Here is a 72,089-nt window from a genome sequence, read left to right as displayed (position 1 = left end):
GTGATGCTTTTCACAGTAGCTACTGGGACTTCGTTTCCCTGCACAGTTACCCTCCCATGGACCTCTGTCCAGAGGCGGAGCTAGCTGCTCTGGCACCCGGAGTGGCACACATGCTGTGCACCTGGGGGCAGGGCTAGCCACCTATGGCGAGCGGCCCAGGGGGGTCGGGTGGCAATGTCACCCACTCTCAGGGATGACACCCGGGGTGGATTGCACCCACCGCACCCCCTTCCTCCACCAGCACCTCTGTCCACTCTTCTTCTTTCATTATTTATCCCTTTCTGTTACTGAAAAGATGCTGACACCTCCAGTGCAATGAATCCAGCCTCCCAGTTATAAGGTCAGGTACTACTGCTAACCAACCACCACCCCTTCCTCCCGGGTATGGTCATTGGCTGTCCAAATGCCACCATAAGACTTTGCGTCTTCTTTTCTGCTGTGGTATAATGTGCTCCAAATAGCTTTGTTGTCCTCAAGTTTCCACAGTCTTGATTTGCCATGTGAACCATGGACACACTGATATGTTGACACACTGATATGTCTGCAGGGCTGAAAAGCAAATTTGTTCCGGCCAATGGGGAATCTGCAGAAGAACATCTTCTGTTAGATTGGCTTCTAATATGCTAACCAGATATGACTATCATCTTTTAACTGGGTCAAAGGGCTATATTTCTTACACTTAAAGGTTTCAAGCTATTTTAAAAATTAAGCCTTTTAGTTTGTCCACTGAACCTTCTCAAATTCCAGCAGTGTATTTTTAATGCATTTCTTCAGATGATTCCTTACGATTCCATTTTTGAATCTCCAGTGGGGTAATGTGCAGATCAAACATTCTGCATATGACTGCTGGCTGACCTGACCCAAATTATATTTCTCAGCCCTTAAGCCACATCTGTTCCCCTAAAACAGAGAGATAAAATAGACAGTATTCATCCTTTTATAGCAATTAATACTGGTAGATGTACCAAACTGAACTCTAAAGACAAGAAGACATTAGCTTATGGTAGGAAGATGTCTCTCTTAATGTATCTTGTGTCATTTATTCTGTGATAGTCCAAAAAAACATAGTAGGGCCATGCCTTTATTAGGCAAACAAAAGATCACTCAATAGTGTGCAGTCTCTTGAGTTCTCCTCTCTTTTGTCCTCACAAATTGTGTCTGTAATGGTGGCAGGACTGAGAGATGCCCCCCCCCCCCAAAAAAAATTCTCAAAGCCCAGACAGGCTCATATAGGGAGATACGGTACTTCAGGAAGTCTGAACCCAAGCCATATAGGGTTTTTGAGGTTAAAACCAGCACTTTGAATTATACCCAGAAACAGACTGGTAGCCAGTGGAGCTGTTGTAAAAAGGAGTTTCTATTCTCCTTATAGATAGCTACCTCTGCTCAGCAATCTGCTGCAACATCTTGTCCCATTGAAGTTCTTGAACACTTGCCAAAGACAGTCTCATTTAGAGTATGTTACAGGAATCCAAACAGGATATAACTAAGGCATGTATCACTGTGGCCAGATCAGATTTCTCCAGGAATGGGTGCAGCTGGCACATTACTTTTAAATGTGCAAGAACACTCCTGGCCACTGCCAGAATCTCTGCATCTAGGCTCAGGGTTAAATTCAGGAATACACCCAACCTGACTTTTCAAGAGGAGTGTTCTTCTTACCTCAGAAGGCTGAGTTCTTCTTACCAGATCCACCTTTAACTGCCCAGGACCACACCTGTCTTTTCTGAATTAGATTTACTCACCTTCACCTTGTCCAAAACTGACACAAGACACTGATTTGGCCCCAAACCAGCTTCCTCAAATTTAGACAGAAAAGATAGATCTGAAGAGTTTATTTCAAGCACCTTGGCATGGAATGCTAAACGTATGGTTTATATTTGAGATGCTTTATGACAAAGCAGCTCATGGTAACAGCCATACAACAGACTTGTGTGAACATCTAATACACCTTGTCTACATCTTGATCCAACTCAAAATACCTTTTTGTTTGTTTGTTATTTGGATTTTATAAACAAGAATGATGTTATACAAACAAGTATACCAAGTTTTCTCGTGTCATTTGTATATCACAAAAATAGCATAATAAATGCGGAAAAATATCTGCAACGATGTTTCATTACTAGTGGTCAATGTATAAGACCTTGTAAAAAGCTCACCTGAATCAACGACATTTGCATTGTAATTTGGACTGCACATTAGGCTGATGCACACCTGTAATATTTACTGAGACCTTTCATGGGTACCATAGGAGGCCCTGCATCTCAGGGCTCTATGTCGGTGATCCACAGCATAGGGTGAGGAATTTTTTCATGTCATGGTATGCATCACTTCTAATCCATCCTCCAAGACACTGTTGGGGGTTGAGTAAGTCAGTTTTGTCCCTGCACCTCAGCTTGACACTCTTGACATTCTGTCACTCCTGTAGGCCGATGAGCATGCTTAGTCTTTATCAAACTATTTGGGGTGGAGTATTTTAATTTATATTCAGATCCTTTGGGTAAACCTGAGTATACAAACCAGAACAAATGCCTTATCGTTAATAATGGGTCTACTTCTCTGCCAAACTGATAGGCACTGGACCACACAGGTTTGATATAGAAGATGGTGATTGTGATAATTAAATTGACCTAAGCACTGGGTATGTTTGCAAGCATGTCATTCACTTTGCTTTAAACAAAAAAGAGTGTCTGTGATAATTTATGTAATATTATGACAAAAATGTCATAACATTACAGAAATGTAATGAATGTAATGTTAAGAAAAAAAATAAGAAGCTCATCCTCTAAGAATACATTGTTTGCCTCAATTTAACCCTGAATATATAAAAGAAAAATAGACCCTGGGTTCTGAATGAATTCCACCCCCACTTCCACTCCTGAATAACCCTACCCCCTGCTGAAACCTGCTACCTCAAACATTCCTCTCGCTTTTGATATTTCTCTTGTATGTGGTACATAATGGTACCCACTTGGGGGGGGGGATGATTCCATGTGGATTTCAACATTTAAAAAGTTCACGCTTCAGCAATGATGCCCTTTTGAAGCACAGCTAAACAAACTGATTAAAATAGCTTGAAGAAATATGATTTATTTTGAAGGATTCTATTTTTAGCATCATCCAATCCTTTTTGCAGGTTTAGCTGCCAGAGCAGCAAAATGCTCTGTTTTGCCACATTTGCCTACAAAGATGAATGGAAATAAGTAAGAAATCTCAATGCCTCTTCCCACTAGTGAAAATTTCAAGTACTACTGGAGCAATCCTGAAGGTGCTTACAGAAGCACCTAGAAACAGACGTCACTGTGCTTTGGAAACACCCTCCCTGTGTTATGGTTCTTGCCTTTCCTGACTCACCAAAGCAGTCAGGGAAGGTCTGTTTGGATGTGTAACAAGAGTAGTAAATGCCACATTGAGGGAACGTATGGTACCGGTAAGATCACTTAAGATGATTCTGTGATGCCAAAAGTTTTTATGCCCTCTCCCCCACCCAAAACACCCAAATTGTCGCTCGCTCGCTCGCTCTTTTTTTAATCAAAGTTGTCACACCCAATTTTACACTTCAGTCAGGGCCTTCTCCATTGCAGCAGTCAAGTTGTGAAACATCTTTCCTCGTGAGGTTTGGTTGACCCCCTCTTGCACTTTTTCTACTGGCTAGTGAAGGCCTTTCTATTCTAGGTGAATTTTGTCTCATCAAGTAGATAGTTTTGATTCAAAGGCTATTTTTTGTTTCTCGTAACTGCCTCTATTGTATTTTATTGAAGTTGTAGTTTCATGGTAAGATTGTAATTTTAATTATAGGTGCCTGGAGTGGTGTATAGGGCATCAGAATGATGGGGTACAAAAATTCTTTTAAAGAAATATTAAATGGTCAGATGTCCCTATCCCTTTCCATTGCCCCAAACAGGGAAAACAAGTTCTGTAGTTTGGAATCAAAAACCAGGTGTGCATAGTGCTGATTGGCTAGTGACCATGCCATCAAAATCCTACCCTTCTCCCTGAAGCAATTCTGCAACATTAAAAAAACAATAACAAAAACAGATTGAGTGTACTCCTAATAATATAAATGCACTTGATAGTTTTTTTAAAAGACTGATAGAAAAGTAAACCTGACAACAAACTGAGCATTCAAAGTTGAGGCAAGCACAGCTGTCAGTTTCAGTGCAAAGCTGCTGGCAGTGGAGTTCTCCCTACCAGAGGAAAAACAAAGAATTGCTTCTTCTTTATAAGTACATCTGTACAAATCTGGATTCCTCTACAGATAAGTGTAGTAGCTGATAGTAGTGAGATCAGTTCCCCCCAACCTGGGCCTTTTCTTTTCTTTTCTTTTCTTTTCTTTTTCTGTTTGCCTTTTGAAAAAGTATAAGATACAGTAAACATTTGGCGTATTTTATGGGAGCTGCAGCTGACTTAACTGAGCTGTGACTAAACTGAACAAATGAAGCAGCTAGTTTGAACAGCTATTGTGGTTTCCCTTGTGATGAATAGCTTCTGTTTATATCAGAGGTTCAGATCTCCATGTGATACACTTTCTCTATGTTCTGGAACTTGTTTTTTTCCAGCGGCTGCTGGATTTTAGTGCTTTGAGCTGCCTAAAGCGCTCCACAGACTTGAAAGGAAACATCGGATGCAAAAAAAGGAACCAAGATCTTCTGATAAAAAGAAAGAACATCAAGTCCATGGAGATTTTCCCTCAAGTTCAAATTTTACTAAGCATACATACTAGGGTTTAAAATAAATCACCATCACTAAGAGACTGACAGGGCAACCTTATGGTTCTATTATGATGGTGGGTGCTACAGTTCATGAAGGGCATTCAGATTGCACACACATATAGTGTTGAAAGAAGATGTGGTTTGCAAGAACTTGCAGACTAGCCTACCACCACCAATGTGCACAGCACAAGGCCATGCACCCCACTGTTCATGTGCTCATCTGGCACCATGGACAAAATACGGACACAGAGCTTTTTCTTTTAAGGAGGACTGTGATTGGGCCAGGTTCTAAGAGCATGCATTAGTGTGTGCATGCAGAGTCAGTTTACACACCAGCAGAATGCACTGATGGCAGAGATGAGTTCACATAATGCACCAGTGTATGAGCAGGGGAGAGCAAGGTTAGTCTGTGACCAGGGATGGACCGATGTCTCATTTTTCAACTCTTAAGTTCAGTTCTCTACATTTACACATCAGTTTGCATTTTAAAAACTCCTTATGAAAATTTGTCAGCATTTTAGTTCACATGTCTCCTAATACACACATTTTTGCAAAGCATCCCCCCCAATGTAATACATTTTTACGTTACTTTCACTAATGTATGCAATTAGTATGCATTAGTATTTCCATTTATTCTAATGTACCTGGCTGAAGAACTTCATTGCAAAATTCAGAGAAGTGTCAATTTTGAAGGGAGGCTGAGTTTTTGTAATGTCACAAGAAGTGCTCTCCTATCTCTGCCTGTGATGTCCTGATCCCTATGCATTCTTGCAATGAGTTCTCAGGTTTGGGACTGGGGTGTGTATAACTCTTTACTAGGAAAAATAGCACTGGCTTAAAACAAACAAAAGTACATAAAAGCAAAAAAAAAAAAAGAAGCAAAAATTTAGGGGATTTGGTCACATAAAGTAGGGTTGAATTTTAGGGATCAGGCAAAATCTGGACAAAAATATGTCTTTTACTAAACATTGGAAGCAAGTGATGTTTGCAAGTGACTGTGTTGCACCATAAAATTAACCCAGATGAAATAAATGATCTTGCAGGTTACGTGCAGAACAGGGCATACAAAATGATTGGGGGTCAGGCAATGAAAGCATTGGGGGAAGTATAGCAGGTAGAGAGGACAAAGAAGAGGGTTTTAGAATGGAAAGTTAAAAGAAACATCAATGAGGAGGACTGGCTGGCAGCCACCTGGAAGAGGAATTCATATATGACAGGTTGGAATTATTCACTAAAAAGAGCAATTTTCAGTTAAGTAGCTTTCACTAAAATCCACTTCATTTCCAAGTGACTGGAAGGTGGCCAGAATAACAGTAATTACACTCATGGAAGGTGAACAAAAGTAGGTTGTGAGCAGGTGGATGGGCTGGTTGGCAACCTGGCCAGTGTCCAGGAAGTGAGTCATTCATACCCTCCAACGTTTCTTCAATGAAAATAGGTACGTCCCATTCCATAATGATAATTTTATTATTTATACACCACACATCTTATTGGGTTGCCCCAGCACTTGGGCAGCTTCCAACATATATAAAAACATAAAGCATTAAACGTTTCTTTAAAAAAAAACCCTTCCCTATATAGGATTACCTTCAGATAGCTCAGGGGTTGGATAACTCCATACCCTCCCAACATTTCTCCAATGAAAATAGGGACATCCTAAGGAAATCAGGACATTCTGGGATCAAGTCAGAAACTGGGATGGCTTTTCTAAATCAGGGATGTCCTTGGAAAATAGGGACACTTAGAGGGTCTGAATCATTTAGTCTGGGAGCATTTTGGTTTTCTATCTAGAGACAAGTTGTGCAGACAGAGAAGCCAGGCAAGGTTGTGAGGATTTAAACAGCCAGGGTGACACCCCATTGGCCTGTGTGTCACCTGACAACCACTTTGTTAACCAGTTAAAGTACCTCCTTCAGGCCAGCTGCCCAGCTATTGCCAAGCGCAAAAACTCCTCCATTTGGTGAACTGCTGTGGTGACCACAGATTGAGAAAGAATCTGAATTCAAACCAAACTTTGACAGTATGAAATAAGAAAATTGTGCAAATTAAGACTGAGAAATAAATGTGTGTTTCATTTCATTAATTTACTATGCTGTGTTTTCCAGTTTTGAAATGTGGTATGCTGAACATACAGAATTCCAAGCTTCTGGAGTATAAACATTTTGGATCTAAGGATTAAGGTTTCTTGTAACTTTGCTGCTCAATTACTCTTTCTTCAAACAAAATGCAAATATTTTGGATCCAAGGGTTAAGGTTTCTTGTAACTTTGCTGCTAAATCACTCTTTCTTCAAACAAAATCTCTTTGAAACAAAAACAGAAAAGCTAAAGATGAATCATTTTTTCAGCTCAATGGGTGGTTCTGAACTATTGCCTTCTGTGATTTGAGGTCTCTTGTGATCACTTGTATATTACCCCAGCCTCAGTTTACTACAATGCATTAAAGATCATCCAAAGTTCTCCTTCTGTTTTCGCTTGAAAGCATTTGGGTTCAGAAAAGAAAAAGCAATGTCTTGCATTTGTAAAAGAGCTGAATTGAAGTGTAGCCTGGATAGGATCACAAATCTGGGGAGAATATTTCAAGAATCAACTTGTAGGGTTAAAGCCAAATTAATTTGCCTGTTACACCATAAATATATATTGGGGAGCATTCCATGTTGTCTGTGGTCGATCTCTTTATAAAGCCATAAATTGTGAATAATGCCTTTTTATTCTAAAAGCCTCATGAAATTAATTGTCCACTCTATCTCAAAGCTGATTATTGAAAGCATATGATAGGCAAGGCATCAAGAGAATGCATGAAACTTTCTGCTTTCATAGAAATAGCATTTTTCAGGTTAGAGTAAATGAGGTTACAGGCCAAAGATTCCTGCAGCGGATATCTGCATGAAAAACGAGCAGTTACAAATAACCTAACCTTATTCTTTTTCTTCAGAGAAGTTGATTGAAGCCACGAGATTGTTTTTGCCAGTGTGTGGATTGTGGACTCCCACTCTTATGTGTTTTTGGTTGATAGTTTATGATTTAAATATTTCAGACACCTTAATGACGACATTGCAGGATTAGCCTGTCAAATTATTTCATAAAGCCCATATGAAATTGAAGACATGAGCTTGGCAAGGTCTCAGACTGATGAAAACCTGATGCAGAGTATCTAAACATAATTGAGGTGGGAGACAAAAATACCTACAAGCTGGACATAAGCAGAATTCTTTCATAGAAAGAATTCATAGAAAGAATTACTTGGAGTACTTGTAATAATAATAGGCACATGGACTTTATTGATATTGTTTTTTTCAAACCAATCAAAACGCTTGTTCCCACTGCACTAATACTCATGCATCATACCCTTTTGTTGAAAAAGAACCCAGTTATTCCATCCAATAGCTAGTAATAATGGTGACAATATCAGTATGTCATCAAGGACAATTAACCTTTCTTCATTGTGCTGTTATGACAATCAGACTTGATAGCTTTGAAAATCAACAAAACACAATTTTTAAAAAACCTATCCGGCTTGATTTATTCAGAAATGTGGTGTTAATGCTGAGGTTCATTTGCACAAAATAGCCCTCATTGAGCAATCCAATCTCCATCCCCAATCCACCATACCAGAGCTGCTTTGAATATGGTGGGGTCTCTGCCACTCTGTTCAGCCCTGCCACTCCCAGACTGGAGTTAGGATTGCTCCCGTATTTATTCACCGGTTGTCAAGTCTACCACATATCTGCCTCGTCCTTTGAATAGGCAATTCAGAATGTAAATGCACCTGCAATTCCCTGTGCCAGCTTTGTTGCATCTGCACTTGACAAGAGATGTAAAACTGCAGACAGGGGAATGGAAGCAGATTTGTGGTTGTTTATGTAAGCAGTTTGACCTATTCATATTATATTATATGTAATATGAAAAGCCTCAATAAATGTTTTGACAGATATGATATAGTGGCAGAGAGCAATGATTGTAGGGTTTTAAGCCAGCCATTCTCTCAGTTCACACTGGCAGGCAATCAACTCTTGTCCACCCCCTTCCTGTCTGGCACAGCTTATTAAACAAGATGGCTTGGTGGAACAGATCCCAAACAATAAGAATCCTGGGCACAATTCAGAGAAAACTAGATAGGATGCATCCTTTTTGTACAAAATTCAGTGCTTCTGATACCTGGTTACATTCCCAGTAATTTTTGCACAGTGGTTCCCTTTTAAGTGCTGTTCTCTAACGTTTGAGTTGAAATAAATAATAATAATAATAATAATAATAATAATAATAATAATAATAATTTATTATTTGTACCCCGCCCATCTGGCTGGGTTTCCCCAGCCACTCTGGGCGGCTTCCATAAAAACCAGAAATACACTAAAATATCACAGATTAAAAACTTCCCTGAACAGGGCTGCCTTAAGATGTCTTCTGAATGTCAGGTAGTTATTTATCGCTTTGACATCTGATGGGAGGGCGTTCCACAAGGCGGGTGCCACTACCGAGAAGGCCCTCTGCCTGGTTCCCTGTAGCTTTGCTTCTCGTAATGAGGGAACCGCCAGAAGGCCCTCGGCGCTGGACCTCAGCGTCCGGGCAGAACAATGGGGGTGGAGACGCTCCTTCAGGTATACTGGGCCGAGGCCGTTTAGGGCTTTAAAGGTCAACACCAGCACTTTGAATTGTGCTCGGAAACGTACTGGGAGCCAATGTAGGTCTGTAAAATAGCTGTAAAATAGTTGTATTAATCTTCATGTTCCCCTTTCAAGTACTGTTAAAAACTGGACACATGCTGACGGGCTGTTGGAAGTTGTAGTCCAAAACATCTGGATTTATGGAAGGCTGCAGCATTTGATACATTGTTGATGTTTGTACTGTGGAATTGCTTCAATGTATTTTATGGGAAGGAATTCATAACTGGAATCAAATAAATGAATACAGATTCTATTTTTTGCCGGATTTCATTTTGCACATCCTCCATGCTTTACTTTATGTTTCCCATTCATTTGAGTTCAGAGAGAGAGAGAGAGAGAGAGAGAGAGAGGGAGTTAGTTCACTGGAAGCTTTTAGGAACTGGCTTGGACTGACTAATTCTGCATCTGCCTAAATATTCGGCTGTGAAATGCGCAAGACTGATTTCTTTCTAGCCCTTCTGCAACTTGATTTCACAAGCTGTGTGGTGTAGCAAATCACTTTAAGAGTCGGACAAACAATATGAAGCTAGTAAATGTCAGAAAAACCAGTTTGCAACAGAGGGGCTGGATCAAGTTGGAAATTGCCTAGGAAGAAGATTTTACTATTTGGTCAAATTAAAACTGAAGGAGAATTCAAAACACACACACACACAACCAAAAGCAAACCAGTTTAAAGCACTGCCTCTCCCCCTCAATTAAACAGTTCTTTGGAAGAGATACTGCATATGTTTTTGCAGATTTAGTACAGCTGTAGAATCAACATGATGATAATTGGAGAACCATAGCACTGGAAATGTTCATTCCCCAAACAGATCAACTGGAAATCAAAGCACAAAAACACCAGCTTACTTTTTTTTATCAGCTGTTTACCTTTTTAATTGATGTCCTTTTGATTTCAGCTCCTTGCTACCCAGTTACTGAAACCTTTTTCAATTATGGATCTTCTGTCACACATTGACTCACCAAAAGGCTGGACAAAAGAACTGGCCAGATTTGTTGCAGAAACATGCATAGGAGAACACAGAAGACAATGGAAAGAATCTGAAGAAACGGCATGCACAGGTTTGGGTTGGAGAAGACTTCATGCAGACTTCATGCAGAGCTGCTCCCTATCTCCCTCAGAGCTGCTTCCACTGGCAAGGAAAGTGCCCCATGTGTGCATCTCTTTCTTTGGAACCCTGCCAACAACAATAAGCCCAACAGAGAACAATAGTGGGGCTGATGTCGTCTTTATACCAAGGATAGGGAACCTGTCGCCCTCCAAATACCAATGGGCTACAACCCCTATCATCCCTGACCATTGACCATGCTTGCCAGAGCTGATGGAAGCTGGAATCCAACAACATACGGAGGGCAAGAGGTTCCCCATCCTTGCCAGGGAATAAGTTCCATTGGACTCAACTGGACTTTTTTCTGAGTAGTCATGCATAGAACTGTGCTATTTGAGTTTAGGGGGGAAAGATGTGGCGTAACTAACAATTCACAGCATCAAGTTAGCCGGGAGAGTATCTATGCTGAGTGAGAGTCATACCCCATGCAACTCAAATAATATCTTGGAGACCTTGTTAGCCCTTCATTTTCAGCAGGTGATAATGTAAGCTGATTTGAACTGGGCACACAGAGGAAGTACTCAGAAACCAACTTCACACACATGCCAGTCTCATCCCAGATTCACTCAATTCACATGCTCCACATACTGATCTGGCACTGTGAGTTTTTCACCTCAGTGACGGACAATATGCCACTGAGTGTCAGGGACTGGGCAGAGATGGAATGGCAGAGACCACCTCCGCATCCTGACCCTTCCAGGTTGGAGGAGGAGGAAGGCAGTATATATTTACAACAAGCTTTGAAGGAGGTCGTAGCTCAGAGGCAGATGAAGGGAAAAGTGGGGAAATCATGGGACAGCCAAAACACACCCAGCTGACATGTTGTCATTAGAAAGCATTCCAGACCCTCCTTCTCCCAGAACCTGGCAAGCCTTAAAAGTAGGAGAGCAGAGAACTCAAAGACAGAAGGCATGTAGAAGCACCTGTAGAGGAGATGATTATGATGACGAATGAGGAAGTGGGAGAGTAGGGAGAGGGGTGGAGATTCACTCGGGACAATACCATTATTTGAGGGTGGGGTCTGTAAAAAACTTTTCCTTGTCTTTATACTTTCCTAGGCAACCAGCCAGGAGCCGCTGACAGCATCCTGACCATATATCCATGGTTGTAGTCCTGCTCATACCAGACTAGGAGAAGCCTGTGTGCTGCAGGGACTGCTACAGCTTCAAGGTCCATAGATCTCCTCTCTGTACTTTTTCCTGCATGGAAATTAAAGGTGATATCCAATGTCAGTCATCCTATGAGAGTTACTTTGTTGGCTATCACTCCAATCTCTGTGTAGGAAATGTAATGTATGAAGTGACTCTTGGGAACATTTTGGATTCTAGCGCCTGATGCTTTCTCTCAAGAAAGATAAGTAAGTATGAATAAGTTCAGAGTAACTAAATTGTGGGGGAAGGAAGGGTAACTATGCAGCTTTGTATGTGTATATGAGACTGCAGATTTATGCTAGCTGTCATTCCCGAAATGTTAAAGAATGACAACCAACATTATTGTGTGCTACAAGGCTGTGTAGCTTCCATAGTAAACAACAATAATAGCTTATTAATTAGTGTAAAATGTTCAGTCAAAAGAGCATTTTTTCACAGTAAAATCAGCCAGTGGCACACTTACAAGCAAAGCTAGCAATGCTACAGCAAACAACGTCCACTATTTTAAAAAGAGGTTTAGGAAAACAATGTATTCATGAGCCAAATTAGATCTGTCTATATGCTGGTCAGTCATTGAGTGTTCCCATTTTAAAAGTTTTAGCTCGAGAACGAGTTGTGCATTAAGTAAAGCCAAAATTCACACAGCTGAAATGACATACTGATAACTAACCAAGACAAGATTCTCGATTTGATGGCCTTTGGCCTGTGACAGCATGGTGGCTCTTTTTATCTTCCACTTTCCCTGGGGTGCAGTAAAAGAAAGAGAAGGACTCTTAGAGAGGACCTCTCTACACAGTCAGTCAAAGCATGCCTGGCCACATTTTAACCTTTGCACAACATGCCCATAAATTCCTTTTCAATGACAATGGTATGAGATCCCAGACATAAATAACCAGCAAGAGGAATAGCCTTACTGGGGAAGATAAAACCTCACAATATAGACAAGCTGCCCTTCCTCCATTCTAAAAGGAAAAACAAGTATCTAGCAAAACTAGTACCTGAGCTTGTTATTTTCTTTCTCCCTCCACTTTCCTTTTTCTTTTCACGCTTTTTAGCTTGCAAGTCTGTGGGCAGAGGCCATCTTGTTGATCACAGGAAGCCTCTGAAGAAGCCTTTTTTTAATGGAAGGATCGTAAAATAGTAAAATAAAAGTGAATGTGGCTTTAGCAGCATCACTTGCCACAGCACTGCCAGACTCCTGACATCCACTTGCAGAGAGGTGCAAGGGGACAAACCACATATTGGCAGCACAGGTAGAGCAGCCAAAAGTAATTTTTTTAAGTGTATGAATACATGAGGATGGGTAAGGTTCTTTTTGTATGACTTTTAAAACTATTCTTGTTTTTATGATAGGTTTGCAAATCACCATGACAAACATGGAAAAGGCGATTCATAAATCCCAAAATCACCACCATCCTTGCCATCATCTCCTGTTCCTCCTTGTCACCACCACTGTTGTCGAGGGCAGAGCAAGAAGCAAGTGAGCCAACCAAGCAGGTGGTGATGGTGAAGAGGAAGACTGGATCCCTTGTGGTGGTGGGGCCCCTCAGAAGAGGACCAACCGTGCTGGCCCAGGATGCTAACCCAGAGGCAGTCGACTGTTTGAAAAAGGGACAGTACTTCAGAGGGCTGAGCATTCCCTAGCTGGACTTGGCCAGAAACTAGGGTGCAACTGTTAGGAGAACTGTCCCGCTCACATCCATTTTAAACACATGGTTTCCCCCCAAAGAATCCCGGGAGCTGCAGTTCACCCCTCACACAACTACAGTTCCCAACACCTTTAACAAACTACCATTCCTAGGATTCTTTTGGGGAAGCCATGTGTGTTAAATGTGCTTTAAATATGTAGCGCAAAAGTGAGCTTCTGGGGATCTGCCACCTGCTCAAGGAGGTTCTGTGTCTTTCAGATTGAATTCTTGTAAACACATCAAATATTGCAAGGATGCTCTATGTCCACAATATTCACTCATTCAAAGGAAACTAATCTTGCTGGTGCTGCCCCTGGATTTTCAAGAGAGTTGTCCCAGCTCTTCACAGCTCTTCTCTGTATCATCTGTCTGCATTTTGCAAACATTCTAAATGTTATTAGTACAGCCCCTCTTCTCTTGAGCTCAGTCTTATCCGTGTTATCCCTGATTATATTCCTGATGTTCCATCGCCCTCCCACCGTCTGCTGAACAATCTGATTGCCTGTATTACTGTCTCAGTGAACATTGAGAATTGGCCCTGGAAAGTCTAATTCAAAGATCCTAAGAGTTTCTGGTGACAATCTGTCAAGTGATATAAATCCGGCCAAAAGTTCTCAAGTCACTGATGAAGGTCTGACTTTCTGAACAACTGTGGAGCAACCTGCAATAGCTAAAATGCAAAAACAAAATGCAAAAACAAAATGTGACATTTTAGTGTATCTTACATCTTTGTTGGAAGCCGCCCAGAGTGGCTGGGGAAACCCAGCCAGATGGGCGGGGTACAAATAATAAATTATTATTATTATTATTATTATTATTATTATTAATTAATTAATTAATTAATTAAAGGTTGCATTCTGTAATAAATTGTTATCCTTCTATTTTTAGAGGAACCGGCGCCCCATTCATTTTTAGTAACGATTGCACCACTGATAATATGTGTTAGGATAATCCCTCTCTCACATGCTAACCAAACAATGAATTAAAACAGGTGTCACCAACAACTCAGCCCCAAGAAGCACCGCCTTTTCCAAATGATTTTTGCTGGTTTAATATGTGTTCATATATCAACCTTTGATGTGTGTCGATAGTGATATGTCGTGCTTCCAATGTTTATTTTTGGGGGGATGGTTGTTATGGCTGGGGACGATGGAAGTTGTAGTCTAAAACACCAGGTTGGTGAAGGCTGCTTTAAGATAACAGTTGCAGCTTAATGCATGTACCTTTAGATGATTTATTGGGTTGGATCTAGATTAAGGGCTCTTCCACACTTCTACTTGTGCTGTGCCTAAGAAAGCATGGGTCTGGGACTTCCGGGTTAGCGCCATTGGCAAATGGCGGAGTTCCTCCGATCGGAGGAATGGGCTCCGTGGAAATTGGGTCTTCCCGCCGCGGCGAAGGTGGGGACCCAGTAGAAATCCCAGGCGGAGGAGCCTGGGAATGTGGGGTTCGGCAGAGCACCAAGAGCGCCTCCCCTACTCGCGGGGAAACCCCTTTTTGGGGCTCCGGAGCGAAGTGGGGTGAGCAGCGCGGTGCAGCGAATCGACTGCTACTTTCATGGAGGGAAGCCGCACAGCCATCGCCGGAGAGCGCTGACTTTTTCCTGTTGACATTCGGACTCTAAACAAGTACCCGTGAGTAAAAACGGAAAATTGGATCAAGAAATTCTTGAATTAGGCACTGAAGTGGGAAGGTTTAAACAGGAAGTCCGCCTTCCGCTTTTTGTAAATAGACTGAAGCAAAAACCTTACAATCTAAGAGCCTGGAAAGTTGTTTTTAAAGATTGAATCTTCCTGCATCTACAACCAATAAACCCCCCTTGGAAAGCAGGAGAAAAGGGGGGGGATTTGACTGTTTAAGCCTGCAGGAGAGAGAGTAAAGGAATATAAGTTTCCATCATCTCAAACCTGGGAACGGGGTGTCAGGACAGAAACTGTTGATTGAAAGTGGAGCATTTTGACAGATAGTAAAAAAAAAAGAGAGAAACAAATTAACTTCAATGCTGCTTTCTGCATTTTAAAGAAACAAAGTATTTGAAAATTGAAAGTAATTTTCTTTTGTTGGATACGTTTCAAAGATGGATACAAACAGAAATTGTGTCCCCTAGAGGGAGCTTGTCAGTCTGTTGCTGCAGTTTATTTGGAGACGTTACAGCTGAGAGATTGGGATCGTGGGACTAGCCGCTTGACCTTGAATAGAAATGTGTTGGGAGGAAATTTTGGTGTCTGCCCTTGACAAGACAAATGCTTTGCTGGAGCAGTTGCACGAGAGGATGAATTTGATGAATGAGAAGTTGGACTTGATGACTGCCGTAGCCAGTGAATATGAATTAACAGGAAACAAAGATAAAGAAATTATACAGCGACCAACTCAGGAAACTGGTTTGATTGGGCAAGGGCAGAGGAAGATGGAAGAGGTTGTGATCGCACCCCAAGCAACACAAATGGAGAGATCCAAAGTCCTGCAGGAGCAAAAGTTGCTGCATTGGAAGATTGAATTTGGAGTGTACCTGGAAGTGTTTGGAGTTAAGGAAGCTCTTAACTCTGGTGGGACTATGAAACATGTTGACAATTACCTTTTGGACAACTACTTTTTGAAATACAATGATGATGACAGGGAGTGGGACTGTGGGGAATGGGCTGGCTTGATGAAGGAAAATGGAGATTATTACCGGTTGGAATCCCTCGGAGACCCACTCCCCAAGGAGAAAGGGAAGAAATTAAGAAAGAAACCAACAAAAGACAAGGAAGAGTGCAACTACAAACAAGAACAAGAAAATCTGTAGAAGGGGCATAGAAAAGACTTAAGGGCCTCGGATATAAGATCACCAGATTGATGGACTGGATGGAATGTATAGAAAGGACTGACATAACCCGAAACCAGGAAGAAGGGACGTTGGATAATAATTAGGGAAAATTTTCCTTTTTTATTTTATTTATGGAATTAGTGTAATATTAATGAAATATCAGGGAAAATGCTGGAAAGGAACTAATTGGCTTTAGTAGAAAGGATTTAAGGAGTTATGTATAAATATGGCTTAAACTTTGAATCTTAAGGTTTTTAAGGTAAGATAATGTTAAATAAATTAAGGTAAATTGAATAACAGAATATGGTAAAAGATGGAAAGGATATGTTGAATTAATTAATGAGATAGGTTGGTAAGACAAATTATTTAAATAAAAATTGAGAAATATGGGAAGAATTTGCTGAAACAACGAATTAAGTTAGAATACAAAAAGGGAGGTGTGAGGAGGTCCAAGAAACAGGCAAATGAAATGATGTAATAAGGGATGTGTATTTGTCTTTTTCTTTTTTCTTTTTTTTCCTTATCTTTTTTTTCTGTTATTGTTTTTTTTTTTGTTGTTCTTTATTGTATTTATATATTCTGGAAACTTTGAATAAATATCATTTAAAAAAGAAAAAGAAAGAAAGCATGGGTCTGGGGGGAGTTCCATTTTACCTGTACTTTCTTCAAGCAGTTTTCTCCTGAGGCTGCTCCTTCCCAAGGGACAATCTGCTCGTTAGTCAGTGGTGGACTTTGGGCTTTCACATTTCAGCGGCGCCCCGAGTGGTGCCAAAACTTGGTGCCTCCTACCTCTCACCCTCCATGTTATATCTTTGTTGTGGTCCCCTTGCAGCATCCTCTTGGTTTGGCACCCAGTGCGGGTGAACCAGTCACACACTCCTAAATCTGCCTCTGCTTTAGCAACAGATCAGAACAAATGGCAATCCAGGGAAAACCCAAATTGCCAGTTGCTCCAGTTGAGTGCTAAAGAGTGACATTTCCTGGGGGAAAGCAGAAGGACAAAAGGCAGTGTGGATAAGACCTTAGGCATGCATCAGTTTGTCTGCTACCACTACGTATTACATTTATATGCCATCCTTCTTCCTTTGCATTTCAACTGAAACAAACGGCTGAATGCTATGAAAACTAATGCTGTGAAAGATCTGTGCCTACGATCCTGGATCGCTGCTGCCAGTCAGAGTAGACAATATTGAAACAAGTGGGCACATAGTTAGAGTTGGTCTAAGGCAGCCTCTGATATGTGTGCTCTGGCTCTTCAATGAATGCACGGAGCAGAACACGGGATCTTCATGGGACCTGTCAAGGCAAACTTCACAAAACCACCATAAATGATCCAGTGAGCCAGATGCTGCCTAATAAACAAGTTCACAAATTTTTGAAAACTGACCATGTCCAAGCGTTTGATAGGCTTGTCCACTGCGGTGTCATGGAGGGTTGTCTATTTTTGGAAAATGGAGCAACTTAGATAAAAAGCCATGAAATGAATTGTGGGCCACATAAAAAGGTACATCTATGGCTGTGAAGCATGGAATCTGAGCAATCTAAAGTTAGTTTATTTGGGCCTCCTGAAAAACACAATCGGGGAATTGATAGGGGTGTTTGTCCATTAAAACTAGATTGGCACAATACAGCATCACAACACAAAGAATCCCAATATAGAGCTGTCCTGAGATGCTTTTGCATTGCTCTAACGAAAATATTATACATGGCAGGCCGGCACAATTATGCATAACTTCAGAGTGACATCAACGAAGGATGCACTATTAAGTTTTTATAAGTAATGATCTATAAAAATGTCCTGCTGACCAAGGATAACATTGAATAAGTGTGCTTATCAAACTTTGTATGACTTCAACATTTAAATAAACACACCAGCAGAACAGTATGCATACTTACCAGATGTGATAAATACTTGAACTAATATAAACAATGCACATCGGTGCATATAATCTTTTTTTCTGAACTCAGTCTGTCCGAGTGTGAAAAAGCAAGGATGTTAAGTGGCAGCAAGGGCAGAGGGCATTGGAAAGGGCAAGATTTCATTTTGACAACTAGAAGAGCCCCTGTGACTTTTGCGAAAAATGGAGGGTGGTCCATTCATTCACAAATTCATCCTGAAATTATTTGCCTCTGGGAAATTTGTGGACACTTCCTACAGACTGGGATAGATGGGGTGGAGGTAGGCACTTAAGTCATGATTAGGGTGCTTCAAGGAAAGGTTGGGTTTGTTTTAGGAGAACCTTGTAGGTTGCTGTGCAGTTCCCCTGAAGTTGCAAACCCTTCACTCCCGTTGCTTTGGGTCTTCTGTCTCTGCCTACTCTCATCTAGCTGTGGGTGCAATTACATTGACATTGTGCATCAATGGAGGAGGGAAGACCTTGAATCACCCTGACTTGCCTCACTGTGATCATCATAAAGCTGATACACATTCCTAGCATTTACCACAAGGGCTGCTACAGGAACAGAGGAAGCTGTGTTATACTAAGCCAGGCTATTTGCCCATCTAGCCTAGAGATGCCGACTCTGACTGGCAGCAGCTCTCCATGGTTTCTGGCAGAGGACTGTCTTTCAAGTGACGTCGTCCCTTGTGCATCAAGAGAATGAAGGTTTTCTAAATATTTAATCTCATGATGGGGTCTGAATCATCAGGTATCCTTCTGATTTATATTGGTGAAATAACTGGAAATATAGATGTGCTATTCTTGAAAGACTTAATGAATAGAAATGTCCCTATTGGGGGGAGGGGAACAAAATTGCATAAGCCATGATCCTTCCCTGAGGCCTTGGTGCCTACCTGTAGAGGGATTCCTAAACCCAGAGCTTTCCATCCTTCCTCCACTTGGAATGCACATATGGATGCATGCAGCATGATGGGCTATTAGAACACACATTCACACACAATATATACTGAACATTAAAACTTTTTAATGTGACCCAAAATGATATGCTAACAAAAATAAAAGTATTTTACGAAATCACATCTCTCAGTTGCTTACATTCGCAGCTCTAAACTGAGTGTGTCCAAGAAGCACAACAACTAGTTGCAAAGCTTATTAAATGCCCCAAAACGAATAAGTGTCTAGATCCTAGGTCTCTTTTTAGCTCAACCAAAGCCAAATGGCCCTTCCTGACCCACCAGGTTCGCTCTGTTCCTAAGTTCCTATCCTGTTCCTCTGGTCAAGTAAGTTACAAGCTTCAAAGCTTGTTGAGCCTGAAGGGAAAGCTTATATGTGGAAGGGGATTTCACATAAGCCTTGCACTTTCTGTGTGAGTGCCCCAAGAGCTGAGGAGAAGACAAACAGGGATTTGCAATGATCTTCAGAGGCCTCTATTCGTAGGTGCTGAACCCAAAAGGTGAAGCTTGAGATCCCTTGTTATTGAGCTGACATCTCATTTCAGTCTTTTATTCTTTTATTCCTCCCTCTCAGTGGTGAAGCTGTCAGGAGTTGCAGGGGGTTGAAGACTGACTACTATTTCTGCAGCAGGGTCCTTGTATCTAGTATCCTAGAGCTGCCCAATCAGCATTAAATGAGATCTTTTCAGCCAGTGTATGCACCAAAGCTAAGCATTTAGGAACACTGGAAACACAGGGCACTTTGGTTTCAAGAGAATGATGAGCAAGTTCTGTTACCTACAATGGCACTTCAAGGAAAACACAACTTCAGTCACTCCAAAAGAAGCTCTTGGGGCCCTGCAAATCATTTACTGGTGTATGTGTACAGAATATGGTAGATCTAGCTGATCTCCACATTATTACAATGCATTCCTAATCATTATTATTGTATAATGATAAGATTATTGTATAACCATAGAAAGTTGTATCATCTCAAAATGGGTGTGGCTGTGAGGGTGTATGGCTGTGACAATATCATGAAGGATCCTGCCTTTCTGAATCTTCCACTTTCCCTCTCAAAAAAGCACTAGGTATCTCCACATGAGACAAATAATTTAGTTTGAAAATATTTAGTTTGAAAAATCCAATCTGACTGGCTTCAGCCATTCAGTTTCTTCCTAGCATTCTTTGACAAGAAATTTATTCCATCACAGTCCTCCAGTCTTAAATCCTGAGCTGATTGTACTTTTTTTGGTGGGGGATATATACTCAGTACCAATCAGCTGTAGTTTCCATGGTTTCCCTCTATTATACAAATTGCTGTATGAGTTCCAGACCTATTGCGTTGACCTTGATCCAAGGGTAAACACAGCTGGCAAAAAAAGTAACATTTATTCATTTGATTTAAAACAGAAACAGCTTGAAACAGGTACTTCTTAGGTGAAGAGAAATAGAATATGTTAAACTAATATTTGCACACTTGTAGGAAGTAGGAGGTCAATGCAATAACCACTTGTTCCTGTTACTATTTATAATGTAAATAATCAATGACTTGTCCTCTCTGACTCCTGGGGTTGGTTTTTTTTACAGAGAGAGTATTTTGACTGAAATATTCAAGGATCCTTAAGGCAGGGCAATGATGTCCACATTCCCCAAAAGTAGAAATGCATTACCTAAAAAAAAGGAAGGACACATGAGGGCACACGTTTGCCTAGAAAATTTGTATGCTAATTTATATAGCAAGATGAGGAATAATTAGTCTAAATAGAAATGCAATACATCTCGTAGGGCAGACTGATCAGGTGTGGTGGGTGTCTGCTCATTCTGCTGCTCAGGTGGTAATTGTTGATGGGCAACATAACGGCCTTTGTTCTCCTTTCTTATGGTTCCTTATTGTTGAACCAGACTTGAACCAAACAGTTTTTCAAAGAGAGGACTCCTTCAAATAGTGGATCATTCTTTGTAAAGTTATACATAGCCAAAGTGTTACTATGTGGCTGGTCACCATTACCTGCAAAGTCTCCTGGTGCCACCTGGTGGTACACAGATTATCTCACTGACTATTTTAGCCTCTTCAAAGTTATCTTACACAGTCTGTTGACCAGGCCTGTCCCCGTACCCACCCCTCCTCCTGCATGAGACAAATAAGTCTGAGAATCACTGCTTTAGAGGAAAAAGTCAAATGCTATTTTTTATGTTGCTAGGTAAACCTTTCTGATAGGGTCTGTGTCATTCTCCTCAGGTGTTCTCTAAGAATCATAAGAGTCTCAGGCAATTGTTAACTCTTGGATCCACTTAAGTGAGTGGTGTTCCATATGTCTTGGAGCACTTTGGATCACTTCACATTTGAGAGTGTTCAAAGAATCATAGAATCTTTGAGTTGAGAGGGTACCCCAAGGGTCATCTAGTCCAACCCCCCACAATGCAGGAATCTCAGCTAAAGCATCCATGACAGATGGCCATCCAACCTCTGTTTAAAAACCTCCAAGGAAGGAGACTCCTCCACCTCCCTCTTGTGGGAGTCTGTTCCACTGCCTTACAGTCAGAAAGTGTTTTCGAATGTTCAGTCAGAATCTCCTTTCTTGTAACTTGAAGCCATTACCTCAAGTCCAACCCTCTAGGGCAGGAGAAAACAAGCATGCTCCCTCTTCCATGTGACAGTCCTTAAGATATTTGAAGATGCCTATCATATCTCCTCTCAGTCTCCTCTTTTTCAGGCTAAGCATACCCAGCTCCTTCAAGTGCTCCTCATAAGGCTTAGTTTCCAGGCCCTTGATCATCTTGGTTGCCCTCCTCTGTACACGTTCCAGCATTGGACACAGTATTCCAAGTGTGGTCTGACTAAGGCATAATAGAGTAGTACTATTACTTCCCTTGATCTGGACACTATACTTCTGTTGATGGAGCCTGGAATGGCATTAGTTTTTTTTAGTTTTTTTCCTTTTTCTTTTTTACCCTTTTTTCTTTTTTGCTGTTGCATCACACTGTTGACTCTTGTTAAGCTTGTGGTCCACCAAGACCCCTAGATCCTTTTCACATGTACTGCTAGTAAGTCAGGTGTCCCCCATCCTATATTTGTGCATCTGCTTCTTCCTGCCAGGTGCAGAACCTTACATGTGTCCCTATTGAAATTCATTTTGTTAGCTTGCACCCAGTTCTCCAATTTGTTAAGGTCATTTTGAATTCTGATTCTGCCTTCTGCGGCATTAGCTAGCCCTCCCAGTTTTGTGTCATCTGCAAATTTGATGAGCATCCCCTCAATTCCTTCATCCAAATCATTTATAAAGACATTGAACAACAACAGGCCCTGGACAGAAGAACCCTGCGGCACCCCACTTGTCACTTTTTTTCCAGGATGACGATGAACCATCAATGAGTACTCTTTGGGTTCAGTCAGTCAACAAGCTACAAATCCACCTAACAGTTACCTCGCTCAACCCACATTTTACTAGCTTTCTCATGAGTATATCATGGGGAACTTTGGCAAAAGCCTTATGGAAATCAAGGTACATTATGTTCGCAGCATTTCCCTGATCCACCAAGTTTTTAATTCCATCAAAAAGGAAATCAGATTGGTCTGGCATGACTTATTTTTGAGAAACCCATGCTGAATATTAGTAATCACAGCATTCTTTTCTAAATGCTCAGAGACTGACTGTTGAATTATCTGTTCTAGGACCTTCCCTGGTGTTGATGCCAAGTTCAATGGTCGGTAGTTACCTGGGTCTTCCTATTTCCCCTTTTTGAAGATGGGAACAATATTTTCCCACCTTCAGTCTGTAGGGACCCCACCTGTTCTCCAAGAATTCTCAAAGACAACAGACAAAGGCTCTGAAATTACATCCACAAGCTCCTTTTGTACCCTTGGATGCAGCTCATCAGGCCCTGGAGATCTGAATTTATTTAAAATAGCTATGTGTTCCTTTACTACCTCTTTTCCTATCTTGGGCTGCAGCTCCCTCCTTACATCATTTATTCTATTATCACCAGGTTGGGCATCACTTTTCTTTTGAGTGAAGACAGAGGCAAAGTAGTTGTTGAGTAGTTCCACCTTTTCTGTGTCACCCAAAAGCATTTACCTGTGTTCCCCATGCAGAAGGCCTACCGCTTGCTTGCTTGTTCTTCCTCTTACTTTGCACATAGCTGAAGAAACCTTTTATTATTATTTTTAACCTCTCTTGCAAGCCTGAGCTCATTCTGAACTTTAGCTAGCCCAATTTCCCCCCTACAACTGTTGGCTACTTGTGTATACTCCTCCTTTGTGATTTCCCCTTTCTTCCATTTCTTACACATGTCCTTCTTAACTCTCAGCTCATCTGTAAGCTTCTTATGCAGCCACACCAGTTTCCTTAGATGCCTCCCACTTTTCTTTCTTGTTGGTATTGTCTACATTTGGTTCTTCAATATTTCTCCTTTTAGAAACTCCCATGCTTCTTGGACTCCCTTCTCATCAGGTATTTCTGACCATGAGATCACACCCAGTAGCTTTTTCAGCTTTTCAAAATTGGCCTTCTTAAAGTCCAGAGTGCGTGTCCGACTTCACTCAGTTTTCCCTCGCCTTTGTATCCTGAAACCTAGAAGAACATGATCAATTCCTCCCAAGTTTCCAAGCACTTCCACTTCATTAATCAGTTCTTTCCTATTGATGAGGACCAGGTCCAAGACAGATGATCCCTTTGTTGGTTCTTCCACCTTCTGGGAAACGAAATCGTCAGCAAGACAATGGAGGAATTTGTCAGACCTTGTACTCTTGGCAGAGTGTGAGTCCCAATAGATATCGGGGAAGTTGAAGTCCCCCATGATTACTACTGTATTTCTCTCCTTTTTAAATGTTTGGTAATCTGCCCATAGCAATTGTCACAACTTTGGCAGTTTTAGGTCTTGGGTGGAATCCTTTAGCCTATCAAAAGAAGGGTGAGGTGGTGACGATATCAGTGTTCCCCGTTAAAGGGGGTTTTGAGGGAAGTCTCTGGCCTCATGCGCTCAGCAGGCAGTCATTGAACTCCCCTCAACAGCGCAGAGGGGGGCTAGCTGTGTAAACACACGTTTTGCAGTGTCCCCCCATATTCCAATTGACCCTGCTTTGCCTCAGAGCCCCAGCAGGGGGCTGAGAGGTATACACGCCCAGTGCCTAAGCCAAGGTTTCCTACATCTGAAATTAAATAAAGTTGTGGCCATTTTAATTCCAAATTTGTTGTCATGCATATACATTGATAGAGGTCAGGCTCCCGGAGGGGCGGGGGGACTGTGACTGGGCACGCAATAAAATATTTTGATCACATTCTCAGCTTGGACAATTGCCACATTTGAAAGAAACAGGACAACTTATCCCTAGACACATGTGCACCCACATCATACGTAAACCTAATATTCCATGGTACATAATCATTCCAAATAGTTTTCTTTCTCCAAAATACTACCGGTTCCACATGCAGGGCCAGCTAGACAGGCAGAACTTTGTAGTTTGTCTTGAATGTGGCAATGGTGTCAGGAGGAGGAATTTGCATTTGTTAGGCAGTGGGGAACATTCTGGAACAAGCTGGGCCTGTACAAAACAGCCACTTTCATGTTTAACTGAGCCTCTTGAGCTTGCCAATCAGGTCAGCGGTTCAAATCCTTGTGAAGGGGTGAGCTCCTGTTGCTTTGTCCAAGCTCCTGGCAACCTAGCAGTTCGAAAGCACACCAGTGCAAGTAGATAAATAGGTATCGCTGTGGTGGGAAAGTAAAAGGTGTTTCCGTGCGCTCTGGTTTCCATCAAAAATTTTCCTGGTTTTTATTGTACTGTACATTGATACTTTTCTTGTAAACTTGCTTGATATTTTTGGAGCTATAGTGGTATATAATTTTTTAAAAAATAAATAAATAGAAAATATAAACTGTTCAAAGATCTTCATATATCATGATTATTAAATTTGTTATTCACTTTATCTTGCCCAAGGCAACCCAAAGTGACTTCCAGCCAACTATATATACAATATATATTTCAGCTAGATGCATACAAATACAAAGTGTATAACACTGTGGAAATATAATGATTCTGTTTATTCAGAATAAATCACATGGCTTTCAAAGTTAGACCCATATTTATATTTGTGCTCCTACACATCAGGGATCCATTTCATTTGCTTCCATCTCTGAGGGCTCTGCATCTTTCTCACAGGTAGCCTTTGTACCAAATTATGGTACAAAAATAATCTAAAATGTATTTTAGTGCAATGTAATGACTCATTGCTACTTCTGTTTATTTTGCAATTGTGTCACAATTAATATATTAGCAGAAGCGGAAACACATGTGTAGTTTAATAGAAATAATATGACATGGAAAGTTTTAAGAATAAAGTCAGTTTAAGTGCAAGATCCAGTTAAAGATGCAGTTAATAATCCTTAGTTCTCACTTCAGGTATGGCTATTGCAGGGCAGCAGCTGAAGAAGGAGCAAAAAGGGTTTTCTCGTGTGTGTGTGTGTGTGTGTGTGTGTGTGTGTTTCTTTGTGGCTGATTAGCTGCTCTCCCTGTGCAAAGGTCAGAGGGGGCAGGGTTTCTGTTGAGGCAGGTGATTAGCTGTGGGAGGAGCTTATCAGAGCTTGCAGGGCAGTGGCGTTTGATCCATCTTTTAGATTTAGGGGAGCTAGTCTCAAACGTTTGTTGGGGGAGACCTAGGGGTTTTTTTGGGGGGGAGTTATTTGTCCTGTCTGCACGCTTCTTATGATGGAGGACCGCTGTAACCACCCCCAACGACACGTTCTCAAGATGGAGAGTGAGGGAACAGCTGCAGTCGCTTGCGGTTCCTGCGCAATGTTTGCCATCTTGCCAAAGGTTGCAGGCAGCTTTACCTGCAGCAATTGCATGTTGATTGCCCTCTTAAAAGACAAAGTCCAGCAACTGGAGGAACATGTAGCTACGCTCCAAAGAATTAGAGAGCTGGAGCTCTTCTTGGAAGCAACAGAGCACACCGTCTCCACCAAGGAGGAGACAGGGGACTCCCCTGAGAAGGAGGCTAGTTCACCAACACAGGAGCCAGATATATGGAGAAATGTGACTCAAAGAAGTAGAAGGCCCAGGGTTCGCTCTGATTGTTTAGAAATACACAATCGCTTTGCGCCTGGGCCAGACCTGATCCCGGCAGAAACTATAAAATACCACGCGGACTGGTGGGCCAAGGTCCTGGCGACCATCTTCGATGCAGTTAACAACTCTGGAATGATCCCGGAAGTATGGAAGGATGCTGTTATTGTTCCAATCCACGAAAAGGGCTCACCAGACGACCCAGGGAATTACAGAAACATCAGTCTGCTCTCAATAGTGGGGAAACTGTATGCCCGCTTCCTGTTGAACAGACTTTTCCAATGGGCCGAAGAGAAAAAACTAATTGGGCCCGAACAAGCTGGATTCCGCCCAAAACAGTCAACAATTAATCATATTCTAATTTTACAGCATCTTGCCTGGAAATATTCCACCCCAAAGGGTGGCTAACTCTGTGTGGCATTCATTGACCTAAAGGCAGCATTCGATAGTATCCCCTGGAGCATCCTCTGGGAAAAACTCACCCGCTGGGGCATCGACAGAAGGCTTCTCTGGCTAATAATCAAACTCCATGAGAACTCAGCGGCTAGAGTGAGATTCACCCCGGAGGGTGATCTCACCAACTCAATTCCCATTAACAGAGGTGTCCGACAGGGTTGTATATTGGCTCCACTCCTGTTCAATTTGTTCATAAGTGACATGAGGACTCCCCTAATAGAGGACCAAGAAAGGATTCATGCACCCCGCCTAGCACTTTATCGCTGCCCCTTGTTACTATATGCGGATGACGCAGTCATTCTTTCTTTTTCTAGAGTAGGTCTCAGGAGGGCCTTAAAAATTTTTGGATCATACTGTAACGCAAATTCCCTTACAATTAATTATGAAAAATCTAAGATCCTGATATTCTCAAAGAGCCGGAAACTCCATAATTGGAGAATTGATGGGGGGAGTCATCAAACAAGTCTATAGATTCCAATATTTGGGAGTTTGGTTACAACATAACCTCAGATGGAAGGCCCATGTAGCCTATGTTACAAATAGAGCCAAAGCTATCTCCTTGGCGATCTTGCGATTCTTCTTCACCGATGGGGCCCTTCATATCCCATCGGCGTTGAAAGTCTTCAAGGCCAAGGTGATCCCGACAATTGCTTATGCCATCTCAATTTGGGGGACTTTTGCCAACCTATCTCACCTGGAGGTCATTCAAAATCAGTTTTTAAGAGGGATATTGAAACTGCCCAACTGTGTAAGTAATACAGCGTTACGCATGGAACTTAATATTGTATCCCTGGAAAATGCTCTGTGGAAACACATACTTTGTCACTGGCTATCTCTATGGCACAATCTCCCAAACCTGTACTTGATACAATGTATGTGGAGAGATGATTTCCAGAGCCCATGGGTAAAAAATTTACAGCTGAAAATTACGGCAATGGGAATCTCCCCATCCAAATTACTAGAGCAGGACATAGTCCCAGCTAAAAGAACAGTAATCTGTAAGCTAGAGGAGATGGACTTGCAGCAGAAAATGGTTTTGGGCAATGGTACCTGCTCACCTCTAAATCTTGGTTTATTGCCCCTCTTAAGGCTCCCAAACTATTTGAATTCCTTAACTTCCTCAGCTCATAGATATGCCTTTGTAAAGGCAAGATTCAACACCTTTCCATCGAACGTGCTGAGAAATAGATTCTCCAATGGACAGATATCGCTCTTATGTGATTGTAATTGTGGGGCACCGGAATCGTTGCATCACATAATTTATGACTGTGCTTTTCACTTACCGGCCAGGAGCAAGTTTCTTCCTCAATATCTTAAGGGAATTGCTGATGATACGATTGAAGCCAAACTGAGATATCTACTAATTGATGATGACCCCCTAAGATCACTCATGGTTGCCAGATTCTTGATCAGCGTCCTATCCCAAAAGAAGAGAAACGGTCTCCTGTGTGGCTCGGATAACCCCTTTAAACCATGATCTATGTTTTAGGTGACATCACCATTGTTTTAAACCATGATCTATGTTTTAGGCGATATCACCATTGATATCCTTGATTAATTTATGAGCAGAGGGCGATGTATAGGTTACAAATTTATTGTAATGTATGATGGTGGTCTTTGTCTTTGCTTTGCTTCGGTTCTTGTTTGTCTTTTGTAAGTTTTGGCGATTTTAAATTTGGAGGTTTATGTATAATATGTTGGTATGGGAAACTGTCGTGTAACGGGCCAGTGGCCGTAATAAAGATCAATCCAATCCAATCCAATCACAATCGCTTTGAGGTCCTCTCCCCTAGCATGGAAGACGAATAGCAGACTCCATTTGAGGATCTCTCCCTCATTACAGTCGATCAGGTATATGAAGACGAGCAGCAAAGTCAGTCCTCAGGGAATGTGCAGGTGACCTTGGAACGGACAGCTCATGGAAGAACCCCAACCAAACCTAAGAGGAGGCGTGTAGTGGTGATAGGGGATTCCCTACTGAGGGGAACAGAAGCAGTGATCTGTGGGCCTGACAAGATGTCTCGGGAAGTGTGCTGTCTCCCCGGGGCTAAGATCCAAGATGTAACTGAACGACTGCAAGGAATCATAAAACCCACTGACAAATACCCCTTCCTCTTGGTTCATGTGGGAACCAATCACACTGCAAGCAATAGCCTCCAGAAGATCAAAAGAGACTATGAGGCTCTGGGCAGGAAATTGAAGCAATTAAATGCACAAATTGTCATCTCATCTGTCCTCCCAGTTGAACGACGTGGCCCAGGGAGAGAGGGGAAAATAGTGGAACTGAACAGCTGGCTTCGCAAATGGTGTAAACAGGAACGGTTTGGATTCTTAGATCACGGACTGCAGTTTCTTGAAGATAGACTTCTGGCAAGCGATGGGCTGCACCTCACAACGTTTGGGAGGAATGTTTTTGCCAAAAATCTCAGAAACCTCATCAGGAGGGCTTTAAACTGACTAATGTGGGGGAGGGAGACAGTGCTCCTGAAGGTAGGAGTCTATCAATTGATGAAGATGATCATCCAAATGTCATAGACCAAATGAAGCAAACAGCACGCAGACCTAGTGGTGGGAGGAAAAAATCCTTAAATAAGAGACACGGGGGAATGATTAATGGACTTCAATGTCTGTACACTAATGTGCAAAGCATGGGAAATAAACAAGATGAGCTTGAGCTCTTGGTACAGCAAACTAAATATGACATAATAGGCATCACTGAAACCTGGTGGGATAAGTCCCATGACTGGAATGTAATAATGGAGGGATACAATCTATTTCAGAGAAACAGACCAGACAAGAAAGGAGGAGTGGTGGTGTTATATGTCAGGGATGTGTATACCTGTGAAGAGATCCAAGATTTAGAACCTCAAAGCCAAAGTGAGAGCATTTGGGTCAAAATTAAGGGAGAGAAGAATAACAGTGACCTCATTGTGGGAGTTTACTATAGATCCCCAAGCCAAACGGAGGACATAGATGATGCCTTCCTGGAACAGATGGCCAAGCATGCAAAAGGAAGGGAGATAGTAGTAATGGGGGACTTCAATTGCCCGGATATTTGCTGGATGTCAAACTCAGCCAAGAGCATAAGGTCAAACAGATTCCTCACTGGCCTTGCAGACAACTTTGGTGTCCAGAAAGTGGGAGAAGCAACAAGAGGAACAGCCAGGAACAGAGGAACAGATCTGGTCCTAACCAATGTTGATGACCTGGTTAGTGGGGTAGAAGTGGAAGGATCATTAGGCGCGAGTGATCATGCTCTTCTGAAGTTTACTATACAGCGGAAAGGAGCAGCCAAGCATACTAGGACTCAATTTCTTGACTTTAAGAAAGCCGACTTCATAAAACTTAGGGAAGTGCTGGGTGAGATCCCATGGACAGTAATACTAAAAGGAAAGGGAGTTCATGATGGCTGGGAGTTTGTTAAGAGGGAGATAGTAAAAGCACAACTTCAGGCAATACCAATGAGACGGAAACATGGAAGGTCCCTAAAGAAGCCAGAGTGGCTATCTAAAGAACTTTTAACTGAGTTAAGATTAAAAAAGGATGTGTACAAAAAATGGAAAGGGGGGGAAACCACCAAAGAGGAATTCAAACAAATAGCCAGCACGTGTAGACACAAAGTCAGAAAAGCTAAAGCACAGAATGAACTCAGGCTTGCTAGAGAGGTTAAAAGCAACAAAAAAGGCTTTTATGGGTATGTTCATAGCAAAAGGAAGAACAAAGAAACAGTGGGGTCACTCAGAGGAGAAGATGGTGAAATGCAAACAGGGGACACAGAAAGGGCTGAACTCCTCAATGCCTTCTTTGCCTCAGTCTTCTCTGATAAAGAAAACAATGCCCGACCTGAAGAATTTGGAGCAAATGATTCAGCAGAGGAAACGCAGCCCAGAATAACTAAGGAGATAGTACAAGAATACTTGGCTAGTTTAGATGTATTCAAGTCTCCAGGGCCAGATGAACTGCATCCAAGAGTATTAAAAGAGCTGGCAGATGTGATCTCAGAACCACTGGTAGTCATCTTTGAGAATTCCTGGAGAACAGGCGAAGTCCCAGCAGAATGGAGGAGGGCAAATGTTGTCCCTATTTTCAAAAGGGGGGAAAGAGAAGACCCAAATAATTACCGCCCAGTCAGTCCGACATCAATACCAGGGAAGATTCTGGAGCAGATCATTAAGCAAACAGTCTGTGAGCACCTAGAAAGGAATACTGTGATCACCAATAGTCAGCATGGATTTCTGAAAAATAAGTCATGTCAGACTAACCTGATCTCGTTTTTTGACAGAATTACAAGCCTGGTAGATGAAGGGAACGCAGTGGATGTAGCCTACCTTGATTTCAGCAAGGAATTTGACAAGGTGCCCCATGATATTCTTGTAAAGAAGCTGGTAAAATGCGGTCTTGACTATGCTACCACTCAGTGGATTTGTAACTGGCTGACTGACCGAACCCAAAGGGTGCTCATCAACGGTTCCTCTTCATCCTGGAGAAGAGTGACTAGTGGAGTGCCACAGGGTTCTGTCTTTCAACATCTTTATCAACGACTTGGATGATGGACTCAAGGGCATCCTGATCAAATTTGCAGATGACACCAAACTGGGAGGGGTGGCTAACACCCCAGAGGACAGGATCACACTTCAAAACAACCTTGACAGATTAGAGAACTGGGCCAAAACAAACAAGGTGAATTTTAACAGGGAGAAATGTAAAGTATTGCACTTGGGCAAAAAAAATGAGAGGCACAAATACAAGATGGGTGACACCTGGCTTGAGAGCAGTACATGTGAAAAGGATCTAGGAGTCTTGGTTGACCACAAACTTGACATGAGCCAACTGTGACGTGGCAGCTAAAAAAGCCAATGCAATTCTGGGCTGCATCAATAGGAGTATAGCATCTAGATCAAGGGAAGTAATAGTGCCACTGTATTCTGCTCTGGTCAGACCTCACCTGGAGTACTGTGTCCAGTTCTGCGCACCACAGTTCAAGAAGGACACTGACAAACTGGAACATGTCCAGAGGAGGGCAACCAAAATGTCAAAGGCCTGGAAACGATGCCTTATGAGGAACGGCTAAGGGAGCTGGGCATGTTTAGCCTGGAGAAGAGGAGGTTAAGGGGTGATATGATAGCCATGTTCAAATATATAAAAGGTTGTCACATAGAGGAGGGAGAAAGGTTGTTTTCTGCTGCTCCAGAGAAGCGGACACGGAGCAATGGATCCAAACTACAAGAAAGAAGATTCCACCTAAACATTAGGAAGAACTTCCTGACAGTAAGAGCTGTTTGACAGTGGAATTTGCTGCCAAGGAGTGTGGTGGAGTCTCCTTCTTTGGAGGTCTTTAAGCAGAGGCTTGACAACCATATGTCAGGAGTGCTCTGATGGTGTTTCCTGCTTGGCAGAGGGTTGGACTCGATGGCCCTTGTGGTCTCTTCCAACTCTATGATTCTATGATTCTATTCTATGATTCTACGTGTGAATTCTCCTTCTCTCTCTCTCTCTCTCTCTCTCACACACACACACACACACACACACACACACTGTACTTGAGTTTGGCATTATGTGAGACCCTGCAATCCTAGATCTAAAAGCCTATGCAGATATTGCAATTGTGTATGTTAATTGTAAGAATGAGGATGTGAAATGCCACCAGAAAACCATGTATACTTTTGAGATCACTAAGAGAAGTTTGATACAGAAACCAGGTTCTCAGAGTGATTTTAGGAGAGCAATTCAACTTTACTTCTACAGTTCACAGAATTTCTGGGTCCAGGTATAAAACTTTTTGAGGAAATACTGCTGGACAGTCATGCCATCAGCTTTGGGACTACATTGAGATGTAAAGGTATTGGATTGTTAGCTGACCTATTTGTAAGCCTTGCTCACTTTTTGGTGTATTTTAAATGAACTGGTAATTGTCGGATTCTTATTGTGTCAGTTTAAAGTGATAACCTTTATTATGCTTATGTAATATTAAAATGGGACGCGGGTGGCGCTGTGGGTAGAACCTCAGCGCCTAGGACTTGCCGATCGCATGGTCAGCGGTTCGAATCCCCGCGGCGGGGTGCGCTCCCGTGTCGTTTGGTCCCAGCGCCTGCCAACCTAGCAGTTCGAAAGCACCCCCAGGTGCAAGTAGATAAATAGGGACCGCTTACTAGCGGGAAGGTAAACGGCGTTCCGTGTGCTGTGCTGGCTCGCCAGATGCAGCTTGTCACGCTGGGCATGTGACCCGGAAGTGTCTGCGGACAGCGCTGGCTCCCGGCCTATAGAGTGAGATGAACACACAACCCTAGAGTCCGGCAAGACTGGCCCGTAAGGGCAGGGGTACCTTTACCTTTAATATTATAATAGGGTAATTTTATATTATAATATAAATTATAATAGGGCCATCGTTCTACCCAGACACTGAGGTCCAGCGCCAAGGGCCTTATGGTGGTTCTCTCGCTGTGAGAAGCTAAGTTACAGGGAACCAGGCCCGCCCTGTGGAACACCCTCCCACCAGATGTCAAAGAGAAAAATAACGACTAAACTTTTAGAAGACATCTGAAAGCAGCCCAGTTTAGGGAAGCTTTTAATGTTTAATGGGTTATTGTATTTTAGTGTTTTGTTGGAAGCCGCCCAGAGTGGCTGGGGAAACCCAGCCAGATGGGTGGGGTATAAATAATAATTTATTTATTTATTTATTTATTATTATTATTATTAGTGTGCCATTTTCAGCACAAACACGGTTGTGAATAGTTTGGTATATAAATAAATTGACTATGACTAAAATTAACAAGCATGTCTACAGAATTAGCACTGCCTGTGCAAATATGCACAGTTGACTTCAGTTTCACACAATATACCCTTGTTTTTATACTTAATTTTAGAAGTAAAGCACTTAATCAAGAACAGAGGAGGCTGCTTTGTGGATTTGCTTGAAGAATTGACTTTCTACAGTTTGCATCTGAAACCCTGTCATCTGCACACTACAGATACTTTTCTTGTAGTCTTATCCTCGTTTGCCTGTAGACCAAAGACACAGATAGAATAAGACAGAACTTATACGTGTGGCTTTAACAGAGCAAATCAAATGGGGTGCAGGAAATGCCTTTCCTAATGCCCAGCTGAGCTTGCATAGGGGATAACTTTTTTCTATTTCGAGAGCTTCCTTTTTTAAAAAGGGGGGAGCAAAGCTTACCTCCTACTGATTTCAGTAGGAAGGAGATAAACTGTACCAGCTGCAAGACTGGCATAGTCTAGTTGCTGTTCTGAGGGAGGGGGAATCAGAAGAATAGGAGGGCTTTGGATCCTGCACATCCATGAATGACCTGGTATGTTCCTTTTTTGTCCTATCTAACATCAGAGGAGTAATGGCAGAGGACATTTCCACAGCCTCACAGGGAAGGCTTGAAAGGTCGGGTCTGCTCTCCAAGGGTGAACATCTGTCTCTTGCTTTTTTTTCAGAAAGTAAAAACTAAAATGTCCTATGGCTCCTGGGATGTCCTCCTAGAGATCATAGGACTGCAGCATTAGAAAGTATGTAGAAAGCATATACCTTCAAGTATGGAATAATTACTTTAATAGTATCCAGCTGCAATAGAGAATATATTTAACAGGTATTAGAGATAGTAATTAAAGTCCCCAAATCACCCAAAGGGTCAAGAAAAACATGAAAATATGTGATCTATATTCTTTATTCCACCCAAACTGCATTGCAGTCTTCCAGTCTTTATATTTACATTATTTGCGACTCTTTGTATAAGTGCCAGTACAAACGTAACTGATGATAATCCAAAACAGCTTTACAAATGTTTCCCAAAGCAGTGTGCATTTTTTGAGCAGTTTGTTCTGATGTGCAATAATATATATACTATGTAGGCATATATATATTTTACCAAAAGCTTCATAATATGAAATATTTTCCACAGAAAGTAAAACATCCCACTTCACCTTATTCAGATTTCAGCTACAGAGACTTCTGCTTTTCAAGTTAGTGCAAATAATGAAAGTAAGAGCCTGAGCAAAATGATGTACAAACAATGAAACAAGAAAACAGCAAACACACCAGCCAACTCCCTGCATATAACATTTAATTAGTATATTATTAGTAGTCTTTATATACAACATATTTAAATAAATTGGCTTATTTGAGCTATAGGCAACATATTTACAAATACAAATAACATACGTTCCTTTCACACGAATATGGAATGTCCGACATATATGAAAATAAAATGCATCTAGTAACAAAACAATGCTGTAAATAAAAAAAGAGCAAGATGTCTTCTCTTTGTCTTGGGACAGATTTCAAGGCACTTTCTCGGCAAACCAGAGTTCAGGCTTAGCAGAAAAGTCTGAAACAAAAACGGTTCACTTAGATTCCCAGCTATTGAATAATAAAAGTTTCAGTAGAGACCAACGTATCTATAAGTTTTTGCTTACAAAAAAATGAAGAAAAAAACAAATTTTGATAACTACAGACTTTCCCAGTGTAAACATGAAACGCTCAGTGGGCAACATAACTGCTGGTACCACCCCACCATTGGCACATTCAACTGAAGATACATTTTGAGAGCCCTGACAAATTGGGATTCCAGTTGTACAGAAAGTCTTTTGCACACAGAGTGGATATGCACACAGATTCTGTTCCAAATAAATGCAGATTAGCAGCAAAGTGGTGATCCTTTTCCATTTTTAAAACAAGAAATGCTGCATTTTTAATGTTGGCTTATTTGCATACCTCAGAAATTAACAAATATTTCCTGCCATCTACAAAAAAAAGAAAGTTGTAACTATCTCCACCATGGAGTCATGGTCTGATATTGTTGATAACCTGTAGTGCAGCTTAAAAAGCTAGTTGTTTGGAAAACTGAAGCCATATTTTACCTATTATATCAGTAGACTTCTCCATGGTCCTGAAATGGTGCAGAAGTAGCCCACCAGGGTGACGTCAACAAGCATTTGACAAAACTGGAAAACGGCAGGTAAGTCATCTCTTTGAGTTACATAAATCTTTTTATAAATTCAAGTAGCCACAGGGGAGACTGATCAGGCTGAAAATGGTGGGAGTGGAAAGGGAGCTTAACTTTTTCCACTCTTGCCATGGCACTGATTAAAACCACATTTCCAAAGCAGGGAGTTCCAGTTCCAGTGCCAACAGAGGCTTCCCCTTGATGAAAAAAGTTGTATGTCTGATTTTCTGTGATTTTGATTGAAACCACAGTGGGGAGAAGGCTAAACTCTTGTTACTGTTTGGCTTTCGAGAAAAGAATTTAATAGGAACAAACTGGTTATTAGATTATAAAGGCGTTTTAATTTTTTAAAAAATACTTACATAACAGGCCTCCTATGGCTGTGTACACAGTGGACTCATTGCTAATCTTGTCAGCAATCTTGCACACCTTTTATAATCTATTTAAAACCACAAAAATGAAGTTAACATTAATCATCATGTGTTTAATTTCCAGTTTCATTTGCCATCCAGTTTCATTTGCCATCAGCTGCAAAATGTAGGTGTTTTAGGGAGTTTTTTATATGTCTCCCTAGATGGATTGCAATAAAACAATTATTTAACAAGTAACATTGCTTGTAGGCCAGCCCAATACAAGTGGAAACAAAGGATTCATATATGTCCCCTAATGAATAGAACATTGATATGAACTATTGGTACTATTGGAAAGTTGAAAAGGAAGGAAGTAGTTTTCAACATACATTACATTCAGCATGGCACTACATTCAGCTCTGGCACCAGGTGAAAAATGCCACTGAAAGTTGACAGCACTCAAGGTCGATTTAGCATAGCTCTGAACACCAGTTCCTGGGAATCTCAAGTGGAAGAGTCCCACTATACTCACTACCCTACTTGTGGACTTCCCAAAGAAAGGCCTCAAGTTTGCCAATGGAGAACAAAATGCTGGACTAGTCTAACCCAGCAAGGGTCTTCTTATGCTCTTAGTGGCAGTGAACACATGTATATTCCATTCTCAAGAAAGACTGGGGGAAATGACTTGGTGTTAAGAACCTGCTCAACCCTGGCCTAAGACCAGACAGACAGGACAATGAAACATGGAAGTAGTTTTTAGCTGGAACTTACAGGCTGGTGTTGAACAATCCCGTGTGTTGTGATAGAGCCGGTGGAAATGCTTACTACATTCAGCTGAAAATGTAACTGGACCTGTTTGAGGATTAATCAAACACAACATTTTGATTGCATTTCTAATTCTATTGCGAACTAAGTTGCACAAATAATTAATAAATAAATAGTTCATATTTGCTTCATCTAATATGTTTCAAACCTTTCACCAGGTACTCTCCTTGTCAAACAAGGCAAGGTAGTGGTTAATAGAAAAGGGACCTTTTCAGTGATAGCACTAGGGGTGTGGAGTGTCCTGCTCAGAGAAGCTAATTTGGCACCTACACTGTGGTCCTTTTGGCATCAAGTGAAGGTATTTCTCTTCCCCACTCCTGCCCCAACCTTTCAATCTTTAAAAATGTTTAGTGTTTTTTAGATATTTTGGGCTACAGTTTTTCCTTAGCTTATTTTGTCTTTATTCTCCTACTATATTCAGCTTTTATATGGTTTTAATTTCTATACTATAAACCACCCAGAGAACTTTGTTTCATGGGTTTGGGGTGTGTGATAAAGAGATACATAAATAAATAAATGTTCACAGTACAATTTTACAGGAGTTTCTGACAAAAATTACATATAACCATATTAATGGATTTAAAGCTACTGGAATAATGAAAAAGAAGGCCAGTGATGGGTGATGGGTTACAACTATAAAGGCTACAAAATTTTATCACAAGACTTTTCACACTGGCTCCTCAACTCTATTGAGCCTTTTCCAATCTATTGGGGAAAAGGCATCTGAAGATATTTAGGGAAGTTAAAAGTTGGGAGTCACTTGCCATTGGAACAGCTAGCCTTTTAATGGGCCTTAAGATTCCATGCCCTAACAGGCTTCCTTCATTGGGAGAGGAGATAAGATATTCCTTTATGTAGCCAACATCTGGCAAGAGATTAAACACAGAATTGCCTTCACACAAAAAGTGTTCTTACCTGTGAAATGTTTGATGAACTTGTCCTTTAAGTTGGAATCTCTTGGAAATACTTCTGGGGAGGAAAAGATATTTCATTATCAATAATGTGTTAAAGAAAAGTCTACATCAAAATATGTGCATGCACACAGAGAGACAGAGAGAGAGAGATACAGTAACTGTTTTTTAAAAGCTGTGTTGTTTTCCACCCTGAACTCCTCCTTTAGGAGGTTGGATGAGATTAAAAAACAACAACTAATCATCATCTGAGTATGACTTAGATATCACCATATGGGTTTAATAAATATAAACTATATTTGTCCATAAGCTGTTTCAAAACTAAAACTGATACAAAATAAAACCAAACAGCAGTATTTACATAGGCATGCCATACAGAGAATATATATATTAGTTACCATTTAAATACCACTCTCAGTACAAAAACCTTTCTGCAGATGCAGGAGCTCTTCTGTATATACAGAGCTCCACATATGTAAGGCATATTCGTTATGCCAGTGGAAGCATATATTCATTTGTGGGCATAAAGCTGACCCCTCCAATGAGTTTTTGCTGTAAATTGTCCATGAATCAGAAGACCTAAAAAGCCTGAAACAATGTGAGAAGTCCCCCTTTACTGTGAAGGTCCATGAATGTTACAATACACTCACAGCAATGGTACCCCCACATGGGGAGAAAACTAGTGAGGAGTATATAGCAAGAGTGGGGAGGCACCTGGTTGGTGGGTAAGAGCACTCTTCCTTCAAGACTACTTCATTCCCTCACTCCCTTTCAAGAAGCTGCCAGCTGCCCAATACACAATTATTTTAGCATTACATTTCTGATAAATGATAAAAACAAAAAGCACCACTAAAAAAGAGAAGTAGATATGAAATGTGTTCCCATCAGTTCTGGTAAGTTATGTTCAATCAAACAATTAAGATGTAATTTGGTATTTATGGTGAATTTTTTTGGGGGGGAGGGCACAATATTCACACAGAGTCCCGTCAAAGTTGTTAACATGGATCTTTGCTGTGGATAAATACCAACAAACTGAAATGACATTTAAGGAAGCATTTTGAAGAGTGACTAACCATTATATTTTTATTATCAGCCCTACCCTCTCATGCAGAAGAAAAGCAGCATGTCATTTTTATACAAAACAGAGTAGTTCTAAAACTCGGTGTTCCGCAAATAAAAACATCTACTCTTATTTGCGCAGGCTTTATGGACTTGCATCCTCACAGTTATAGGCAAAGTTGCATTATATAAGCAAGAGTTTCATCCCTTGCATAATCCCAGTTAATAATAATAAGTAATCTTCTTTATCGGGGATTTCTTTTTTATTTCCAATGGGATCTTTCAACTTGTATGCCTAGTCTTCTTTAGATAATTAAGCATTATAGAATAAATCCTGCCCCTTAGTCCACAGCAGCAGTAGCTATGAAAAGCTGGAGGAGTGGCCATACTGCTGATCTAATTCTCTGACGCTTTGGATATTGTTGTTCTTGCAGGCACCAGATGGGGCCCCAAGATTAGCTAGGTTCAGCGGCACAATGCCACACAAGACCTTCCGAGTGACCTTGCAGAAATGCAATTTGTTTTTCTGCTTTAATCCCAAAGCCACTGCCTTTGGAGTAAAACTTCCTGAGGAGAGATTATTTCATGGGAAATAGCTTGAGGATGGTCCCCTTTATAGTTTAATTTGTATCTTCAAAGGAAAGCTTCTTCTTTCTCTTAGTGCATGGTGAATACTTCTCTGAGAAGCAGTGGATCATCAAAGCAGACACATATCAGGTGATAAAGCCTAACTAGCTCTTTAAAATCTGCCCCCGTGGCCCGTTCACAAAGCGATGCTTACCACATAACTGAAGCTAATAAATCTAAGCATAATTATGACAAGATGCTACCACAATTAAGTAATCATGGATTTAGCGGAAGCAGACTTACGAAATGGTCACACTTGTCACCACAGTTCTCATGATCAACTGAGAACCTTGCCAAGGTGAAACCAATAAATATGTTCATAAGATAAGACCTCTGGGAAACAAAACCCATTTTAAATCACCATCTGTGATATACATGTTAAAGACTGATCTAATAGTGTTGAGTAAAGAAAACATTGCTTTGGCACCTTAGAGAGACTAAGGATGCAATCCTCTACAGTCTTACTTTTGAGTAAACTGGAAACTAATTGACACTGTTGAATTACTTTGCAAAGGTTTTGGGCTAGAACTGATTTATTGAGCCATGAGCTCTTATGAGCAAATTCAAATCTCTCTCTCTCTCTCTCTCTCTCTCTCTCTCTCTCTCTCTGTGGGTGGGTGGGTGGGTGGGTATAACAAAGTGTAACAATTTAGTGGATATGGACAATATAAGAAAAAATATCAAGAAAACAGGATTGCAAGCAATAACTCCAGTGCTAACATATTAAACATCAATACAATATATAAACTAAATATTTGCTGAACATTAAGTAACCACTGGAACACTGGCAAGTTGAGACAGCTATCCCTTTCCACTCTGCAAAGCCTCATCATTTCCACTGGAAATTTCAGAGGACTGAAGAATGGGGTGAGCTGCTTGCATGAAGCAGCAGCAATGCTTTATCCATACCTCTGCTGTTGTGCCTCATCTCAGTGGTAGCCCCCATCCATCCACCCTCACCCATTACTAGGATTCACCCTCACTCTGCAATCAGGGCAAGCCTTAGCTTACCGTTTTTGCTTCCCAACCTTCAGGACAACCCCTACCATTAGGCAGAGTGGGATGACCACCTCAGGTAGCTGATTTCAGGTTGTAAATAATAATAACTATATTACTAAAGCTAGGAAGTAGAAAAGCTTGTGGATTTTTTCTGCCATAGGTGGCAAAATAACTTGGCTGGTCTTGGCTACTTCACACCTTGACCAAGATGGAGAGGGCAAGATGGAGAGGGCAGAGTTCCATCTGCTTCTACACCTCAAACAGCACAATGTCTCTGATCAGTCCTGCCAACCTCACTGAAAGTGCTAAAAAAGAGGAGGCTAGATAACTCAGCCTCTGATTCCTTCTGTAGAAGGAGATAATGATCTACATATGGCTTGAATTCCAGCAACAGATTTTGACGCACAAATTATGCTAGGCTTGAAAGCCATGACTAACGTAACAAAATATTCCCCCCCCCCATAAAAATCCAGAACGGCTGCAGGATCTGGTTGCTCTAACAGCTGCCTTAGATCCCCATAGTGAGTGTTAGGAGGCTTGCATTAGTGGAAAGACAGGAGATGAGTAAGGAATGGCCAGAAAGTCGCCATGAGACCTTGAACCCCACTCCACCCTCCTTTGGCTTGTCCTGTTAATAAATTGAGGGGGCAAGCCTATGCACAATAAGCTAGTGTAAAGTCGCACAAGATCCAAACCCCATTTATCAGTAGGGCTGCTGCTGCTGTTCTGGCTAAACCTGACAGAGGAAAAACAAGTCTTTTAAATAATGTTCTATGCTAGGATGCCAGGTCACATGCAGTAAATGAGCTGAATAGGCTTAGGATCTAGCCTAAAAGTCCTCCCTCAGTGGCCCCTTTTTAGAGGCTACACTGGCCAAGGCAAGTGGGTTTTTGCCCTCCTGATCTTCTCTGAGCCAAAGAAGAATTCAGTAACATCAGGTACTCATCTCTCGTTGAGGCAAGTGTTGTTTTTGAGCCTGAGGATGACGAACTTTACCACCATCATTGCTAATAACACTACCCACATATCATTAGTGGCACATAAGCAAGTATCCACTGAGCCTTGTCTATGTTATATCCAGGGTATACATTGTGGCAAGGAGGAGCAAAGAGCTTCTGAGAGACCTGTTGCAAATTAGTGTTCTGAAAATCCTAAAAATAAATACTACTTTGCATATATGGTCATTCAAAAGAGTGAGATTCCATAAAACATTTGAATTTACTGGAACTATGGTGAAGGAATTAGGTAAACCTGGTGGACTCATTTTTAGTCAATCTTAATTATTTCTTCCCTCAGGTCTTATGGCACTATAATTTTGTCACTTTAATAAAAAATCAGATTGTGTTGTTCGGTCTTCACTTTTAGTGCACATGCATAGATAATCAGTTTGTTGAGCACTGATTTTACACAAGTGATTCTTCTACACAACTGAGTTGTCTGTAAATTGATCTGTGGAAATTAGTACATGCGTATGATAGGACACTTGCTGCCCACACATACAAAATTCAACCTGAATAAGCTAATGTCATGCAGTGCACATGATGTAAAATCAACCCATATCATTTTAGCCTACACATGTTAGATTTTATATGCGTAGATGACATTCAAATGTTCCATCTTCACATTGGTATGTGTGGCTGGTGTACACTAACTCCTTTCCATGCAACAAGCTAAATCAGAAGAGCAATACTGTGTGATCCAGAACCTTAGCAGAAGAAAGAACTTGCTGAATTAAAAGAGAATGGCTATTTTCTTCTGCTTCATTGTTCAAAATATGTGGAACTATGTTTGCTTGAGATCATCACAGGTCAATCAATAATCTATATGTTCAAGGCATGACATTTCAGAAGAGAATAACTATGTTCCTCTATTTTGCTCATGAGGCTCTTTAGGCTTTTTGAAATTTCAAGGGGGCGAAAATGTAAATGAAAGTTAATTTTTTATTCAAACAAACAAAAGATCAAGCTAAAAGTAATAATAAAAACAGCTGTAAAAGCAGGAAGAATAAAATTAAGAGATAATAAAATAATAATCATAGAAAGCTTTTAAAAAGAAATGAATTTGTGGCGTAAAATACATTCCATAGTGGAATACAAGGTTCACATTTGTACCAAACATAACCGAATAACCATGAATGTAGCCAAATAAGCTCATATTTAGTGGGAATGTGCTAACCATGAGATTTGGTTATATAAATCACAAACGGTCCCTATGCAAGCAAAGCTGGAGGGGTCCACATTACCCCTGGTGGCACGTATTTTATGAATCAGTTTTTCAGAAATTTCAATGAACATGACTTTTTTAAACCACAGATCCTTAGAATAACAAGATGCATCCTTGAGAGATCACCAGATGAGCAACAACTTTGCAATGGAGAATTGTCAGAAAGCCATAAGGCCACACCTTCGTTGGTCTATACAGCTTGCTTGCTTACTTATTTGCATACTACATCACAGACATCTCTAACTGATGTACAGAAGACTCAAATCAATGAAACTAAAAGTGAGCTAAAACAGCAAAATCAGAATTCAATTTTAAAAACCTGCTGGAATAAACGGGTCTTCAGTGCCTATGACCCCTCAGCAGGAGTTCCATAAGACTGGGCCTGCAATACTGAATACACAGGTACTAGTAGATACAAGCCATACATCTGAGCTGAGAGGGATCACTAACCGTGATGCACTCAAAGACCTCAGTGATCAAGCAGAGAAATAAGGGATCAAGGATCCCCTTTTCTCTTTTGAAAGATAGGAGAAATATTATGGAAAATTGACACCTACCTATTAGGGTCTTCCAGTTTCCACAAAGGTACGCTAACATCCACAACTAAGGTACTCTGGAAGGCCTGTACCTCCCTTGCGACACTCAGTTTTTATCATCAGTGACACAAATAACAGGGGAACTGAGCTCACAATGGAAGTGCTGGTGTATGTCGGTGTCAGCATGGGACCAGGGAGAAGAAATTACATTTTGTAAGTAACAACATACTGCTGATTCTATGAAAATGAAATTTCTCTCCCTCAATGTACCTTGAAAACATAACTGGACCACTGAAAGCAACAGAGCGACAAGTAGGGTGCCTTTAAAACAGATATTAGACATTAGAAATGGCAGTATCTATAAACCAGTGGGAGAACATTTCTACCTCCCAGGATATTCTGAAACTGACCATAAAGTGGTCATTCTGGAAAGAGAAACTCCAAAAGAAGAAAAGAACATGAAACAGCTGAATTATGGTTTATCAAGAAGTTCAATGCCATCTCTTGTGGGTTAAATAAAAACTAATAAGTTTTGTTACATCATGTGTCAATTAGCTTAGCAGTGCCAAAATAGTAATTTTGCCAGCAGGCTGGATTCAATATGCTTCTGAAGGGTATAGGTATAATCCAAACCATCAATCAAACAAATTTGCAGACTCACATGGCCTTAAGGACGCTTGAGGAATATCAAACAGAGGGCAGTCCTCATGTTACAATCTTAATTTCAAAATACAGTGATCCTTATTATTTTCTGATACACCCAATAGTCAATACAAAAAACTTTGGAATTTCTACATATGCCACACACCACCACATTTTCAACGCCTCAAATTTCATACCACTTGAACTAAAAGTTCCAAAGTTCATGTTTATTTTATAAGTAAAACTCCAAAACTCATCTGTTCTCCATGAAAAACAGCCATAGATTATTTAACACACTATGTGGTTAGTGTTCTATGACATGCACCATGGTTAAATTTCACAAACACCGAGGACCGGCAACCACACAGTAAGCTGAATTTCTCACCAATACAGACGCACACCTGCTGTTCTTAAATTTAAGAAACCTGGAATGAACAGCACAAAGCTAATGAGCTGCATGTGCCCCCCCTAAGGCAGTTGTGTATATCTTGCACTATCCTTGAGTTTCAGATCTTTCCCCTTAAAGTCACTGTATAACATTTGAAGCTGTATTTAAAAATGAAAGGCGGGGAGGGAAAAAAGTGATGCCTGACTGTCTGGAAAGCCTGAAACCAGAAGCCATATAAGTCAGTCTCAATGTTTATTTTCAAAGCTCAAAACTTCTCTAAACTATCATAACGATTTTGAATACCCCTCAAATGAGTTTGCACATCCTGAAAAAAGTAAAAGAGGAAACCCGTAGATGGGGAAAGGATAGAAAACGGGGGGAAACATAGCTGGGGTAAAGCATTTCACAGGATTTATAGAGAGGTGTTAAGTAAAGAGGTAATATATGGGAATAGTAAGGATGGTTGAAAGCAGTGAGTTGTGCTTTTTCAGAACACAAAAAATTGACAAACAGGTTTTGAAGGATGGGATGCCAAAATAATGATGGGGACTAGATAGCATTTATATATTGATATAAACAAATCTTTGCTAGTCCTAGTAGAAATATTTCCCACTATTCTTAAGCAGTAAAACAGTAATGGAGTACACATTTTTCAGCCTGCAACAGTAAAAAATGATTAAAATGCAATATCCATTTTCTTTGACACTTACTTTCAAAAATATTTCAATTAATTAATAAATCTTGTTCTGAAATTTTAGCCTTTTATTGCTAAGCTTGAACAGCAGAGGTGAATAGCAGCAGAGGGCTGAACCAAAATATTTGATTTCCTGAGAAAGAGCGGGAAATGGTGCCTCTCATTCTAGTCAAGGTGAGATGGAAGCCAGAGCCAGCCAAGTTATTTTGGTGCTGGATAAAGAAAGCCCCTCCCCTCCAATCCCTGGCTCAGCAGTAAAAATGCAGTAACTGATTGTTTGCTGCCCTTTCATGACACCCTAAGTCAGCTGCCTGCTCCAGGGTCCCCAAGTGACAATGCCAGAGAGGGTGGCAAAAGAGACACAGTGTTTTCCTGGGTATGGGGAGGGGCCATTGGTGCCACTGGGTCAAGTTCCCATTAAACTTTGGCTCTTGTATTTATCTTGAACCCACTTAACAGAAACAAATCTGAAAAGCAATACAGTCATAACTCTTCTTGCAAATGCTTCATGCTGTGTTTTTTCGGGTTAAGAACGCAGCAAACCCGGAAGTGTTTACTTCCGGGTATTACTGCATGCACACACACAGAAGCGTTCTGCGCGCTTCACACATGCGCAGAAGCGCCGCTCTGGTTACAGACTTTTTGGGGTGTGCACCGCACCCCGGAATGAGTTGTGTCCGCAACCAGAGGTACCACTGTAGTTACTGGTCACAAGTTAATACCCAGAAAATTTAATGCTATGTTTACATGCAGAAATCCATTATTACGAAAAGCTCACTATTTCTCAGGAGAAATATGATCCATCAATATAGGCAGCTGCCGGTTTAGTCCTTCAAATACTTCTCTGTCATGAGTTCTTGTAATATGACTTACACTGGCAGGGTGTATTGTGGCCAGATCCAACTAAGATTTACAAAGATCCCACAAAAAGAGTCTGACATCATTGCATTTCATAACCGTAAAATGTCATACAAGAGAACACCACCACTAAAGCAATTTATGGGGGGGGGGAGATAATTTAAAAATTGTGGCAATAAAAGAGTTAGTGGTTTAATTGTGGAACAAAAAAGATAGTTATTTTTTATTCATTGTAAAATTAAAAATGTTATTGTGCTTTGGCAGCAGCGCTGCACACGACACTTTACACAAGGGCAGACATTGATGCTGAAATCCAGCTCTGCGAGTGCAGCTTTCTCCTGACTGAAGTGCAGAGTATTTGAGGACCAGGACATTCGAAGAAACCAAAATGCTTGTTTTCAAAGCTGTTGTACTACCAACCTTACTGCATGCTTGTGAAATGTGGACGACTTATAAATGCCATCTCCAACTCCTCGAAAGATTCCATCAACGGTGTCTCCGAAAAATTCTACACATCACTTGGGAAGACAGACAAACTAATGCCAGTGTAGTGGAAGAAGCAAAGATCACCAGTGTCGAAGCAATCATTCTTCAACACCAACTCTGTTGAACTGGTCATGTTGTGTGGATACCTGATTATCAGCTTCCAAAGTAACTACTCTATTACTAACTTTAAAATGGAAAGCGTAATGCTGGTGTCAACAAAAGAGGTTCAAAGACTCTCTCAAGGCAAATCTAAAAAAATGTAGTATAAACACCGACAACTGGGAAACACTGGCCTGCGAGCGCTCCAGTTTGAGAACAGCCCTTACCAAAAGTGTAATGGGCTCTGAAAACATTTAAACTCAGGATGAAAGGGAGAAACACGCTAAAAGGAAAGTACGCTTGGCAAACCCTCACCATTATCAACTACTACCCGGAAACCAATGTCCCCACTGTTGAAGAACATGCGGATCCAGAATTGGCCTCCACAGTCACTTACGGACTCATTTTTAAAACCATGTTTATGGAAAACAATCTTACTCGGCTATGAGTGATCACCGAAGAAGAAAGCACACTACACACAAAACACACTCAGTCTGGTATAATCCTGACTGAATGATTTCAAACAAGCATGTGTAGGATTGCTAGAATAATGGAATTGTAGAGTTGGAAGGGACCCTGAGGATCATCTAGCCCAACCCCCTGCAATGCAGGAATATGCAGCTGTCCCATAAAGGGATCAAACCTGCAACCTTGGTATTATCAGCATCACACTCTAACCAACTGAGCTATCCAGGTTAGGAGATGGTACTGTATCTTTCTACTGTAGAAATATTAGAGATGAAGCCATAAAGATCGCAAACACTTTACTATCCGAACTGTACAATGTTCATGCAGAACCACCTACGAACATTTGTAAACTGTTTGGATTCTTTAAGCCAAACATTTCAGAGAATGTCCTTACAATAGGAAGGATCTACTTGAAAGCTCCCTTAAACGAAATTTAATGAAAGGATAGTGAGACATACCGTACTAAAAACATGCCTGTTCCTTGATTGTGTTAATTATTTTGGGGGCCGGACCAGGTGGTGAGGGAAGCAGCTGGTGCCAGAATGTTTCAAGGATAAAAACAAAGATAGAGTCTTGCTGCCTGTTTCTGTCTACAGCAGAATCAGGTCCTCAAGCTTTCGTTTCAGGCTTTTGCCATATTTTTAAGGGGCATTTGGGGGTAAATACCAAACTTCAAGGGAGAAGAGGGGCCATGAAGAAAGAAAAGAAAAGAAAAAAGGGGGGAGAGTGAATTCATGCTTTCACTGCTATGGTAAGCCCTTCCTCAAAAAAAACTATTTTGGGTGCAAAACCACAGCCTCTGAAACAGCTACCTGGAATTAACTGCCTTCAGAATGGGGTGACAAATTTGGAATAAACACTTCAGTCCATTCCTAGACAGGAGGCAAATATGTAGCAGTGTGGAGGCAGAACAGAATTGGCTTCTGTTTGTAGTGTTATACTGCCTCTAATAAGTTAAAACAGCAAAACAAGAGAACATATGAACACCCACATCCAGCAGAATAAATTCTACCAGGTCATTTGACCCAGGTTTCAAAAACATTCAACAAAATAACCATTAGAGGTTATAGGATGGGTCAAATCATTCTGGTCCTCCTACAGGTTTCTGCAAGTCAGGGCCAGCAGCTTCCATTCAGCAAGCAGCAGAAGCTAGCAGCAGTTCATTGTGTCAAGATCACTTCCACAACATAAGAGACCCTAGGCATTTATCGAATCTTTCCTCATTTTTCTTGGAACTTGTGCGAGTGCAGAACTTGGAAGACTAAGCCTGAAATCTTTGCAGTACTCCTATTACAGTGGTACCCCGGGTTACAGACACTTCAGGTTACAGACTCCACTAACCCAGAAATAGTACCTCGGGTTAAGAACTTTGCTTCAGCGTGAGAACAGAAATCACATGGTGGCAGTGCAGCAGCAGCGGGAGGCCCCATTAGGTAAAGTGGTACCTCAGGTTAAGAACAGTTTCAGGTTAAGAACGGACCTCCAGAACGAATTAAGTTTTTAACCTGAGGTACCACTGTAATTTCATTTGGACTTTCTCAGCAGCATTTCTCAGTCAATTGTACACCATGAGTTTTACCATATTCTACAAATGTGCTACTTAATATTAAATATATATTTTGAAGTTGTTATATTCTGAAGCACATTGCTTGATTAAAAGAATGGGAAAAGCCATTTGTTTGATGGCTACAAACATTTGTTTAATGGCTATTTGGTCTTTTGAACAACATTATTCTGAAATAAATGCAACTGTTAGAGAAATATTTTATTGTTTTGTAAAACATTTGGGAATATAGAGACACCACTTAAGATGAGAACAAGATTGTGTAGGATTGCACAATGCTTTATATAGGTTCTCAGCAACTTAGTAGGATCAGCATAGTAAGGTATATTGGATTTGTAATGATTTAATTTGCTTGATTGTGGGACAAGCAGCTGGAGGCTCAAGCAGATAATTACAGCCCTAAGCCATGAAGTAATCCATATGTGGGGGGTTGTAGAACAGTCACACATGATAGGAAGCTTAAGTTAGAAATCAAGTTAAGCTGACATTGACAACACTTTTTAGTAGTACAAACTTCAGTGAATGATTAGCATTTAGGTATTCAGGGCGTTTGAAAATGCATAATACTATTGTTTCCTGAAAGGCGGAATAAAAGATCTTGCAGTAGGAGGGGAGGCACATGACTGATATTTCTTTGGCAGGAGGGATGAATGGTCACAGGGTCAAGTTTCTAAATGCTTTCCCCAATAGGCACATAAAAATAAAAAGTGCCTGCTATTTAAACAACCCCTCCCTCCAAAAAAGATCCCAGGATGCACTTATGGCAACCTAAGACAATTTCCCCTCACATTGTTTTTATTCTGAATGCCTGTCTCTCTAGGGTTGTTGCCTTGAAACCCTAAAAATAAGAAGTGTTTGCAAAAAGTACCACATATGCTTTCAGTTCAAGCCTAATGAACATATTTAGTATCCTACATATAATTATCCTGAAACCTCTTGACTGAGTCCGTGTTAGATTGTGCCTACGTGAAAATATTTGACAGGCAGCAGTGGAAACTGTAGCCCTAAATATTATTAACAACACAGCAGAGATACTTTTCCTTTGGCAAGCAATTGTTACTCAAATTAGTAATGAATATTTCTAAGAATAAATGGTCCACATCAGTGTACATTCATTCCTTTGCCTGGCTACGTATCAAAAACATGCCTTTCAGCCAGACATTGTGCAGTCCAGTTCAACCAAATTCTTTTTCTGCCTCTGTAGGCTTCCTCCCTTGTCCCTATAGGTTAACATCTTGTTGTTTTGATGATCATGTTCTGTGCTGCCATTTATAAAAATTCTGTATTTGCTTCCTCTTTTCCTTACTGTACCAATCCAGGGCGAAAACATCCACACATGTTTCTTCAGGGGCTGCAGCTGACTAGCTGAGTGCAAGTTTTCCATTCAGAAAGTCCAAGCTTCTGGAGTTATCCATATTTCAGACAGCAAGGCTGAGAAAGAGCTTTCAAAGCTGCCACCAGTCAATATAGATAGCACTTTGGGTACATCAGCCAATGATCCAAGTTTATATATGTTAACCTTAAGCTAATATCTCCAGCTTTCCATTCCCCTCTATATTATCCTACTACAGTGGTGAAACAGTCCACACCCATCACAATCCTATGCATGTTTACTGAGAAGTCACCTGAATTCTATGCATGTGTGTATATGACTGCAGCTTTGCTCTATCCAATGTTTAAGGTAAAGGTAAAGGGACCCCTGACCATTAGGTCCAGTCATGGCTGACTCTGGGGTTGCGGCGCTCATCTCGCTTTATTGGCCGAGGGAGCCAGCGTACAGCTTCTGGGTCATGTGGCCAGCATGACTAAGCCGCTTCTGGCGAACCAGAGCAGCGCACGGAAACACCGTTTACCTTCCCTATTTATCTACTTGCACTTTGATGTGCTTTCGAACTGCTAGGTTGACAGGAGCAGGGACCAAGCAATGGGAGCTCACCCCATCGCGGGGATTTGAACCACCAACCTTCTGATCGGCAAGTCCTAGGCTCTGTGGTTTAACCCACAGCGCCACCCACGTCCCTTAATCCAATGTTTAGCTGTTAATTTTAATGGATTATTCAAACTGATTTAAATGTTTCTTTTATCCCTCCATTACTTTATCTCCCCTGGTACAACATACACATTGTCTGCTATTTAGTCTTCTTACTTTCTTTCTCCCCATTGCATTTTCCATCTTGCTGCTCTCTATGTGTAGAACACCCTCTGTGTTGTTTTCATACAGGTAAACAAGATACTGAACTGTGTTCTCACTTTAGGCATACTTGTTAGTTTCTAAAGTTATATTCTGAGGACTCTTCAGAGTAGTCCATGCTGAGCTGTGCATGTCTTGAGGATGACCTACAAAGGTTTGCCATTTGGTACCTCCTTTCCCACCCCCCAATCATAGCTATAAGAAACTAAGAAATTCTGATTGACACACAGTTTGCAAGCACAGAAAGGTAGACTGTGTCTTACATTTGGGGTTACAGATAGGTAGCCGTGTTGGTCTGCCATAGTCAAAACAAAAAATTCCTTCCAGTAGCACATTAAAGACCAACTAAGTTAGTTCTAGGTATGAACTTTCGTGTGCATGCACACTTCTTCAGGTATCTGAAGAAGTGTGCATGCACACGAAAGCTCATACCTAGAACTAACTTAGTTGGTCTTTAAGGTGCTACTGGAAGGAATTTTTTGTTTTTACATTTGGGGATTCGTGATTCACTGTTCCAGACATACAGAACTGACTCCAGACTCTTGGGCACTGTGAAATGGAGGAAACTTATACTTCTCTCTTTTGAAGAGTGTTTCAACCTTTGAATCCAAATTGAGACTCAGTGGGTTTTTGCTAATTGTCCTAGTAATACAGTAAAATTAAAACTCTGCTTCCCTGTGACATGCTCTAGTTAGCAGCCTAAAACCTTGAAATATCAACTCCACAGTGATATGTGTGTATATGTGTAATATATGATCCAGAGGTCATGCAGGCTTGGTTGGTAATAGTGAATATGCTCAAACTATGAGCATATATTATAATACCCACTGATATTATTATTAAAGCTGCTTACATATTATTATTATTATTATAACAATAACAATAATTGTTTGTAGCCCTATAGAATGAATTAGGAGGGATTACAGCTGCACTTCTGTTGTTAAAAATATCAAAGAGTTCATTGAAGCCTATCTGCATTAGAAAGCATTGATGTGCACTTATGAACCAGTTTGTGATACAATAGGGATGAAGACGAGAGACTGAATGTCTGAACTCCCTGTATATACCATCATTTAGAAAGATAGGCTATGATAGAACCCTTCTACCAGAAGGGCATCTGGCATCTACCAGAAATTCTCCATGTGGAGGTACATTTAAATTTATTTTTCATTCCCTGTGGTTAGTGGTTTAGGAACAGATGTAAAACTTGAGCTGACTGTGTACTCCATCTCTAAGGATCACTGGGCAGGAATACGAAGGGAAGCAGCCAGAAAATGTCACCAATCCAGTGACATTCACTGCACTCATGAAAACCATCATCGGCATCCCAGAAAGGACTCCAAACTCTGAACTTTCATTTAAAAGAGAAAGCAAGTCTCTAGCCCTCCTTGAAGGAAAGTCATGGAGAACAATTTACAGGTGCCCTTCTAAGCAATTTCTGTGAAATGAACTAGACTTGCTGCTTCTGCTTGTTAGTGTTCTTAGCCAGTAAGTCAGAGCCGTAAATGAAAAGTTAGTTGTTTGGACACCAGGCAATAGTAATCCCCAGGGTCCTATGCTTTCCCCTCCCTTTTAGTGCACTTTTCCTGAATCTGTCTTATTTTCTAGTGCTTAGAATCTCCACTTTGCCCTTCCTTTTCCCCTAGCAAATAGGATGCATCTTTCCTGTGATGGTTTTGTCCACGATTAGGTAGTCCCTTATAGGTGATTTTCTGCAAATACTACTACACAATAGGTGTAGGTGGGTGTTAAAGACCTGCCCTCCCAATCCCCAAGAAGGCAAATGTAAAAACATTGTTAAGAGGTTCATGTATGTCTTCTGCTGTTCCAGAGCTAAAGACCAAGCATTCACTGGTCCAAAAAGGTTGGTGACCCCTGGTCTACAAATAAATGTTTCCAGTTCAGAAATCTGATTTAGTAAAGTGATACAAACCCCTTTGCAAAGTTCCCAGGACGACATCCACAGTTTACATATCTGTACTATAGTTATTGCTATTTTATTATTTTACCTTTTACTTTTTTGCTATGACATGACAAAAATATGCATTTTGTCACATTTCCAAACCACTAACTTTTACTCAGAATAGACCCACTGAAATTAATGGGCTTACACATTTTCATTCATTCCAATGGGTCAACTCTGAGTTAAACTTAGTTGACTACTGCCCAAAATTATTAATTCAATTTACATCCCACCCTTCCTTCCAAAGGAGGGAGGGACAGCTTTTTCATAGAAGTCCTTTGTTCTAGGAGCATCTTGATTAATAACCATCTAGTACAAACAGTAGGTACGCGGGTGGCGCTGTGGGTAAAACCTCAGTGCCTAGGACTTGCTGATCGTATGAGTCAGCGGTTCGAATCCCCACGGAGGGGTGAGCTCCCGTCGTTCGGTCCCAGCTCCTGCCCACCTAGCAGTTCAAAAGCACTCTTAAGTGTAAGTAGATAAATAGGTACCGCTTTATAGCGGGAAGGTAAACGGCGTTTCCGTGTGCTGCGCTGGTGCTGGCTCACCAGCTGCAGCTTCGTCATGCTGGCCACGTGACCCGGAAGTGTCTTCGGACGGCGCCGGCTCACGGCCTATAGAGCGAGATGAGCACGCAACCCTAGAGTCGGACATGACTGGCCTGTACGGGCAGGGGTACCTTTACCTTTAGTACAAACACTAAACAGCTTTAATTGTTTTGCTTTTGTTCTAAATGCTTAGGACTCATCCACTATTTAAAAACTGCAGGACATAACTAAAACAAAAAAGTAACCCTAAAAAGGAAATATTTTTATTGTTTTATTCCTATTTCTGTGGTCTCAACTTTGAACCTATACTTCCATAAAACTACATAGGTCTTTGTATTTGCTATCTACTTTTTGCATTTTTCCTATGCATTTACACTGCACTAGTCATGGAAACACCCAGATACAATGACACCAAAAAAGGACAGTGGCCCAATTTAGACATAATGCTCATGTTGAGATATAACACTAAGTCATGCTTTGGCATCACGTGAGTGCTTCCCTGTCCTCCTCTCACCCAGTAAATAATAAAAGTTCAAATGCTTTGGACTTTCCCTTGTTGACTCATCATATATGAGATAATGGATTATCTCAAACTACGGTTATTCTAAACAAACCAACTTCATAACCCATGGTGATTGCTAGAGTGAGTAACCATAGTTCCTTTTGACGTCTAAACTGGGAACCATGGTTGCCAGGTTCAGATCAAACCAGTCTTTGAAAACATGAGCTGGTGTCAGTTTCTAGTTGGCCCAGTTTGGCCATAACAGAAGGCCATTACTTATCATCTGTACAAGTCTTAAATCATGGCATGGAGAGAAGGGTACAGGCAGTGTGTGAATGGAGTGCACAGGCTCATGTCTCATGTGTAGCTCAGCTTAATAACATGTTACTGTACATTTAAACCAGGCGTTTATCATCTTCTCAAAATAATTTAGTCCCTTAAGTCCATCCCTATACTATTCCTTTTCTAGAAAACTTTCTAACACAATCATCTACATTGCTGCTTATTTCATTCCAAACTTAATTGAACATGTTGCAAGAATACCATCACTGATAAGCATACATCAGTAGATACAGTCACCAAAAACATAAGGGTGGCCTCGTGCTGATACAACCCTTATTCTATTTGATCGTTTTCTATTCTTTGTTTATTGCTATTCTCTTAATCAGATTAAAATGCCTTAAGGCAGAGAGGCCTGTCACTCTTACATGTTTGTTCATATCTAAAGCACTGAGTAAAATCAATGTTTTGATTTTGCTCATTCAACAGTTTGTTCATCGGCCTTCTTCTAAGATAGATTTATTCAAACTGATGACCTGAAAGCAAATGTTCAATAGCAAGGGCCTCTGCTCAACCGCAAATCTGGTATGAAATTATTCATCAGTCCATCACTTATTTCTCTACATATTGATTGGGTCTAATTAATTTCCATGTATTGTAAAAAGCATACCTTGCCCTTCAAAATTATTTGTCCATGGGCTACACACTGATCACAAAATTCAGATCTCACATTGGTGTGTTGGGAAACAGTCCACCATGGCCTGTGGTGTTTTGTTAGCCGCTTGATTTTGACTCAAGTTCAGTCTATGTCTACTTCATTTCTCTCCACACCCACCTCCATTCACTACTGGCAAATCCAAAAATATCTGTAACTTTTCCAGAATTCAATAGCAATGTTAAGCTCTTATATTTTCACCCACCCAGATAAAGCTTACCAAATTACGGACAAATGAGTGTAGGGATATCTATGATAGGCACATTTAATTTTTTATTTTTTTAAAAAAAAGAAAATTCCCATATGATATTTTTATTTTAGGATAGAATTGGATGAAATTTGCAGGCAAAGTCACATATTCTGAGCACATGAATCCTGACAAATTTTAGAAGGATAACTGTAGTAATTTTCCTGAAATTGCAACCATTATAGTTTCTGGATTTATAAATAGGAATATCTTAAACTTCCATAGTATTTTCCGGGCAATTGGTCTAAAAAATTGAAGAGATAGGGAGAGATACCCTAGAGTAAGACACTTGCCAAACTGCAGACAGATAAGACCCAGGGCTTTTGTGCTAGGCAGGCTGTATAGGTGATTCTGGAGTGGGCAAAATCATTCCCTCTGATTACAAGCTAATTCCACCTTCTTGATCCTGTAATTTTTCTTAAGCTAGAGACAAGTCTTTTAATTTTGCAAAGCGGCTCCCTTTCCCTCCTCCCGCCATAGCTTGGTCTTTCCCTTATATGGTAATCTTGGAGACATTTACTAATTGCTTTTTATGTATGGCTTGCTGAGGCACAACAAGGCATTTCAAGGGTCCCTGCTTTGACTCATGCAGCTTTGCACAAATCCTGCTTCATCTCAGACAAACTCAAAATCTCTCAGAAGCACCCTGCCTTGGCTTGGAATTCATCCATATCCAAAGCACATCTCTATTTCCCACCAGGTTTTATTGTACTTTTCCCCAGGTTACTTACTCCCTGTATTAGGTAAAGGTAAAGGGACCCCGACCATTAGGTCCAGTCATGGCCGACTCTGGGGTTGCAGCCCTCATCTCGCTTTATTGGCTGAGGGAGCCGGCGTACAGCTTCCGGGTCATGTGGCCAGCATGACTAAGCCGCTTCTGCCGAACCAGAGCAGCGCACGGAAATGCCGTTTACCTTCCCGCCAGAGTGGTACCTATTTATCTACTTGCACTTTGACGTGCTTTTGAACTGCTAGGTTGACAGGAGCTGGGACCGAGCAATGGCAGCTCACCCCGTTGCAGGGATTCGAACCGCCAACCTTCTGATTGGCAAGTCCTAGGCTCTGTGGTTTAACCCACAACGCCACCCGTTTCCCTTACTCCCTGTATTAGGAAGTTTGTAATGTCTGATGTCTCACTGTGCTTATCTTATGTTGGAAGCTGCCCAGAGCAGCTGGGGCATCCCAATTGGGTGGGAGGGGTATAAGCAATTAATAGTAGTAGTAACAGTGGTGGTAGTGGTGGTGGTAATAATCAATTTTTTCATCCTTTCCATGAGAGTAGACTTTTTAGCTTCAATTTTGTCCCCCATGCCTTTTAACATGTACACTGAGGTTGAGAACCTCTAGCCCATGGGCCAGTCTTGGCTCACCAGTGGATCCAATTGGGCTTGTGAGACCTTTTTCCAGAACCCATGCCACCCTGCCCATCAGATGATGGGCAGAAGGACAGGATTTAATCCTGCACAGGCTGTCATCTACTGAGCGAGGATAAAAGCCCTGTGCAAAGGCACCATTTGAAGCACCTTGCATGTGACAGATGCTTTAAAGAGGCTTCCACAAAGTAATGTAGCCCCTATACTCCTGTTTGAGCCTCTGGAGGATCAAATGAGAGCATAGGGGCTATTTTAAAGTATTCTACAAGTTTCTCCACTCCCTATGAGTTCCTGATTCTGGAGGCCTGAAATGGAAGCATGGGAAGACTTTGGTTCCTTCCACTTCCTTTTTAAGCCTTTGCAACTGAAAGCTTTAAATGGCAGTGCAGGGAGGCTTGCAAGCCACAGTGTACGACCACTGGGAAGAGTGAAGAAATAACATAGGGCATCTGTAACAGCACAACCAGATACCTTCATCTGCCCCACCAGCAACAAAACATGTCTTTTCTCTATCAGTCTCTACAGCCACAGCAGGCACTTCAACTTTCCAACAGTTTGACTTCACCTCCAAAGGTACACTCCTCCCTTGTCCCCCCGATACAGATGCCAGAAAGACACTATACACATATCAAATTTGACCTAGGAGGCAGATCTTGATAAGGATCTTGCCCATGTAGCCAAATGATTACCCACCTCTCATCTACATGAAACCAATGGGGCAGAGGGAGAGTGAAGTATGGGATCATCAGAATTCTATTACTCCAATACCTGTTTTTCCTTTGCACAAAATCCAAGTGAGGAAGTGCAATCCATGAATGCATATCTGGCTGCTGCTCTGATTATATCTCCTGTTTCAAAGGCAAATATTACTGCCTGAATCTATTTCCACCCCCCTGTTATCACTGTATCTTTTGATGTAGTCACTGGCACCCAGTGTCCAAAATTGTATGTGACATTTAATAACACTTTGTTCTGCATCTGTTTCATTTTCTCTGCCTTGAGACTCTAGTATCCAGTGCAAGTGCATTTGCACTCAGTGGTTATTGCTTATTCTAATGTTAATCAAATCATCAACCACCCACCCCATAAATGGTGAACGGTAACTAAGGAAGTTTCCATAAAAGTTAAGTGACCCAAGCTCCTTCTGGTTCCCTTGTAATTTGAGCAACGGACCTTATGGTCCAAATGTTTCATATTATTATTAAGGCTACTATTATTGGGTTGTATCCAGTGGCGGCTTTGAGTAAGCACTAAGCATTTCTGCTTGTGCAAGGTGGGGCTCCCAATTTTTTGCTGTTTCCCCAACTCACTGCAGCTTCCCATGCCCCCCAAGCTACCCCTGAGGATATGAGACACAGAGGAGACAAAAATAACAACAAACGAAGTTAGAGCAGAGTCAGAAAGGCAAGAGAAATAAAGGATGATTGATGCATTTATTTATGCAAACCACTGTCCAGCATATCAGATGATGAAAAATGTTATGTTTTCTCTCAATTTAAAACCTTCTATCAGCAAGAAACCTACACATATTGGGTCAGTTGCTTATTTAGGAACTGAACTGTGAGAGATTTAGTTTGAAGCCATTAGTCCAATTAGTATCTGCTATGCTTGCTTGTAGTATATTTTGCTGGACTGGGATGTTTGCCAGTGAAATGAGGGATAGCATGTCAGCCCCACAGTTCGAAATTGACATTATAAAAGTAGGGCAAATAAATTAGGTCTCAGTCATAGTAAGGGGAAATCAAAGCAAGAAGCAACTCAATAACTATTTAATAAGACTCATACTATGGGAATTCAAGAAAAACAACAGGTGCTGTGATTCAAGCATCAAAAGAATATACATTTGTGCTCCTTTTTCTAAAACATGTGATTACATTCTCACATTTTCTATCAAGTAGAAACCACCTCTGTGGTTTTAGGGCTATTAATTTAAGAGAGTCATCAGGGAAAATAAAGAGTAACTAAGGAACCTAAGAAGTATAACTATACACTCACAGAATAGCAAACTTCAGAATACACCATGCTTTACAATTCTTATACTTAATTGTACTTAATACATAAAACTTAATACTTCATTGGTGGGGCATCCACATGCAATTAATCATTTCAATCAATTCAGAATTGGTTTGGGTTTTCCCCAAGCCTTAAGAATGCTTAGAAAAGTATTCAGCTTATGATAAAAATTCTCCAATGCATGACAAGACCCACCAGCTCTTTCATCTGCCAATTTCTATCACCATCTCCTTTACTATATTTTCCCCAAACTTATGAGGGGTGATGGGATGAGAAGGATATGGCAGCCAAGCATTTCTGCAAATGCAGAGGGCTTTCCCCAAGTTTCCAGCTCTGTGCAGTCGAGACCTCTGATCATGCATAGGCCCACTATTTTTACAGGAAATGTGGCAAATGAGATAGCTTATCAGAGTGAACTGAAGGCAGTTCCATCCAGAGTCAGAAATATCAACCAAGCACACCAAGAAGGCTTTGTTGCTTTGGAATGGAAATGTCTTCAACTTACTGTGAGAACAAGACAAAATAAAAAAAAATTCCTTCCAGTAGCACCTTAAAGACCAACTAAGTTAGTTCTAGGTATAAGCTTTCGTGTGCATGCACACTTCTTCAGATTCTTCAGTTAAAAATGTAATATTACAAATTCCCAAGTGAACAACAAAAAGCCATTGTATCACGTGTGTTGCACAAAATGGCACATGTACCTGCTGAACAGAAGCCTTGAGAGTGTAATTAGTGCAATGAATTTTTGCCTCTCAGGGAACAAGTTTGATCCCTTAAGACCAAAGTAGGCAACCTGGAGAAACAGAGACGCAGAGAAATTTGTGGATGGGGTCTTTAAAGACATGCCAAAAGCATTTCACTACCATGGACTCTATTGTCACAGAGAATGAGAATCAGAGAGGAACTATTCATGAGGGAACAAACAACTATCCTCTTGTGCCAGGAATCCACCACCAGGGACCCAGGTTCTACTGATAGTGAGTGATCTGATTATAATGGAAACAGACAGTTGGATTTGTCATGGCCATGGAGATGGCACAATGATGTTCCTGCATGCCAGGCATGAAGGTAACAGATATCATACTTCATCTAGATAGGTTGGCAGATAAAGCTAGGGAGGTATCAGCAGTCATTCCACATGTCAACATCACTGACAGGAACAAATAAAATGTGGTTCTAGAACCAAAATTTAGGTTGGCATGTAGAAAACTGAAATCCAGGGCCTCTGCTGTAGCTTCCTCAGGTATGCTACCTGTTTCATGCATAGGACCAGTTAGAAAGGTGGAGCTGAGAGGTCAATGAGCAAACAAAATTGTGGCTTTTTATTTTATTTTTATTGCTTCTTTGAATTCTGTGGAATTCAAACTGCAATAAAAGAAAAGAAATAAAAGAAGCAATAAAAATACAATTAAAAAATCAATACTGTACAGATATTTAATGCAATGGATGCACCACTTGTGGTCTTCAGTCACAAATCCAAAGACATGCCATGGACCACCTGAAGGGGAGCCCCTGATGTACATGAAAAGGTCACATTACAGGAGTTCATTTAGCTGCTCCAACATAAACTTTGATTAAAGAATAAAATAGTGGTTTCAGATTTATGCCACTCACAATCTTTTACTGAAGGCTTTTCTAGTACACACTATATATCCAAGTAGTCCTTTCTTTAAAACAAAACAAAAAAAGGTTGAACGTGTACTATTTGAAGATAAAAGCATGAGATCAGTAAACATTCCAGAACAATTCTAAAGTTAAATGGAATGAAATTAGAAACCCAGTGTAATACTGTACATATAGGTGGTGTCCAATGTTGTCTGTCTGCAAATGGAATTTATTTGTCAGCAGAAAAAGCCAGAGTGGCAATTCTCAGCAGTTTCCCCTCCACTCTGCAGCCTCCTATGCCCCCTCTAAATTTGCTCCGGAGGATCCTCAAACATTCTAGTTTGCACCAGGGTGCAGCGGGCTGCAAGACTGGATACTACTCTGTGAAAATGTGATCACTTTAAGATATGTTAACCAGTGGCAGACCTTGGGACCTCAAATTTGCCCTGTGAAAAGCCAAAATCCCCCCACCTCCCCCTTTCCATTCTACATAATAGTTGTGGTGCCCCTAAGCTCTGCACCCAGTGCGAGGAAATCAGTCATGCGCCCCTAAATCCACCTCTGTGTTATTTTATGGAATTTGACATCTTGGGCGGGGGAGGGGGGTTGTGCCCTTCCACCAACCATGTTAGGATAAAATATTAATAGCTGAATTTGCTTTCTTGAAATGTGGTACCAATGGAATGAAAACTACTTTTATGCCATTCAGACTGCCATGGTAATTGTCCATAAGGTTCTCTCTTTGGTTATCAGATCCTAACTCCATTGAGAACATACCATATTTTTCGCTCTATAGGACGCACTTTTTCCCCTCCAAAAATGAAGGGAAAATGTGTGTGGGTCCTATGGAGCGAATGCAGGGGGGGAAGCAGGCAGGAAAACCCCCAAAAGCTGCACACAAGCTCCGCGCGGCTCTTGCAGGCTTTTCCTCAGGAGGGAGTAGGGACTGATGCGGCCAGTCAGTCCCTTCTCCCTCCTAGTAGAAAAGCCCACAGGAGCCGCGCGCTCCTTAAAGAGTGCGCGACTCCTGTGGGCTTTTGCGGGAGGTGGGGGTATTGCCATAGCCGCATGCAGCCTCTCCCTGCCGGAGAGGTGGCGCGCGGCTAAAGAAGCCCTGCACACCCTCTCCTGGCTGGAGAGGTGGCGCGCGGCTATGGCAGCAGCCTCTTTAGCCGCGCGCCACCTCTCCAGCCAGGAGAGGGTGCGCGGGGCTAAAGAAGCCATAGCCCCGGGCTTCCCTGGCAGCCTCGAGAAGCTCGCGGAGCAGCGGGAAGGCTTCGTGCTTTTCCGCTGCTCCCCGACCTGCTCTTTGGGGCTGGCGGTGGGGGAAAGCAGTGCTTCCCCCCACCGCCAGCCCCACAGGCTCGGGGAGCAGCGGAAGGCTGCGCGTGTTTCTGCTGCTTCCCAACCTGCTCTTTGGGGCTGGCGGTGAGCTTCCCCCCACCAGCCCCAAAGAGCAGGTCGAAAGGAACCTGAAGCCTGGAGAGCGAGAGGGGTTGGTGCGCACCAACCCCTCTCGCTCTCCAGGCTTCCAAGGTTATGCCTGAAGGCGACTGAATGCAGCTTGGATGGCCCCTTGTTTTAGAGGGGGAGAACAAGGGGGGGAAATTATCCCCCTCTCTGGGCAGCACCTTCTGCTGCTTCGCTGAAGGGGCGCTGGGCAGAGAGGGGGAGAATTTTTTTTCTTGTTCTCCCCCTCTAAAACAAGGTGCATCCTATGGTCCGGTGTGTCCTATAGAGCGAAAATTACGGTAGACTGCACTGACTGTATTCCTGGCATTTTGGCAGACATGGGGATAAAGGAAAATGGTGGTTGAACTGACTGATCCAGCAAGAATTCAAAATGAATTCTAAAGTGCTCCAAACTCAATCAGCAGCAGAAGCCGAGTCCACAGAAAATAACTATTTTTAAAGTCTTTTTGTTGGTTCATAAAAGGACAGATTACCATAATGTATTGTGTTTTCAATGGAGAAAAGTTTCTAGAAAGCCCAACGATCTAATGAATTGTTCTTAATCAATGGCCAATTGTTGTAATTTCTTATTGTAGCCTGAAATCTTCACATAGAAAATAATGGAAGTTGTTTAAAAACAATGGCTTCTAATCTCAATTGTAATAACTCACAAATAATTGTCAAAATCCATAGTTTCTTCATGCCATGTTTATGCTAATTTAGCTCAACGAGCTGATTATGTCTGTTACTATCTTTCTGATATTATATCAGAAAAAAGACAAACTAAAAGGCACAGAGAGTAGATAATGTGTAATCAACTAAAAATGTGGAATAAGTAAAAAGAAAAGGCAATTTATTGGCAATTGAAACTGAGCACTCCTTCAATGATAGGTTGTTATATAAAATTTCATATTTGGACGTAACCATTTCCGTGATATTGTGTGTGTGTTTGCAGAAAATATTCTACCAGATGATAGTGGTAATTTATGACTAAACTTACGTAAAATTTGTCAAATTGTACTTGAATGCTGTGACTCTTGAGTAGCAGCTTCATGCTAAGCATAATGGTAAAAGCGGTGTCAGAGGGCCTTGGACTTACTGGGAAAGGAAATGTGCTTTTCTGAGAATGGTATCTTAGAATATCATGAGATTTTTTAATATTTCCCTGTATTAGCAAAATATACAAATTCAGCCATCTTTGTGTAAACTGCATAAGGCCATGAAAGTGTAAGTTGTGTTAGCTTCTCTATAGTTTATCTCCAGAAAAGAAAAACTTTAATGAGTTTTATATCACTTAAAAACAAACTCTTCTGTACCTGTTGAACATATCTGGGAATTTAACAATAATTAAATTACTTTAGAAATGAAAAAAGGTGGAATAAGTATACAGTATGTAATTAAAATGTGCATCGATTTTTTAATTTACATCGGTGGCTGCACCTCTACTATCTGGAGCCGCAGTGCTGCAGGAAGCAGGAGAAATGGTTGAGATGCAAGAATATCTTTTAAGACAAGAGCACATTGGCATGGAATATTTTAACACCAACCCTAGACACCATGAAGGTACAGTGGTACCTCAGATTAAGAACTTAATTCGTTCTGGTGGTCCATTCTTAACCTGAAACTGTTCTTAACCTGAGGTACCACTTTAGCTAATGGGGCCTCCCGCTGCCACCACACCATTTCTGTTCTCATCCTGAAGCAAAGTTCTTAACCTGAGGTACTATTTCTGGGTTAGCGGAGTCTGTAACCTGAAGCGTCTGTAACCCAAGGTACCACTGTACTGCCAAAGCACCTTGCCTACAGTGCAGATTGAGTGGCTCACTTGCTTGTATCTGACAGAAAACTTCCCAAAGGCATTGTACAGACCAGATATATTAGTTATGCATTGACGACTATACAATGTACAACTGAACTCACACAGTTTTGTCCTCGTGTAGATGCAGCTCTTGGGAAAGAAAATGACTATTGTCTTCGGGTACAATCCAAAGACAGACTCATGTAAGTTCCGATGAGTCAGAACTGAAGCAAAACATCACATAAATCATTCTATGCTGGGTCCTATGAACTCCAGATGGAGTTTGTTGCCTCCGTCTCATTGCAGCCTCCCGATCCTGACATCCAAAGACCCTTAGGAATGGTGTGATATGAGACATGGGGTGGTCACAGCTGGAGGGGACCAGCAAAAATAAGGACAGCCTTGTCTGGTGAGCAGGAGCTCCTTCAGTTTACACAAGCCATCCGTTGGATCAAATTCACTGCCTTCATTTGATGTATTTATTGTGTCTCTTTTATTTGCAAACCATCACTCTCCACTTCCAGCCACTTAGGCTGGAAAAGAAATTATCAAGATGGAAAAGTTTGACAAAAGTCACCACTAAAACTAAGTACTTACTTAATCACTTCCTCTGTCTAAAAATCCAGGAATGTGGTGGGTTGGTGTCAACTGTGTTTTGTCCCTAAAAAATGTTAACTATAGTTGTTTAGGAAGGCTTTGCTGCTTTCTCAGTGTTAAAAAGAGTAACCAGAATAGTTGGGTGGAAACACACACTTTCTAAACAACAGATACATTTTTTATCTTGATCAATGTGGAGCCAGAAGCAAAATGGGAGTAATAAATGACAGGGGCCAGGTTATGATCTGAGAACACATGAAAGAAACCTCCACCTTTTAAAAACTAAGCCAGTGCAGGAGATTGGTGCCTTCTGCCAGGGAACACAGAGAACAGAAATGCCGAGAGCCAGTGTTGCTTCTCCTTTATGATTGCAAAAAGGATTTCTTTGGGGTCTATTTGCCTCCACAACGAAAGACAACAGCAGACTCTCCTGGAACTCCGGCTGCTATGTACATAAAGCTGGAAGGCTGGTGCCTTGAGGTTTTAGCCTCAGAAGACCTGTACCAATTAACAGTTCAATAGGCACTTGGAAAGCCTGAAAGTGAATGAGCCTTGCATACCCTGGAACTTTTCAGGACAAGGCAGGGAAAGTTAGGGAGATCTGCCGAGGATCAAGCACCACGCTCTGTACCAGACGCAACAAAACCAGGGCTGTGGAGAGCCAGCCAGAGAAATAAGGCTTGTCAGAACAGCTGGAGCAGCAACACTGAAACCATGAGCGACAGTAAGCAAATCAACAGGTTAATTTGCATTTTAAAATGGCCTAAAACCCAGCTACCACTTGCAATATGTTTGGGAAGCACCAAGTCAGCCTGGCTGTTTACCAACCGGATCCTATTTCTAACAGTCATCTGGAAGTAAAGTTAAAAGTAGCACTGATTTCAATGAAGTCATTTCGAAGTCATTAGGTCAAAGTAAACCAGAGGGTAAACCTTCTGTCCTGAGTTCAAACGATGCCCGCTGCATCAATGTAAGAGCGGTGAGCAGGGATGGTCCTATTTTAAAGCCGCCTCCTTTACTATGCGAAACTACTAGGGATGAGGAAAGCAGAAGGCAGCACCATCGCGTTGAGGAGGCGCGCATCACCAAGGGAAGGCGGAGGCTCATTCAAGCTTACCTGGAATCCAAGCCTTGAGATCTCAGTCCCAGGTAGGAACTGGGTTGAGGGAGGGGGTGGCGCTTTGCACATGGACAGCGGCAGTCGCGTTCTTTCCCCTGCCCCCTGCAAAGGAGCTCTGACTCAAGCTGCGATGGGGCAGGAAGGGCGAGACCCGTTCGGGGTTAGGCTGTTCTCTGCTTACCTGAATGCCGGGAAGAGGTGAAGAACCTGGGTGCCTGCGCGCCCGCTCGCTCCCTGGAGGAGGACGACGACGACGACGACGACGAGATCACTCTGGCTTCTCGATCCACCGAGGCGGAGGAGTAAAGGGCGCCGCCGGTCGTGTAGCGCCGAGCGATGACCCGTTCCGCCCCCAAGGGGTGAAAAGGCGCCTGGTGCTGAGCGCGGCTGTGGCCGCTGCCCCTCTCGCGAAGGGCTTTGAGCAAGAGTTCCAGCAGCGCCTTCCTGTCCGCCGCCGCCGGGCTCTGGAGGTCCCGGGTCTTGTTCTTGGCGGCGGCGGCGCCCTCGACTCTGGGCGCCCGTCCTGAGGTGAAGAGCAGGAAGAAGAAGAGGGCAGGCAGCGCGTGGTGGCGGCGGCGGCGGCGGCGGCGGCGGCATGGCTTGGCCCCTTGCATCTCTCGGCCTCCTGAGGGGAAAGAGAGCGAGGCGGCGGAGGCAGCGCTCGGCAGTTAGCTCCTGCTGCTGCTGCTGCTGCTGCTGCTGCCCCTTCCCGCCCTCAGCTCCCGCCTCATCGTGGGGCTGGCACCGGCCGCGCAGTCTGGGGCTCGAGCGGAGGGACGACACGCCGAGCCCCGCGAGCGCGAGGCCGCTCTGGGCGGCGGGTTGGTCGCTGCTGCTGGCGGGCGCGCCAAAGGCACGTGTCGCGGTTGCCGCGCCGGGGAGAGAAAGTAGGGCGTCCGCGCGGCGGCGGCGGAGGCGGCTTCCCAGAGGCTGGAGCCCTCGCTCCTCTCGGCTTGGCCGCAGCGAGGGGTGTCAGGCCAGCTCCCCGGGCGCGCGCTCCGCTAATAGTCCCAGCGGGGGCCTCGCCAGTTGCCAGCCCGGACGCTCGCTTCGCGCTCGGGTCTGGGCCCGGCGTGTGAAGGGAGTTGGAGAAGGAACACCAGGCGGAGCGGGAGGAGGAGGAGGGAGGGGCTCTTGGGGCTGGTCCCGCCGCCGCGACCCCGCCCACCATCAGGCCGCCGCCGCCGCCGCCGCGGCTTCCCTTTTAGACCCCGGAGCCCTTTAGGGCACATTTATAGACACGGATTATGAGGAGGGCATTAAGCAGGCCACGCATTTCGCGATCCGCGGGGCTTTAGGCGGGATTTGCCTGGCTTTCTTTCCCAAGCGCTCCTGGGGCTTTAAAGCGCTCGACGGACGAGTTTTCACTCGGAGCAGGGGGGCGCCAAGTAGGGTGCGGGGGGCTCCCCCCACTCCCCTCTCCCGAAGGAGAATTTGTGAATGAATTTGTAGGAGTATCTGCTTATTTCTTACCCGGATCTTTAGGTCTGTGATCAAATATGGGACTCCACACACACACATTGCTCGGCTTATCTCTCTCCGGGGCGCGCCGTTGCACCCACGTTGCGCGCACCTCGAAAGTGATTCTTTGGGGCGGGCTAGTTATTTGTTTGTTTGTTTGTTTTCAACACTGCACAACGCCTGGATTTTCTACCCCAGTTTATTGATTTCCCCCACCATGGAATATGGCAATTTGAAAGGATTTGTAATTTGACATCTTTTCTAGAATGGGCACCCAGGACATGGAGGATTCGTCCGAGGTGCTGTTCAAAATCTAACTCCAGGACTTGGAAGCAGCAACCTGACTTCGATTTTTAAGCATCTCTGTTCAAACCTATTAAGAAATTACACCCTTAACCCAAAATTATATTCAGAAGCCAAAGTCTCTCTTTCTCTCTCCCTCAAACACAGCTAAAATCTTTTGCATCGCGAAATACTATATTCTCTCTTTTTTTTTTTTTTTTTTTTTAGCCCTTCCGGAAAATTCCTTGGTCGTTCCTTTTTTTTTTTTTTTTTTTTTTTACAGTGTAATCCTATGCTTGTCTACTCGAAAATAAACCCTAGGAAATAAAATGGAGCTTGGTGGAAGTGTTCGCAAAATTGCAGGTTTAATATCCCTCCGCCTCTATCATCGACGGCAACTGCAATATTTGGATTCGTAATCTGTCTTTATAGGGTGGGGTTTTTCTTCAAGCTCTGATTTGGGTGGTCTTACGCCTACACCCACCCATACCTCTATCGCTTTAAATCCAGCCCTGCCCATTCTGCTGAGTGGGGCCCTGGGCTACCTTCCCGAGGACACCCATGTTTTAGACCCCCTCGGAAAAAGAGAGAAGAGATTGGAAACCCGACCACGAAGGGACTCGGGCTCCCAAGCTCGGTACTTTATCCCCCTAAGTAAGCTCTCCAAATATAGCGAACAATTAGGATTAAGGGAGGGAGAATATTAATTCAGTTATTCACAAACCCACTTCTTTGGGTTCTGTCTCTTCCAACTCCCTTTCACCCAGTGCTGTCTTTGGGGGGGAAATCTAACGGGGGGGGGGACACAGAAACACGCACCCACCCGGTGGTCGTAGCGTCTGCACAAATGCAAACTTCTTCCATTCACCTTCCTGCTTGGCAGGTGCATCGCCTGGGAAGCGATTTCACTGTTCCTTCATACCTCCCACCCCCGAGGGCACCCTGATTCATTTCAAGCAGAAATATACTAGTAGACCCTAGTAAACCCTAGTAAACCCTCAGTAATACTCAAGGGGCCCCCGTCCATTCACAACAACGTTGAGAGACCTGCCTAAAGCCTGCCGTGAGTCTTTTCAGGGGCGAGGAAAGGACTTTACCGTGCCAAAGTTGCCTCTTCGGTCCTGCGACTTCCCCGCTTGGAGGCTGGTCTGCGATCCGTAAAAACTGCGTCCTGGGCGTCGCGTCGCAGCCGTCGGAATTGGCTGCCATACACCTGGCTTATATAGTTCCGCCTCAGCCAGTCCGCTGGAGTGCTATCGACTTTAGGTGGGTGGAAGGCAACGAAGTCTTCTCTTAATCATTCTTATTCGGCTCAACGAGGGTCTCCCCCCTCCCTCCTTTTTTTTCCTGACAAACTTCCTCCTCCCCACTTTTTTTCCTCCCCTGAGGACGCAGGTTCAAACTCATGGAGATGACTCCCCTCCGCTACTTGTGAAATGAGATTGTCGCCCAGATTAGAGGATACTCAGAGCTCATATATCCGAGCGCTTTGCTTTCTTAGGTTAGTGGGATTCCCTAGCATTGACGTATGGGGGGGGGGATGACCGGAGTGGGTGGGTGAGACACGCAGCAGGAAAAGTATTTTTCCTCCTAGAAACTGAATTGAGAGTGAAAGACCTTCTTCATTTCAAAGGACAGGTTGTGTATAAATTGCTCAAAACTAACCGTGAGTTGATCTTGGGAGAAAGGGGGGGGGGACGACACAGTAAAGTTAGCATCAAAAGGGAGAACAAAAAAAAAAAGAGCCTATTCAAAGTTTTATCTATTGCTGCAGAATGCAGACACACCATTTATTCAAAGTACACTCCCCACCACCACCCCGCGCCCCCCACAAAAAAAGAATACTGGGAGATCTAGTTTATCCTTCACAGGACTACAACTTCCAGCACCCAAAACTACAGTTCCCATGATTCTTTGTAGGACAGGGATTTATTTAGAATGCACTTTAAATGTATAGTGTGAAGTGACAATAAAATATCTTATGACACCCTCACAATAATTCATTCAATCAACCATGCTGGTGTAAGGGAAGCAGAATGGCCTCAGTCCAAGGAAAGCATTTTAAACCCACCAAAGTCAATGGTCTTTGAATATAATTTAAAATGTCTGCAAAATAAAAACAAGAAAATGTTTTTTTTATGCACAGAATCAATTGTTTTGACACGGCCCTGCTTTGAAAATAAGAGAAAGAGTCACTTTCCCACCATAGTGTTTACTGCTGCAAGAGAGCACTGGGACAAAGTTTTTAATGAGATCCAAAAACGAATGGGGTTGTGGTCCAAAAAGATCCAAGCATATGTGTGCCTACTCAGAAATAATTCTCATTAAATGCAATGGGACCTATTCTTACGGAGTGAGCTTTAAGATGTGCTCCTTTGTCCTCCCCTTCCCCCACTTTCCCCATCCCTCTTCCTCCTCATTTTGGCTCTTGCAGGTTCTGCCACATTTTCCCAGCAGCTTATTGGATGTGTGGGAGAATGTTTTTTTGAAAATGGGGCTATGGAAACATTTATCTGTATCCCTCTGAAACATGACATCTATCTGAGCAAAATCATTCGTTACTAGGGGTATCAACAATGTCAGGATACTTTTGGTAGAAGTGTTAGAAAGCTGATATTTAGTATATACATAGTCCCAACGCACCTCCATCTCATTTTGCTCCAACAGGAATTTACGGTAATGTGAATGATCCCACATTTTAGAGGAAGGCCTCATGCAGACTGGAATCATAGAATCATAGAGTTGAAAGAGACCACAAGGGCCATCGAGTCCAACCCCCTGCCAAGCAGGAAACACCATCAGAGCACTCCTGACATATGGTTGTCAAGCCTCTGCTTAAAGACCTCCCAAGAAGGAGACTCCACCACACTCCTTGGCAGCAAATTCCACTGTCGAACAGCTCTTACTGTCAGGAAGTTCTTCCTAATGTTTAGGTGGAATCTTCTTTCTTGTAGTTTGGAACCATTGCTCTGTGTCCGCTTCTCTGGAGCAGCAGAAAACAACCTTTCTCCCTCCTCTATGTGACATCCTTTTATATATTTGAACATGGCTATCATATCACCCCTTAACCTCCTCTTCTCCAGGCTAAACATGCCCAGCTCCCTTAGCCGTTCCTCATAAGGCATCGTTTCCAGGCCTTTGACATTTTGGTTGCCCTCCTCTGGACACGTTCCAGTTTGTCCGTGTCCTTCTTGAACTGTGGTGCCCAGAACTGGACACAGTACTCCAGGTGAGGTCTGACCAGAGCACAATACAGTGGCACTATTACTTCCCTTGATCTAGATGCTATACTCCTATTGATGCAGCCCAGAAATGCATTGGCTTTTTTAGCTGCCACGTCACACTGTTGGCTCATGTCAAATTTGTGGTCAACCAAGACTCCTAGATCCTTTTCACATGTACTGCTCTCAAGCCAGGTGTCACCCATCTTGTATTTGTGCCTCTCATTTTTTTTGCCCAAGTGCAATACTTTACATTTCTCCCTGTTAAAATTCATCTTGTTTCTTTTGGCCCAGTTCTCTAATCTGTCAAGGTCGTTTTGAAGTGTGATCCTGTCCTCTGGGATGTTAGCCACCCCTCCCAGTTTGGTGTCATCTGCAAATTTGATCAGGATGCCCTTGAGTCCATCATCCAAGTCGTTGATAAAGATGTTGAATAAGACCGGGCCCAAGACAGAACCCTGTGGCACCCCACTAGTCACTCTTCTCCAGGATGAAGAGGAACCATTGATCAGCACCCTTTGGGTTCGGTCAGTCAACCAGTTACAAATCCACTGAGTGGTAGCATAGTCAAGACCGCATTTTACCAGCTTCTTTACAAGAATATCATGGGGCACCTTGTCAAATGCCTTGCTGAAATCAAGGTAGGATACATCCACTGCGTTCCCTTCATCTACCAGGCTTGTAATTCTGTCAAAAAACGAGATCAGGTTAGTCTGACATGACTTATTTTTCAGAAATCCATGCTGACTATTGGTGATCACAGCATTCCTTTCTAGGTGCTCACAGACTGTTTGCTTAATGATCTGCTCCAGAATCTTCCCTGGTATTGATGTCAGACTGACTGGGCGGTAATTATTTGGGTCCTCTCTTTTCCCCTTTTTGAAAATAGGGACAACATTTGCCCTCCCCCAGTCTGCTGGGACTTCGCCTGTTCTCCAGGAATTCTCAAAGATGACTGCCAGTGGTTCTGAGATCACATCTGCCAGTTCTTTTAATACTCTTGGATGCAGTTCATCTGGCCCTGGAGACTTGAATACATCTAAACTAGCCAAGTATTCTTGTACTATCTCCTTAGTTATTCTGGGCTGTGTTTCCTCTGCTGAATCATTTGCTCCAAATTCTTCAGGTCGGGCATTGTTTTCTTTATCGGAGAAGACTGAGGCAAAGAAGGCATTGAGGAGTTCAGCCCTTTCTGTGTCCCCTGTTTGCATTTCACCATCTTCTCCTCTGAGTGACCCCACCGTTTCTTTGTTCTTCCTTTTGCTACGAACATACCCATAAAAGCCTTTTTTGTTGCTTTTAACCTCTCTAGCAAGCCTGAGTTCATTCTGTGCTTTAGCTTTTCTGACTTTGTGTCTACACGTGCTGGCTATTTGTTTGAATTCCTCTTTGGTGGTTTCCCCACTTTTCCATTTTTTGTACACATCCTTTTTTAATCTTAACTCAGTTAAAAGTTCTTTAGATAGCCACCCTGGCTTCTTTAGGCACCTTCCATGTTTCCGTCTCATTGGTATTGCCTGAAGTTGTGCTTTTACTATCTCCCTCTTAACAAACTCCCAGCCATCATGAACTCCCTTTCCTTTTAGTATTACTGTCCATGGGATCTCACCCAGCACTTCCCTAAGTTTTATGAAGTCGGCTTTCTTAAAGTCAAGAAATTGAGTCCTAGTATGCTTGGCTGCTCCTTTCCGCTGTATAGTAAACTTCAGAAGAGCATGATCACTCGTGCCTAATGATCCTTCCACTTCTACCCCACTAACCAGGTCATCAACATTGGTTAGGACCAGATCTAAAATGGCTGTTCCTCTTGTTGCTTCTCCCACTTTCTGGACAATGAAGTTGTCTGCAAGGCCAGTGAGGAATCTGTTTGACCGTATGCTCTTGGCTGAGTTTGACATCCAACAAATATCCGGGTAATTGAAGTCCCCCATTACTACTATCTCCCTTCCTTTTGCATGCTTGGCCATCTGTTCCAGGAAGGCATCATCTATGTCCTCCATTTGGCTTGGGGATCTATAGTAAACTCCCACAATGAGGTCACTGTTATTCTTCTCTCCCTTAATTTTGACCCAAATGCTCTCACTTTGGCTTTGAGGTTCTAAATCTTGGATCTCTTCACAGGTATACACATCCCTGACATATAACGCCACTCCTCCTCCTTTCTTGTCTGGTCTGCTTCTCTGAAATAGATTGTATCCCTCCATTATTACATTCCAATCATGGGACTTATCCCACCAGGTTTCAGTGATGCCTATTATGTCATATTTAGTTTGCTGTACCAAGAGCTCAAGCTCATCTTGTTTATTTCCCATGCTTTGCGCATTAGTGTACAGACATTGAAGTCCATTAATCATTCCCCCGTGTCTATTATTTAAGGATTTTTTCCTCCCATCACTAGGTCTGCATGCTGTTTGCTCCATTTGGTCTATGACATTTTTTACATGGAGTTTGATGTGACGATGAAGCTGCTTAGGTCACTATTCTCTTTTGTGGTTTACACATGGTGTCTTCTTCCTCAGTGGTACCTCCCACTTACCTCCCATCCCCCTCACAGATAATCCA

At 42.1% G+C, this 72,089-nt stretch overlaps 1 protein-coding gene across 2 annotated transcripts; it reads right to left on the bottom strand.

The window, feature by feature from the left end:
* Nucleotides 1-34,137: 34,137 nt before the first annotated feature.
* On the bottom strand, nucleotides 34,138-67,719 carry ALKAL1 (ALK and LTK ligand 1). 2 transcript variants are annotated; one of them, XM_081874775.1, is made up of 6 exons: nucleotides 67,404-67,719; nucleotides 64,745-65,188; nucleotides 37,522-37,572; nucleotides 36,553-36,633; nucleotides 35,794-35,870; nucleotides 34,138-34,813 (listed from the first exon to the last, which is right to left on the bottom strand). In XM_081874775.1, exons 1-5 carry the CDS (start codon nucleotides 67,513-67,515, stop codon nucleotides 35,806-35,808), a joined length of 753 nt encoding a protein of 250 aa, XP_081730901.1. In that variant the 5' UTR covers nucleotides 67,516-67,719; the 3' UTR covers nucleotides 34,138-34,813; nucleotides 35,794-35,805. The 2 variants fall into 2 exon arrangements, with proteins under 2 accessions (XP_081730901.1, XP_081730900.1); XM_081874774.1 differs by having other exon boundaries at nucleotides 37,522-37,575; nucleotides 67,404-67,699.
* Between the last annotated feature and the right edge of the window lie 4,370 nt (nucleotides 67,720-72,089).

Source organism: Podarcis erhardii (assembly GCF_964252035.2).
Source record: "Podarcis erhardii genome assembly, chromosome: 8".
In the NCBI taxonomy this organism is placed as follows: domain Eukaryota; kingdom Metazoa; phylum Chordata; class Lepidosauria; order Squamata; family Lacertidae; genus Podarcis; species Podarcis erhardii.
Note: the sequence above shows the minus strand (reverse complement) of the source record. Positions and strands in the feature narration are given on the sequence as shown.

Coding starts and splice junctions, on each gene's coding strand:
- ALKAL1 (XM_081874774.1), bottom strand. CDS start 67,515: ATGGCAGCCAATTCCGACGGCTGCGACGCGACGCCCAGGACGCAGTTT. Junction 36,634..37,521: donor GTTCATCAAACATTTCACAG/GTAAGAACACTT, acceptor ATCCTCAAACAG/GTCCAGTTACATTTTCAGCT. Junction 35,871..36,552: donor GGATTGTTCAACACCAGCCT/GTAAGTTCCAGC, acceptor GGTTTTAAATAG/ATTATAAAAGGTGTGCAAGA.